Here is a 72,089-nt window from a genome sequence, read left to right as displayed (position 1 = left end):
ACACGCCACTATAGAGTTTCTCTCAAGCTTTCGTGCCACGCACAACTGTAGGATATCTCTCATTCCTTCGTGCCAGGCAAAACTACAGAGTTTTTCTCATGCTCTCGTGCCACGCGCAAGTATAGAGCTTCGCTCATTCATTCGTGCCATGTACAACTATAGAGTTTCTCTCATGCTTTCGTTCCACGCACAACTATAGAGTTTCTCTCATTCTTTTGTACGATGCACAACTATGGAGTTTACCCCATTTTATTGCGCCACGCACAAGTATAGAGTTTCTCTCATTCTATCCTGGTACACGTAACTATGGAGTTTCTCTCACTCTTTCGTGCCAAACGCAACTATAGAGTTTCTCTCATTCTTCCGTGCCACGCACAACTATCGATATTCTCGCAATAAATCGTGCTACACGCAACTTTACAGTTTCTCTCATTCTTTCGTGCCAAGCGCAACTATAGAGTTTCTCTCATTCTTTCGTGCCAGGCACAACAATAGAGTTTCTCTCACGCTTTCGTGCCTCGCACAACTATAGAGTTTCTCTGATACTTTCATTCCACGCACAACTATAGAGTTTCTCTCATTCTCTTGTACGGCGTACAACTATGGAGTTTTTCCCATTCTATCGTGCCACGCACAAGTATAGAGTTTCTCTCATTCTATCGCGCCACACGCAACTATAGAGTTTCTCTCATGCTTTCGTGCCACGTACAACTGTAGCGCATCTCTCATACATTCGTGCTAGGCACAACTATAGGGTTTCTCTCATGCGCTCGTGCCACGCACAGCGATAGAGCTTCGCTCATTCCTTCGTACCACATACAACTATATAGTTTCTCTCATGCTTTCGTTCCACGCACAACTATAGAGTTTCTCTCGTTCTTTTGTACGACGCAGTACTATGGAGTATGCCCCATTTTATTGTGCCACGCACAAGTATAGAGTTTATCTCATTCTATCGCGGTACACGTAACTATAGGCTTTCTCTCACTGTTTCGTGCCAAACGCAACTATAGAGTTTCTCTCATTCTTTCGCGCCACGCACAACTATAGAGTTTCTCTTATTCTTTCGTGATATGCACAACTATAGAGTTTCTCTCATTCATTTGTGCCACTCACAACTATACAGTTTCTCTCATTCTTTCGTGCCACGCGCAACAATAGAGTTTCTCTCATGCTTTCGAGCGTCGCACAACTATAGAGTTTCTCTCATATAGTCGTTCCACGTTCAACTATAAGGTTTCTCTCATTCTTTTGTACGACGTACAACTATGGAGTTTTTCCCATTCTATCGTGCCACGCACAAGTATAGAGTTTCTCTCATTCTATCGTGCTACACGCCACTATAGAGTTTATCTCAAGCTTTCGTGCCACGCACAACTGTAGGGTATCTCTCATTCCTTCGTGCCAGGCACAACTACAGAATTTTTCTCATGCTCTCGTGCCACGCACAACTATAGAGCTTCGCTCATTCATTCGTGCCACGTACAACTATAGAGTTTCTTTCATGCTTTCGTTCCACGCACAACTATAGAGTTTCTCTCATTCTTTTGTACGACGCACAACAATGGAGTTTACCCCATTTTATTGTGCCACGCACAAGTATAGAGTTTCTCTCATTCTATCGTGGTACACGTAACTATGGAGTTTCTCTCAGTTTTCGTGCCAAACGCAACTATAGAGTTTTTCTCATTCTTCCGTGCCACGCAGAACTATAGATATTCTCGCATTAAATCGTGCTACACGCAACTTTACAGTTTCTCTCATTCTTTCGTGCCAAGCACAACTATAGAGTTTCTCTCATTCATTCGTGGCATGCAGAACTATAGAGTTTCTCTCATTCTTTCCTGCCAGGCACAACAATAGAGTTTCTCTCACGCTTTTGTGCCTCGCACAACTATAGAGTTTCTCTGATACTTTCGTTCCACTCACAACTATAGAGTTTCTCTCATTCTCTTGTACGACGTACAACTATGGAGTTTTTCCCATTCCATCGTGCCACGCACAAGTATCGAGTTTCTCTCATGCTTTCGTGCCACTTACAACTGTAGGGCATCTCTCATACATTCGTGCTAGGCACAACTATAGGGTTTCTCTCATGCGCTCGTGCCACGCACAGCGATAGAGCTTCGCTCATTCCTTCGTACCACATACAACTATATAGTTTCTCTCATGCTTTCGTTCCACGCACAACTATAGAGTTTCTCTCATTCTTTTGTACGACGCACAACAATGGAGTTTACCCCATTTTATTGTGCCACGCACAAGTATAGAGTTTCTCTCATTCTATCGTGGTACACGTAACTACGGAGTTTCTCTCAGTCTTTCGTGCCAAACGAAACTATAGTTTTCCTCATTCTTCCGTGCCACGCAGAACTATAGATATTCTCGCATTAAATCGTGCTACAAGCAACTATAAAGTTTCTCTCATTCTTTCATGCCAAGCACAACTATAGAGTTTCCCTCATTCTTTCGCGCCACGCACAACTATAGAGTTTCTCTTATTCTTTCGTGATATGCACAACTATAGAGTTTCTCTCATTCTTTCGTACCACGCGCAACAATAGAGTTTCTCTCATGCTTTCGTGCCTCGCACAACTAATGAGTTTAACTCATGCTTTCGTTCCACGCACAACTATAGAGTGTCTCTCATTCTTTTGTACGACGCACAACTATAGAGTTTTTCCCATTCTATCGTGCCACGCACAAGCATAGAGTTTCTCTCATTCTATCGTGCTACACGCCACTATAGAGTTTCTCTCATGCTTTCGTGCCATGCACAACTATGGGGTATCTCTCATTTTTTGTGCCAGGCACAACTATAGAGTTTCTCTCATGCTCTCGTGCCACGGACAAGTATAGAGTTTCTCTCATTCTATCGTGCTACACGCCACTATAGAGTTTCTCTCATGCTTTCGTGCCACGCACAACTGTAGGGTATCTCTCATTCTTTCATGCCAGGCACAACTATAGAGTTTCTCTCAAGCTCTCGTGCCACGCGCAACTATAGAGCTTCGCTCATTCATTCGTGCCATGTACAACTATAGAGTTTCTCTCATTCTTTTGTACGATGCACAACTATGGAGTTTACCCCATTTTATTGTGCCACGCACAAGTATAGAGTTTCTCTCACTCTTTCGTGCCAAACGCAACTATAGAGTTTCTCTCATTCTTCCGTGCCACGCACAACTATCGATATTCTCGCATTAAATTGTGCTACACGCAACTTTACAGTTTCTCTCATTCTTTCGTGCCAAGCGCAACTATAGTGTTTCTCTCATTCATTCGTGCCACGCAGAACTATAGAGTTTCTCTCATTCTTTCGTGCCAGGCGCAACAATAGAGTTTCTCTCACGCTTTCGTGCCTCGCACAACTATAGACTTTCTCTGATACTTTCGTTCCACGCACAACTATAGAGTTTCTCTCATTCTTTTGTACGACGCACCAGTATGGAGTCTTTCCCATTCTATCGTGACACGCACAAGTATAGAGTTTCTCTCATTCTATCGTTCTACACGCCACTATAGAATTTCTCTCATGCTTTCGTGCCACGCAAAACTGTAGGGTATCTCTCATTCTTTCATGCCATGCACAACTATAGAGCTTCCCTCATTCCTTCGTGCCACGTACAACTATATAGTTTCTCTCATGCTTTTGTTCCAAGCACCACTATAGAGTTTCTCTCATTCTTTTGTACGATGCACAACTGTGGAGTTTACCCCATTTTATTGTGCCACGCACAAGTATAGAGTTTCTCTCATTCTATCGTGGTACACGTAGCTATGGAGTTTCTCTCAATCTTTCGTACCAAACGCCACTATAGAGTTTCTCTCATTCTTCCGTGCCACGCACTATAGATATCCTCGCATTAAATCGTGCTACACGCAACTATAAAGTTTCTCTCATTGTTTCATGCCACGCACAACTATAGTTTCTCTTATTCTTTCGTGATATGCACAACTATAGAGTTTCTCTCATTCATTCGTGCCACGCACAACTATAGAGTTTCTCTCATTCTTTCGTGCCACGCGCAACAATAGAGTTTCTCTCATGCTTTCGTGCCTCGCACAACTATAGAGTTTCTCTCATATATTCGTTCCACGCACAACTATAGAGTTTCTCTCATTCTTTTGTACGACGCACAACTATGGAGTTTTTTCCATTCTATGGCACCACGCACAAGTATAGAGTTTCTCTCATTCTATCGTGCTACACGCCACTATAGAGTTTCTCTCAAGCTTTCGTGCCACGCACAATTGCAGGGTATCTCTCATTCCTTCGTGCCAGGCACAACTACAGAGTTTTTCTAATGCTCTCGTGCCACGCACAACTATAGAGTTTTTTCATGCTTTCGTTCCACGCACAACTACAGAGTTTCTCTCATTCTTTTGTACGACGCACAACATAGGAGTTTACCCCATTTTATTGTGCCACGCACAAGTATAGAGTTTCACTCAATCTATCGTGCTACACGTAACTATGGAGTTTCTCTCACTCTTTCGTGCCAAACGCAACTATAAAGTTTCTCTCATTCTTCCGTGCCACGCAGAACTATAGATATTCTCGCATTAAATCGTGCTACACGCAAGTATAAAGTTTCTCTCATTCTTTCATGCCAAGCACAACTATAGAGTTTCCCTCATTCTTTCGCGTCAGGCACAACTGTAGAGTTTCTCTTATTCTTTCGTGATATGCACAACTATAGAGTTTTTCTCATTCTTTTGTACCACGCGCAACAATAGAGTTTCTCTCATGATTTCGTTCCACGCACAACTATAAAGTATCTCTCATTCTTTTGTACGACGCACAACTATAGAGTTTTTCCCATTCTATCGTGCCACGCACAAGCATAGAGTTTCTCTCATTCTATCGTGCTACACGCCACTATAGAGTTTCTCTCATGCTTTCGTGCCACGCACAACTGTAGGGTATCTCATTCTTTCGTGCCAGGCACAACTATAGAGTTTCTCTCATGCTCTCGTGCCACGCACAACTATAGAGCTTCGCTCATTCTTTTGTACAACGCACAACTATGGAGTTTACCCAATTTATTGCGCCACGCACAAGTGTAGAGTTTCTCTCATTCTATCGTGCTACACGCCACTATAGAGTTTCTCTCATGCTTTCGTGCCATGCACAACTGTAGGGTATCTCTCATTCTTTCATGCCAGGCACAACTATAGAGTTTCTCTCAAGCTCTCCTGCCACGCGCCACTATAGAGCTTCGCTCATTCTTTCGTGCCATGTACAACTATAGAGTTTCTCTCATGCTTTCGTTCCACACACAACTATAGAGTTTCTCTCATTCTTTTGTACGATGCACAACTATGAAGTTTACCCCACTTTATTGTGCCACGCACAAGTATAGAGTTTCTCTCATTCTATCCTGGTACACGTAACTATGGAGTTTCTCTCACTCTTTCGTGCCAAACGCAACTATAGAGTTTCTCTCATTCTTCCGTGCCACGCACAACTATCGATATTCTCGAATTACATCGTGCTACACGCAACTTTACAGTTTCTCTCATTCTTTCGTGCCAAGCGCAACTATAGAGTTTCTCTCATTCATTCGTGCCACGCAGAACTATAGAGTTTCTCTCATTCTTTCGTGCCAGGCGCAACAATAGAGTTTCTCTCACGCTTTCGTGCCTCGCACAACTATAGAGTTTCTCTGACACTTGCGTTCCACGCACAACTATAGAGTTTCTCTCATTCTTTTGTACGACGCACCAGTATGGAGTCTTTCCCATTCTATCGTGACACGCACAAGTATAGAGTTTCTCTCATTCTATCGTTCTACACGCCACTATAGAATTTCTCTCATGCTTTCGTGCCACGCAAAACTGTAGGGTATCTCTCATTCTTTCATGCCATGCACAACTATAGAGCTTCCCTCATTCCTTCGTGCCACGTACAACTATATAGTTTCTCTCATGCTTTTGTTCCAAGCACCACTATAGAGTTTCTCTCATTCTTTTGTACGATGCACAACTGTGGAGTTTACCCCATTTTATTGTGCCATGCACAAGTATAGAGTTTCTCTCATTCTATCGTGGTACACGTAGCTATGGAGTTTCTCTCAATCTTTCGTACCAAACGCAACTATAGAGTATCTCTCATTCTTCCGTGCCATGCACAACTATAGATATTCTCGCATTAAATCGTGCTACACGCAACTATAAAGTTTCTGTCATTCTTTCATGCCAAGCACAACTATAGAGTTTCTCTCATTCTTTCGCGCCATGCACAACTATAGAGTTTCTCTCATGCTTTCGTTCCACGCACAACTATAGAGTGTCTCTCATTCTTTTGTACGACGCACAACTATAGAGTTTTTCCCATTCTATCGTGCCACGCACAAGCATAGAGTTTCTCTCATTCTATCGTGCTACACGCCACTATAGAGTTTCTCTCATGCTTTCGTGCCACGCACAACTGTAGGGTATCTCATTCTTTCGTGCCAGGCACAACTATAGAGTTTCTCTCATGCTCTCGTGCCACGCACAACTATAGAGCTTCGCTCATTCTTTTGTACAACGCACAACTATGGAGTTTACCCAATCTATTGCGCCACGCACAAGTGTAGAGTTTCTCTCATTCTATCGCGCTACACGCCACTATAGAGTTTCTCTCATGCTTTCGTGCCACGCACAACTGTAGGGTATCTCTCATTCTTTCATGCCAGGCACAACTATAGAGTTTCTCTCAAGCTCTCCTGCCACGCGCCACTATAGAGCTTCGCTCATTCATTCGTGCCATGTACAACTATAGAGTTTCTCTCATGCTTTCGTTCCACACACAACTATAGAGTTTCTCTCATTCTTTTGTACGATGCACAACTATGAAGTTTACCCCACTTTATTGTGCCACGCACAAGTATAGAGTTTCTCTCATTCTATCCTGGTACACGTAACTATGGAGTTTCTCTCACTCTTTCGTGCCAAACGCAACTATAGAGTTTCTCTCATTCTTCCGTGCCACGCACAACTATCGATATTCTCGAATTACATCGTGCTACACGCAACTTTACAGTTTCTCTCATTCTTTCGTGCCAAGCGCAACTATAGAGTTTCTCTCATTCATTCGTGCCACGCAGAACTATAGAGTTTCTCTCATTCTTTCGTGCCAGGCGCAACAATAGAGTTTCTCTCACGCTTTCGTGCCTCGCACAACTATAGAGTTTCTCTGATACTTGCGTTCCACGCACAACTATAGAGTTTCTCTCATTCTTTTGTACGACGCACCAGTATGGAGTCTTTCCCATTCTATCGTGACACGCACAAGTATAGAGTTTCTCTCATTCTATCGTTCTACACGCCACTATAGAATTTCTCTCATGCTTTCGTGCCACGCAAAACTGTAGGGTATCTCTCATTCTTTCATGCCATGCACAACTATAGAGCTTCCCTCATTCCTTCGTGCCACGTACAACTATATAGTTTCTCTCATGCTTTTGTTCCAAGCACCACTATAGAGTTTCTCTCATTCTTTTGTACGATGCACAACTGTGGAGTTTACCCCATTTTATTGTGCCACGCACAAGTATAGAGTTTCTCTCATTCTATCGTGGTACACGTAGCTATGGAGTTTCTCTCAATCTTTCGTACCAAACGCAACTATAGAGTATCTCTCATTCTTCCGTGCCATGCACAACTATAGATATTCTCGCATTAAATCGTGCTACACGCAACTATAAAGTTTCTGTCATTCTTTCATGCCAAGCACAACTATAGAGTTTCTCTCATTCTTTCGCGCCATGCACAACTATAGAGTTTCTCTCATGCTTTCGTTCCACGCACAACTATAGAGTGTCTCTCATTCTTTTGTACGACGCACAACTATAGAGTTTTTCCCATTCTAACGTGCCACGCACAAGCATAGAGTTTCTCTCATTCTATCGTGCTACACGCCACTATAGAGTTTCTCTCATGCTTTCGTGCCACGCACAACTGTAGGGTATCTCTCATTCTTTCGTGCCAGGCGCAACTATAGCGTTTCTCTCATGCTCTCGTGCCACGCACAACTATAGAGCTTCGCTCATTCTTTTGTACAACGCACAACTATGGAGTTTACCCAATTTATTGCGCCACGCACAAGTATAGAGTTTCTCTCATTGTATCGTGCTACACGCCACTATAGAGTTTCTCTCATGCTTTTGTGCCACGCACAACTGTAGGGTATCTGTCATTCTTTCATGCCAGGCACAACTATAGAGTTTCTCTCGTGCCACGCGCAACTATAGAGCTTCGCTCATTCATTCGTGCCACGTACAATTGTAGAGTTTCTTTCATGCTTTCGTTCCACGCACAACTATAGAGCTTCGCTCATTCTTTTGTACAACGCACAACTATGGAGTTTACCCCATTTTATTGTGCCACGCACAAGTATCGAGTTTCTCTCATTCTATCGTGGTACACGTAACTATGGAGTTTCTCTCACTCTTTCGTGCCAAACGCAACTATAGAGTTTCTCTCTTTCTTCCGTGCCACGCACAACTATATATATTCTCGCATTGAATCGTGTTACACGAACTATAAAGTTTCTCTCATTCTTTCGTGCCATGCACAACTATAGAGTTTCTCTTATTCTTTCGTGATATGCACAACTATAGAGTTTCTCTCATTCTTTCGTACCACGCGCAACAATAGAGTTTCTCTCATGCTTTCGTGCCTCGCACAACTAAAGAGTTTCTCTCATATATTCGTTCCACGTACAACTATAGAGTTTCTCTCATTCTTTTGTACGACGTACAACTATGGAGTTTTTCCCATTCTATCGTGCCACGCACAAGTATAGAGTTTCTCTCATTCTATCGTGCTACACGCCACTATAGAGTTTATCTCAAGCTTTCGTGCCACGCACAACTGTAGGGTATCTCTCATTCCTTCGTGCCAGGCACAACTACAGAGTTTTTCTCATGCTCTCGTGCCACGCACAACTATAGAGCTTCGTTCATTCATTCGTGCCACGTACAACTATAGAGCTCCTTTCATGCTTTCATTCCACGCACAACTATAGAGTTTCTCTCATTCTTTTGTACGACGCACAACGATGGAGTTTACCCCATTTTATTGTGCCACGCACAAGTATAGAGTTTCTCTCATTCTATCGTTGTACACGTAACTATGCAGTTTCTCTTAGTCTTTCGCGCCAAACGCAACTATAGAGTTTTTCTCATTCTTCCGTGCCACGCAGAACTATAGATATTCTCGCATTAAATCGTGCTACACGCAACTTTGCAGTTTCTCTCATTCTTTTGTGCCAAGCACAACTATAGAGTTTCTCTCATTCATTCGTGGCATGCAGAACTATAGAGTTTCTCTCATTCTTTCGTGCCAGGCACAACAATAGAGTTTCTCTCACGCTTTCGTGCCTCGCACAACTATAGAGTTTCTCTGATACTTTCGTTCCACGCACAACTATAGAGTTTCTCTCATTCTCTTGTACGACGTACAACTATGGAGTTTTTCCCATTCCAGCGTGCCACGCACAAGTATCGAGTTTCTCTCATGCTTTCGTGCCACGTACAACTGTAGGGCATCTCTCATATATTCGTGCTAGGCACAACTATAGGGTTTCTCTCATGTGCTCGTGCCACGCACAGCGATAGAGCTTCGCTCATTCCTTCGTACCACATACAACTATATAGTTTCTCTCATGCTTTCGTTCCACGCACAACTATAGAGTTTCTCTCGTTCTTTTGTACGACGCACTACTATGGAGTTTTTCCCATTCTATCGTGCCACGCACAAGTATAGAGTTTCTCTCATTCTATCGTGCTACACGCCACTATAGAGTTTCTCTCATGCTTTCGTGCCACGCACAACTGTAGGGTATCTCTCATTCTTTCATGCCAGGCACAACTATAGAGTTTCTCTCAAGCTCTCGTGCCACGCGCAACTATAGAGCTTCGCTCATTCATTCGTGCCATGTACAACTATAGAGTTTCTCTCATGCTTTCGTTCCACACACAACTATAGAGTTTCTCTCATTCTTTTGTACGATGCACAACTATGAAGTTTACCCCACTTTATTGTGCCACGCACAAGTATAGAGTTTCTCTCATTCTATCCTGGTACACGTAACTATGGAGTTTCTCTCACTCTTTCGTGCCAAACGCAACTATAGAGTTTCTCTCATTCTTCCGTGCCACGCACAACTATCGATATTCTCGAATTACATCGTGCTACACGCAACTTTACAGTTTCTCTCATTCTTTCGTGCCAAGCGCAACTATAGAGTTTCTCTCATTCATTCGTGCCACGCAGAACTATAGAGTTTCTCTCATTCTTTCGTGCCAGGCGCAACAATAGAGTTTCTCTCACGCTTTCGTGCCTCGCACAACTATAGAGTTTCTCTGATACTTGCGTTCCACGCACAACTATAGAGTTTCTCTCATTCTTTTGTACGACGCACCAGTATGGAGTCTTTCCCATTCTATCGTGACACGCACAAGTATAGAGTTTCTCTCATTCTATCGTTCTACACGCCACTATAGAATTTCTCTCATGCTTTCGTGCCACGCAAAACTGTAGGGTATCTCTCATTCTTTCATGCCATGCACAACTATAGAGCTTCCCTCATTCCTTCGTGCCACGTACAACTATATAGTTTCTCTCATGCTTTTGTTCCAAGCACCACTATAGAGTTTCTCTCGTTCTTTTGTACGATGCACAACTGTGGAGTTTACCCCATTTTATTGTGCCACGCACAAGTATAGAGTTTCTCTCATTCTATCGTGGTACACGTAGCTATGGAGTTTCTCTCAATCTTTCGTACCAAACGCAACTATAGAGTATCTCTCATTCTTCCGTGCCATGCACAACTATAGATATTCTCGCATTAAATCGTGCTACACGCAACTATAAAGTTTCTGTCATTCTTTCATGCCAAGCACAACTATAGAGTTTCTCTCATTCTTTCGCGCCATGCACAACTATAGAGTTTCTCTCATGCTTTCGTTCCACGCACAACTATAGAGTGTCTCTCATTCTTTTGTACGACGCACAACTATAGAGTTTTTCCCATTCTAACGTGCCACGCACAAGCATAGAGTTTCTCTCATTCTATCGTGCTACACGCCACTATAGAGTTTCTCTCATGCTTTCGTGCCACGCACAACTGTAGGGTATCTCTCATTCTTTCGTGCCAGGCGCAACTATAGCGTTTCTCTCATGCTCTCGTGCCACGCACAACTATAGAGCTTCGCTCATTCTTTTGTACAACGCACAACTATGGAGTTTACCCAATTTATTGCGCCACGCACAAGTATAGAGTTTCTCTCATTGTATCGTGCTACACGCCACTATAGAGTTTCTCTCATGCTTTTGTGCCACGCACAACTGTAGGGTATCTGTCATTCTTTCATGCCCGGCACAACTATAGAGTTTCTCTCGTGCCACGCGCAACTATAGAGCTTCGCTCATTCATTCGTGCCACGTACAATTGTAGAGTTTCTTTCATGCTTTCGTTCCACGCACAACTATAGAGCTTCGCTCATTCTTTTGTACAACGCACAACTATGGAGTTTACCCCATTTTATTGTGCCACGCACAAGTATCGAGTTTCTCTCATTCTATCGTGGTACACGTAACTATGGAGTTTCTCTCACTCTTTCGTGCCAAACGCAACTATAGAGTTTCTCTCTTTCTTCCGTGCCACGCACAACTATATATATTCTCGCATTGAATCGTGTTACACGAACTATAAAGTTTCTCTCATTCTTTCGTGCCATGCACAACTATAGAGTTTCCCTCATTTTTTCGCGCCACGCACAACTATAGAGTTTCTCTTATTCTTTCGTGATATGCACAACTATAGAGTTTCTCTCATTCTTTCGTACCACGCGCAACAATAGAGTTTCTCTCATGCTTTCGTGCCTCGCACAACTAAAGAGTTTCTCTCATATATTCGTTCCACGTACAACTATAGAGTTTCTCTCATTCTTTTGTACGACGTACAACTATGGAGTTTTTCCCATTCTATCCTGCCACGCACAAGTATAGAGTTTCTCTCATTCTATCGTGCTACACGCCACTATAGAGTTTATCTCAAGCTTTCGTGCCACGCACAACTGTAGGGTATCTCTCATTCCTTCGTGCCAGGCACAACTACAGAGTTTTTCTCATGCTCTCGTGCCACGCACAACTATAGAGCTTCGCTCATTCATTCGTGCCACGTACAACTATAGAGCTTCTTTCATGCTTTCGTTCCACGCACAACTATAGAGTTTCTCTCATTCTTTTGTACGACGCACAACGATGGAGTTTACCCCATTTTATTGTGCCACGCACAAGTATAGAGTTTCTCTCATTCTATCGTGGTACACGTAACTATGCAGTTTCTCTTAGTCTTTCGCGCCAAACGCAACTATAGAGTTTTTCTCATTCTTCCGTGCCACGCAGAACTATAGATATTCTCGCATTAAATCGTGCTACACGCAACTTTGCAGTTTCTCTCATTCTTTTGTGCCAAGCACAACTATAGAGTTTCTCTCATTCATTCGTGGCATGCAGAACTATAGAGTTTCTCTCATTCTTTCGTGCCAGGCACAACAATAGAGTTTCTCTCATGCTTTCGTGCCTCGCACAACTAGAGTTTCTCTGATACTTTCGTTCCACGCACAACTATAGAGTTTCTCTCATTCTCTTGTACGACGTACAACTATGGAGTTTTTCCCATTCCAGCGTGCCACGCACAAGTATCGAGTTTCTCTCATGCTTTCGTGCCACGTACAACTGTAGGGCATCTCTCATACATTCGTGCTAGGCACAACTATAGGGTTTCTCTCATGTGCTCGTGCCACGCACAGCGATAGAGCTTCGCTCATTCCTTCGTACCACATACAACTATATAGTTTCTCTCATGCTTTCGTTCCACGCACAACTATAGAGTTTCTCTTGTTCTTTTGTACGACGCACTACTATGGAGTTTTTCCCATTCTATCGTGCCACGCACAAGTATAGAGTTTCTCTCATTCTATCGTGCTACACGCCACTATAGAGTTTATCTCAAGCTTTCGTGCCACGCACAACTGTAGGGTATCTCTCATTCCTTCGTGCCAGGCACAACTACAGAGTTTTTCTCATGCTCTCGTGCCACGCACAACTATAGAGCTTCGCTCATTCATTCGTGCCACGTACAACTATAGAGTTTCTTTCATGCTTTCGTTCCACGCACAACTATAGAGTTTCTCTCATTCTTTTGTACGACACACAACGATGGAGTTTACCCCATTTTATTGTGCCACGCACAAGTATAGAGTTTCTCTCATTCTATCGTGGTACACGTAACTATGGAGTTTCTCTCAGTCTTTCGTGCCAAACGCAACTATAGAGTTTTTCTCATTCTTCCGTGCCACGCAGAACTATAGATATTCTCGCATTAAATCGTGCTACACGCAACTTTGCAGTTTCTCTCATTCTTTTGTGCCAATCACAACTATAGAGTTTCTCTCATTCATTCGTGGCATGCAGAACTATAGAGTTTCTCTCATTCTTTCGTGCCAGGCACAACAATAGAGTTTCTCTCACGCTTTCGTGCCTTGCACAACTAAAGAGTTTCTCTCATATATTCGTTCCACGTATAACTATAGAGTTTCTCTCATTCTTTTGTACGACGTACAACTATGGAGTTTTTCCCATTCTATCGTGCCACGCACAAGTATAGAGTTTCTCTCATTCTATCGTGCTACACGCCACTATAGAGTTTATCTCAAGCTTTCGTGCCACGCACAACTGTAGGGTATCTCTCATTCCTTCGTGCCAGGCACAACTACAGAGTTTTTCTCATGCTCTCGTGCCACGCACAACTATAGAGCTTCGCTCATTCATTCGTGCCACGTACAACTATAGAGTTTCTTTCATGCTTTCGTTCCACGCACAACTATAGAGTTTCTCTCATTCTTTTGTACGACTCACACGATGGAGTTTACCCCATTTTATTGTGCCACGCACAAGTATAGAGTTTCTCTCATTCTATCGTGGTACACGTAACTATGGAGTTTCTCTCAGTCTTTCGTGCCAAACGCAACTATAGAGTTTTTCTCATTCTTCTGTGCCACGCAGAACTATAGATATTCTCGCATTAAATCGTGCTACACGCAACTTTGCAGTTTCTCTCATTCTTTTGTGCCAAGCACAACTATAGAGTTTCTCTCATTCATTCGTGGCATGCAGAACTATAGAGTTTCTCTCATTCTTTCGTGCCAGGCACAACAATAGAGTTTCTCTCACGCTTTCGTGCCTCGCACAACTATAGAGTTTCTCTGATACTTTCGTTCCACGCACAACTATAGAGTTTCTCTCATTCTCTTGTACGACGTACAACTATGGAGTTTTTCCCATTCCATCGTGCCACGCACAAGTATCGAGTTTCTCTCATGCTTTCGTGCCACGTACAACTGTAGGGCATCTCTCATACATTCGTGCTAGGCACAACTATAGGGTTTCTCTCATGTGCTCGTGCCACGCACAGCGATAGAGCTTCGCTCATTCCTTCGTACCACATACAACTATATAGTTTCTCTCATGCTTTCGTTCCACGCACAACTATAGAGTTTCTCTCGTTCTTTTGTACGACGCACTACTATGGAGTTTTTCCCATTCTATCGTGCCACGCACAAGTATAGAGTTTCTCTCATTCTATCGTGCTACACGCCACTATAGAGTTTATCTCAAGCTTTCGTGCCACGCACAACTGTAGGGTATCTCTCATTCCTTCGTGCCAGGCACAACTACAGAGTTTTTCTCATGCTCTCGTGCCACGCACAACTATAGAGCTTCGCTCATTCATTCGTGCCACGTACAACTATAGAGTTGTTTTCATGCTTTCGTTCCACGCACAACTATAGAGTTTCTCTCATTCTTTTGTACGACACACAACGATGGAGTTTACCCCATTTTATTGTGCCACGCACAAGTATAGAGTTTCTCTCATTCTATCGTGGTACACGTAACTATGGAGTTTCTCTCAGTCTTTCGTGCCAAACGCAACTATAGAGTTTTTCTCATTCTTCCGTGCCACGCAGAACTATAGATATTCTCGCATTAAATCGTGCTACACGCAACTTTGCAGTTTCTCTCATTCTTTTGTACCAAGCACAACTATAGAGTTTCTCTCATTCATTCGTGGCATGCAGAACTATAGAGTTTCTCTCATTCTTTCGTGCCAGGCACAACAATAGAGTTTCTCTCACGCTTTCGTGCCTCGCACAACTAAAGAGTTTCTCTCATATATTCGTTCCACGTATAACTATAGAGTTTCTCTCATTCTTTTGTACGACGTACAACTATGGAGTTTTTCCCATTCTATCGTGCCACGCACAAGTATAGAGTTTCTCTCATTCTATCGTGCTACACGCCACTATAGAGTTTATCTCAAGCTTTCGTGCCACGCACAACTGTAGGGTATCTCATTCTTTCGTGCCAGGCACAACTATAGAGTTTCTCTCATGCTCTCGTGCCACGCACAACTATAGAGCTTCGCTCATTCTTTTGTACAACGCACAACTATGGAGTTTACCCAATTTATTGCGCCACGCACAAGTATAGAGTTTCTCTCATTCTATCGTGCTACACGCCACTATAGAGTTTATCTCAAGCTTTCGTGCCACGCACAACTGTAGGGTATCTCTCATTCCTTCGTGCCAGGCACAACTACAGAGTTTTTCTCATGCTCTCGTGCCACGCACAACTATACAGCTTCGCTCATTCATTCGTGCCACGTACAACTATAGAGTTTCTTTCATGCTTTCGTTCCACGCACAACTATAGAGTTTCTCTCATTCTTTTGTACGATACACAACGATGGAGTTTACCCCATTTTATTGTGCCACGCACAAGTATAGAGTTTCTCTCATTCTATCGTGGTACACGTAACTATGGAGTTTCTCTCAGTCTTTCGTGCCAAACGCAACTATAGAGTTTTTCTCATTCTTCCGTGCCACGCAGAACTATAGATATTCTCGCATTAAATCGTGCTACACGCAACTTTGCAGTTTCTCTCATTCTTTTGTGCCAAGCACAAATATAGAGTTTCTCCCATTCATTCGTGGCATGCAGAACTATAGAGTTTCTCTCATTCTTTCGTGCCAGGCACAACAATAGAGTTTCTCTCACGCTTTCGTGCCTCGCACAACTAAAGAGTTTCTCTCATATATTCGTTCCACGTATAACTATAGAGTTTCTCTCATTCTTTTGTACGACGTACAACTATGGAGTTTTTCCCATTCTATCGTGCCACGCACAAGTATAGAGTTTCTCTCATTCTATCGTGCTACACGCCACTATAGAGTTTATCTCAAGCTTTCGTGCCACGCACAACTGTAGGGTATCTCTCATTGCTTCGTGCCAGGCACAACTACAGAGTTTTTCTCATGCTCTCGTGCCACGCACAACTATAGAGCTTCGCTCATTCATTCGTGCCACGTACAACTATAGAGTTTCTTTCATGCTTTCGTTCCACGCACAACTATAGAGTTTCTCTCATTCTTTTGTACGACTCACACGACGGAGTTTACCCCATTTTATTGTGCCACGCACAAGTATAGAGTTTCTCTCATTCTATCGTGGTACACGTAACTATGGAGTTTCTCTCAGTCTTTCGTGCCAAACGCAACTATAGAGTTTTTCTCATTCTTCTGTGCCACGCAGAACTATAGATATTCTCGCATTAAATCGTGCTACACGCAACTTTGCAGTTTCTCTCATTCTTTTGTGCCAAGCACAACTATAGAGTTTCTCTCATTCATTCGTGGCATGCAGAACTATAGAGTTTCTCTCATTCTTTCGTGCCAGGCACAACAATAGAGTTTCTCTCACGCTTTCGTGCCTCGCACAACTATAGAGTTTCTCTGATACTTTCGTTCCACGCACAACTATAGAGTTTCTCTCATTCTCTTGTACGACGTACAACTATGGAGTTTTTCCCATTCCATCGTGCCACGCACAAGTATCGAGTTTCTCTCATGCTTTCGTGCCACGTACAACTGTAGGGCATCTCTCATACATTCGTGCTAGGCACAACTATAGGGTTTCTCTCATGTGCTCGTGCCACACACAGCGATAGAGCTTCGCTCATTCCTTCGTACCACATACAACTATTTAGTTTCTCTCATGCTTTCGTTCCACGCACAACTATAGAGTTTCTCTCGTTCTTTTGTACGACGCACTACTATGGAGTTTTTCCCATTCTATCGTGCCACGCACAAGTATAGAGTTTCTCTCATTCTATCGTGCTACACGCCACTATAGAGTTTATCTCAAGCTTTCGTGCCACGCACAACTGTAGGGTATCTCTCATTCCTTCGTGCCAGGCACAACTACAGAGTTTTTCTCACGCTCTCGTGCCACGCACAACTATAGAGCTTCGCTCATTCATTCGTGCCACGTACAACTATAGAGTTTCTTTCATGCTTTCGTTCCACGCACAACTATAGAGTTTCTCTCATTCTTTTGTACGACTCACACGATGGAGTTTACCCCATTTTATTGTGCAACGCACAAGTATAGAGTTTCTCTCATTCTATCGTGGTACACGTAACTATGGAGTTTCTCTCAGTCTTTCGTGCCAAATGCAACTATACAGTTTTTCTCATTCTTCCGTGCCACGCAGAACTATAGATATTCTCGCATTAAATCGTGCTACACGCAACTTTGCAGTTTCTCTCATTCTTTTGTGCCAAGCACAACTATAGAGTTTCTCTCATTCATTCGTGGCATGCAGAACTATAGAGTTTCTCTCATTCTTTCGTGCCAGGCACAACAATAGAGTTTCTCTCACGCTTTCGTGCCTCGCACAACTATAGAGTTTCTCTGATACTTTCGTTCCACGCACAACTATGGAGTTTTTCCCATTCCATCGTGCCACGCACAAGTATCGAGTTTCTCTCATGCCTTCGTGCCACGTACAACTGTAGGGCATCTCTCATACATTCTTGCTAGGCACAACTATAGGGTTTCTCTCATGTGCTCGTGCCACGCACAGCGATAGAGCTTCGCTCATTCCTTCGTACCACATACAACTATATAGTTTCTCTCATGCTTTCGTTCCACGCACAACTATAGAGTTTCTCTCGTTCTTTTGTACGACGCACTACTATGGAGTTTACCCCATTTTATTGTGCCACGCACAAGTATAGAGTTTATCTCATTCTATCGCGGTACACGTAACTATAGACTTTCTCTCACTGTTTCGTGCCAAACGCCACTATACAGTTTCTCTCACTCTGCCGTGCCACGCGCAACTATAGATATTCTCGCATTAAATCGTGCTACACGCAACTTTAAGGTTTCTCTCATTCTTTCGTGCCAAGCACAACTATAGAGTTTCTCTCATTCTTTCGCGCCACGCACAACTATAGAGTTTCTCTTATTCTTTCGTGATATGCACAACTGTAGTTTCTCTCATTCATTCGTGCCACTCACAACTATAGAGTTTCTCTCATTCTTTCGTGCCACGCGCAACAATAGAATTTCTCTCATGCTTTCGTGCCTCGCACAACTATAGAGTTTCTCTCATATATTCGTCCCACGTACAACTATAGAGTTTCTCTCATTCTTTTGTACGACGTACAACAATGGAGTTTTTCCCATTCTATCGTGCCACGCACAAGTATAGAGTTTCTCTCATTCAATCGTGCTACACGCCACTATAGAGTTTATCTCAAGCTTTCGTGCCACGCACAACTGTAGGGTATCTCTCATTCCTTCGTGCCAGGCACAACTACAGAGTTTTTCTCATGCTCTCGTGCCATGCACAACTATAAAGCTTCGCTCATTCATTAGTGCCACGTACAACTATAGAGTTTCTTTCATGCTTTCGTTCCACGCACAACTATAGAGTTTCCCTCATTCTTTTGTACGACGCACAACAATGGAGTTTAGCCCATTTTATTGTGCCACGCACAAGTATAGAGTTTCTCTCATTCTATCGTGGTACACGTAACTACGGAGTTTCTCTCAGTCTTTCGTGCCAAACGCAACTATACAGTTTTTCTCATTCTTCCGTGCCACGCAGAACTATAGATATTCTCGCATTAAATCGTGCTACACGCAACTATAAAGTTTCTCTCATTCTTTCATGCCAAGCACAACTATAGAGTTTCCCTCATTCTTTCGCGCCACACACAACTATAGAGTTTCTCTTATTCTTTCGTGATATGCACAACTATAGAGTTTCTCTCATTCTTTCGTACCACGCACAACAATAGAGTTTCTCTCATGCTTTCGTGCCTCGCACAACTAAAGAGTTTCTCTCATGCTTTCGTTCCACGCACAACTATAGAGTGTCTCTCATTATTTTGTACGACGCACAACTATAGAGTTTTTCCCATTCTATCGTGCCACGCACAAGCATAGAGTTTCTCTCATTCTATCGAGCTACACGCCACTATAGAGTTTCTCTCATGCTTTCGAGCCATGCACAACTGTGGGGTATCTCTCATTCTTTTGTGCCAGGCACAACTGTAGAGTTTCTCTCATGCTCTCGTGCCACGCACAAATATAGAGCTTCGCTCATTCTTTTGTACAACGCACAACTATGGAGTTTACCCAATTTATTGCGCAAGTATTGAGTTTCTCATTATATTGTGCTACACGCCACTATAGAGTTTCTCTCAAGCTTTCGTGCCACGCACAACTGTAGGGTTTCTCTCATTCTTTCGTGCCAGGCGCAACTATAGCGTTTTTCTCATGCTCTCGTGCCACGCAGAACTATAGAGCTTCGCTCATTCTTTTGTACGACGCACAACAATGGAGTTTACCCCATTTTATTGTGCCACGCACAAATATAGAGTTTCTCTCATTCTATCGTGGTACACGTAACTATGGAGTTTCTCTCACTCTTTCGTGCCAAAGGCAACTATAGTTTCTCTCATTTTTCCGTGCCACGCAGAACTATAGATATTCTCGCATTAAATCGTGCTACACGCAACTCTAAAGTTTCTCTCATTCTTTTATGCCAAGCACAACTATAGAGTTTCCCTCATATGCGCCACGCACAACTATACAGTTTCTCTTATTCTTTCGTGATATGCACAACTATAGAGTTTCTCTCATTCTTTCGTACCACGCGCAATAATAGAGTTTCTCTCATGCTTTCGTGATTCGCACAACTATACAGTTTCTCTCATGCTTTCATTCCACGCACAACTATAGAGTGTCTCTCATTCTTTTGTACGACGCACAACTATAGAGTTTTTCCCATTCTATCGTGCCACGCACAAGCATAGAGTTTCTCTCATTCTATCGTGCTACACGCCACTATTGAGTTTCTCTCATGCTTTTATGCCACGCACAACTGTAGGGCATCACTCATTCTTTCATGCCAGGCACAATTATAGAGTTTCTCTCAAGCTCTCGAGCCACGCGCAACGATTGAGCTTCGCTCATTCATTCGTGCCACGTACAACTGTAGAGTTTGTTTCATGCTTTCGTTCCACGCACAACGATAGAGCTTCGCTCATTCTTTCGCAAAACGCACAACTATGGAGTTTACCCCATTTTATTGTGCCACGCACAAGTATAGAGTTTCTCTCATTCTATCGTGCTACACGCAACTACAGAGTTTCTCTCATGGTTTCGTGCCACGCACAACTGTACGGTATCTCTCATTCGTTCGTGCCAGGCACAACTATAGAGTTTCTCTCATGCTCTCGTACAACGCACAACAATAGAGCTACGCTCATTCCTTCGTGCCACGTACAACTATATAGTTTCTCTCATGCTTTCGTTCCAAGCACCACTATAGAGTTTCTCTCATTCTTTTGTACGATGCGCAACTGTGGAGTTTACCCCATTTTATTGTGCCACGCACAAGTAAGAGTTTCTCTCAGTCTATCGTGGTACACGCAGCTATGGAGTTTCTCTCAATCTTTCGTGCCAAACGCAACTATAGAGTTTCTCTCATTCTTCCGTGCCACGCACAACTATAGAGTTTCTCTTATTCTTTCGTGATATGAGCAACTATAGAGTTCCTCTCATTCATTCGTGTCACGCACAACTATAGAGTTTCACTCATTCTTTCGTGCCGCGCGCAGCAATAGAGTTTCTCTCATGCTTTCGTGCCTCGAACAACTATAGAGTTTCTCTCATACTTTCGTTCCACTGCACAACTATAGAGTTTCTCTCATTCTCTTGTACGACGTACAACTATGGAGTTTTTCCCATTCTATCGTGCCACGTACAAGTATAGAGTTTCTCTCATTCTATCGTGCCACACGCAACTATAGAGTTTCTCTCATGCTTTCGTGCCACGTACAACTGTAGGGCATCTCTCATACATTCGTGCTAGGCACAACTATAGGGTTTCTCTCATGCGCTCGTGCCACGCACAGCGATAGGGCTTCGCTCATTCTTTCGTACCACATACAACTATATAGTTTCTCTCATGCTTTCGTTCCACGCACAACTATAGAGTTTCTCTCGTTCTTTTGTACGACGCACTACTATTCAGTTTACCCCATTTTATTGTGCCACGCACAAGTATAGAGTTTATCTCATTCTATCGCGGTACACGTAACTATAGACTTTCTCTCACTGTTTCGTGCCAAACTCAACTATAGAGCATTCTGCCGTGCCACGCGCAACAATAGATATTCTCGCATTAAATCGTGCTACACGCAACTTTAAGGTATCTCTCATTCTTTCGTGCCAAGAACAACTATTGAGTTTCTCTCATTCTATCGCGCCACGCACAACTATAGAGTTTCTCTTATTCTTTCGTGATATGCACAACTATGGAGTTTCTCTCATTCATTCGTGCCACTCACAACTATAGAGTTTCTCTCATTCTTTCGTACCACGCGCAACAATAGAGTTTCTCTCATGCTTTCGAGCCTCGCACAACTATAGAGTTTCTCTCATATATTCGTTCCACGTACAACTATAGAGTTTCTCTGATTCTTTTGTACGACGCACAACAATGGAGTTTACCCCATTTTATTGTGCCACGCACAAGTATAGAGTTTCTCTCATTCTATCGTGGTACACGTAACTACGGAGTTTCTCTCAGTCTTTCGTGCCAAACGCAACTATACAGTTTTTCTCATTCTTCCGTGCCACGCAGAACTATAGATATTCTCGCATTAAATCGTGCTACACGCAACTATAAAGTTTCTCTCATTCTTTCATGCCAAGCACAACTATAGTGTTTCCCTCATTCTTTCGCGCCACGCACAACTATAGAGTTTCTCTTATTCTTTCGTGATATGCACAACTATAGAGTTTCTCTCATTCTTTCGTACCACGCGCAACAATAGAGTTTCTCTCATGCTTTCGTGCCTTGCACAACTATGGGGTATCTCTCATTCCTTCGTGCCAGGCACAACTACAGAGTTTTTCTCATGCTCTCGTTCCACGCACAACGATAGAGCTTCGCTCATTCTTTTGCAAAACGCACAACTATGGAGTTTGCCCCATTTTATTGTGCCACACACAAGTATAGAGTTTCTCTCATTCTATCGTGGTACACGTAACTATGGAGTTTCTCTCACTCTTTCGTGCCAAACGCAACTATAGAGTTTCTCTCATTCTTCCGTGCCACGCACAACTATAGATATTCTCGCATTAAATCGTGCTACAAGAACTATAAAGTTTCTCTCATTCTTTCGTGCCAAGCACAACTACAAAATTTCCCTCATTTTTTCGCGCCACGCACAACTATAGAGTTTCTGTAATTCTTTCGTGATATGCACAACTATAGAGTTTCTCTCATTCATTCTGCCAGGCACAACTATAGGGTTTCTCTCATTCTTTCGTGCCACGCGCAACAATAGAGTTTCTCTCATGCTTTCGTGCCTCGCACAACTATAGAGTTTCTCTCATACTTTCGTTCCACGCACAACTATAGAGTTTCATTCTTTTGTACGACGCCCAACTATGGAGTTTTTCCCATTCTATCGTGCCACGCACAAGTATAGACTTTCTCTCATTCTATCGTGCTACACGCAACCACAGAGTTTCGCTCATGGTTTCGTGCCACGCACAACTGTACGGTATCTCTCATTCGTTCGTGCCAGGCACAACTATAGAGTTTCTCTCATGCTCTCGTACCACGCACTACAATAGAGCTACGCTCATTCCTTCGTGCCACGTACAACTATATAGTTTCTCTCATGCTTTCGTTCCAAGCACCACTATAGAGTTTCTCTCATTCTTTTGTACGATGCGCAACTGTGGAGTTTACCCCATTTTATCGTGCCACGCACAAGTATAGAGTTTCTCTCAGTCTATCGTGGTACACGCAGCTATGGAGTTTCTCTCAATCTTTCGTGCCAAACGCAACTATAGAGTTTCTCTCATTCTTCCGTGCCACGCACAACTATAGAGTTTCTCTTATTCTTTCGTGATATGAACAACTATAGAGTTCCTCTCATTCATTCGTGTCACGCACAACTATAGAGTTTCTCTCATTCTTTCGTGCCGCGCGCAGCAATAGAGTTTCTCTCATGCTATCGTGCCTCGAACAACTATAGAGTTTCTCTCATACTTTCGTTCCACTGCACAACTATAGAGTTTCTCTCATTCTCTTGTACGACGTACAACTATGGAGTTTTTCCCATTCTATCGCGCCACGCACAAGTATAGAGTTTCTCTCATTCTATCGTGCCATACGCAACTATAGAGTTTCTCTCATGCTTTCGTGCCACGTACAACTGTAGGGCATCTCTCATACATTCGTGCTAGGCATAACTATAGGGTTTCTCTCATGCGCTCGTGCCACGCACAGCGATAGAGCTTCGCTCATTCCTTCGTACCACATACAACTATATAGTTTCTCTCATGCTTTCGTTCCACGCACAACTATAGAGTTTCTCTCGTTCTTTTGTACGACGCACTACTATTCAGTTTACCCCATTTTATTGTGCCACGCACAAGTGCAGAGTTTATCTCATTCTATCGCGGTAGACGTAACTATAGACTTTCTCTCACTGTTTCGTGCCAAACTCAACTATAGAGCATTCTGCCGTGCCACGCGCAATAGATATTCTCGCATTAAATCGTGCTACACGCAACTTTAAGGTTTCTCTCATTCTTTCGTGCCAAGCGCAACTATAGAGTTTCCCTCATTCTATCGCGCCACGCACAACTATAGTGTTTCTCTTATTCTTTCGTGATATGCACAACTATAGAGTTTCTCTCAATCATTCGTGCCACTCACAACTATAGAGTTTCTCTCATTCTTTCGTACCACGCGCAATAATAGAGTTTCTCTCATGCTTTCGTGATTCGCTCAACTATACAGTTTCTCTCATGCCTTCATTCCACGCACAACTATAGAGTGTCTCTCATTCTTTTGTACGACGCACAACTATAGAGTTTTTCCCATTCTATCGTGCCACGCACAAGCATAGAGTTTCTCTCATTCTATCGTGCTACACGCCACTATAGAGTTTCTCTCATGCTTTTGTGCCACGCACAACTGTAGGGTATCACTCATTCTTTCATGCCAGGCACAATTATAGAGTTTCTCTCAAGCTCTCGTGCCACGCGCAACTATTGAGCTTCGCTCAATCATTCGTGCCACGTACAACTGTAGAGTTTGTTTCATGCTTTCGTTCCACGCACAACTATAGAGCTTCGCTCATTCTTTTGCAAAACGCACAACTATGGAGTTTACCCCATTTTATTGTGCCACGCACAAGTATAGAGTTTCTCTCATTCTATCGTTGTACACGTAACTATGGAGTTTCTCTCACTCTTTCGTGCCAAACGCAACTATAGAGTTTCTCTCATTCTTCCGTGCCACGCACAACTATAGATATTCTCGCATTAAATCGTGCTACAAGGACTATAAAGTTTCTCTCATTCTTTCGTGCCAAGCACAACTACAAAGTTTCCCTCATTTTTTCGCGCCACGCACAACTATAGAGTTTCTCTCATTCATTCGTGCCAGGCACAACTATAGAGTTTCTCTCATTCTTTCGTGCCACGCGCAACAATAGAGTTTCTCTCATGCTTTCGTGCCTCGCACAACTATAGAGTTTCTCTCATACTTTCGTTACACGCACAACTATAGAGTTTCATTCTTTTGTACGACGCACAACTATGGAGTTTTTCCCATTCTATCGTGCCACGCACAAGTATAGACTTTCTCTCATTCTATCGTGCTACACGCAACTATAGAGTTTCTCTCATGGTTTCGTGCCACGCACAACTGTACGGTATCTCTCATTCGTTCGTGCCAGGCACAACTATAGAGTTTCTCTCATGCTCTCGTACCACGCACAACAATAGAGCTACGCTCATTCCTTCGTGCCACGTACAACTATATAGTTTCTCTCATGCTTTCGTTCCAAGCACCGCTATAGAGTTTCTCTCATTCTTTTGTACGATGCACAACTGTGGAGTTTACCCCATTTTATTGTGCCACGCACAAGTATAGAGTTTCTCTCAGTCTATCATGGTACACGCAGCTATGGAGTTTCTCTCAATCTTTCGTGCCAAACGCAACTATAGATTTTCTCTCATTCTTCCGCGCCACGCACAACTATAGAGTTTCTCTTATTCTTTCGTGATATGAACAATTATAGAGTTCCTCTCATTCATTCGTGTCACGCACAACTATAGAGTTTCTCTCATTCTTTCGTGCCGCGCGCAGCAATAGAGTTTCTCTCATGCTTTCGTGCCTCGAACAACTATAGAGTTTCTCTCATACTTTCGTTCCACTGCACAACTATAGAGTTTCTCTCATTCTCTTGTACGACGTACAACTATGGAGTTTTTCCCATTCTATCGTGCCACGCAGAAGTATAGAGTTTCTCTCATTCTATCGCGCCACACGCAACTATAAAGTTTCTCTCATGCTTTCGTGCCACGTAAACTGTAGGGCATCTCTCATACATTCGTGCTAGGCACAACTATAGGGTTTCTCTCATGCGCTCGTGCCACGCACAGCGATAGAGCTTCGCTCATTCCTTCGTACCACATACAACTATATAGTTTCTCTCATGCTTTCGTTCCACGCACAACTATAGAGTTTCTCTCGTTCTTTTGTACGACGCACTACTATTCAGTTTACCCCATTTTATTGTGCCACGCACAAGTATAGAGTTTATCTCATTCTATCGCGGTACACGTAACTATAGACTTTCTCTCACTGTTTCGTGCCAAACTCAACTATAGAGTTTCTCACATTCTGCTGTGCCACGCGCAACAATAGATATTCTCGCATTAAATCGTGCTACACGCAACTTTAAGGTTTCTCTCATTCTTTCGTGCCAAGCACAACTATAGAATTTCTCTCATTCTTTCGCGCCACGCACAACTACAGAGTTTCTCTTATTCTTTCGTGATATGCACAACTATAGAGTTTCTCTCATTCATTCGTGCCACTCACAACTATAGAGTTTCTCTCATTCTTTTGTACTACGTACAACTATGGAGTTTTTCCCATTCTATCGTGCCACACACAAGTATAGAGTTTCTCTCATTCTATCGTGCTACACGCCACTACAGAGTTTTTCTCATGCTCTCGTGCCACGCACAACTATAGAGCTTCGCTCATTCATTCGTGCCACGTACAACAATAGAGTTTCTTTCATGCTTTCGTTCCACCCACAACTATAGAGTTTCTCACATTCTTTTGTACGACGCACAACAATGGAGTTTACCCCATTTTATTGTGCCACGCACAAATATAGAGTTTCTCTCATTCTACCGTGGTACACGTAACTATGGAGTTTCTCTCACTCTTTCGTGCCAAAGGCAACTATAGAGTTTCACTCATGCTTTCGTGATTCGCACAACTGTACAGTTTCTCTCATGCTTTCATTCCACGCACAACTATAGAGTGTCTCTCATTCTTTTGTACGACGCACAACTATAGAGTTTTTCCCATTCTATCGTGCCACGCACAAGCATAGAGTTTCTCTAATTCTACCGTGCTACACGCCACTATAGAGTTTCTCTCATGCTTTTGTGCCACGCACAACTGTAGGGTATCACTCATTCTTTCATGCCAGGCACAATTATAGAGTTTCTCTCAAGCTCTCGTGCCACGCGCAACTATTCAGCTTCGCTCATTCATTCTTGCCACGTACAACTGTAGAGTTTCTTTCATGCTTTCGTTCCACGCACAACTATAGAGTTTCTCTCATTCTTTAGTACGATGCACAACTGTGGAGTTTACCCCATTTTATTGTGCCACGCACAAGTGTAGAGTTTCTCTCATTCTATCCTGGTACACGCAACTATGGAGTTTCTGTCACTCTTTCGTGCCAAACGCGACAATAGAGTTTCTCTCATTCTTCCGTGCCACGCACAACTATCGATATTCTCGCATTAAATCGTGCTACACGCAACTTTACAGTTGCTCCCATTCTTTCGTGCCCAGCACAACTATAGAGTTTCTCTCATTCTTTCGTGCCAGGCGCAACAATAGAGTTTCTCTCACGCTTTCGTGCCTCGCACAACTATAGAGTTTCTCTCATACTTTCGTACCACGCACAACTATAGAGTTTCTCTCATTCTTTTGTACGACGCACAACTATGGAGTTTTTCCCATTCTATCGTGCCTCGCACAACTATAGAGCTTCGCTCATTCCTTCGTGCCACGTACAGCTCTATAGTTTCTCTCATGCTTTCGTTCCAAGCACCACTATAGAGTTTCTCTCATTCTTTTGTACGATGCACAACTGTGGAGTTTACCCCATTTTATTGTGCCACGCACGAGTAAAGAGTTTCTCTCATTCTATCATGGTACACGTAGCTATGGAGTTTCTCGAGTATAGTTTCTACAAGTATAGAGTTTCTCTCATTAAATCGTGCAACAGGCAACATAGAGATTATCTCATTCTTTCGTGCCAAGCACAGTTATTGAGTTTCTCTCATTCTTTCGTACAACGCACAACTATAGAGTTTCCCTTATTTTTCGTGATAAGCGCAACTATAGGGTTTCTCTCATTCTTCCGTGCCACGCAGAACTATGGATTTTCTCTCATTCTTTCGTGGCACGCGGAACTATAAAGTTTCTCTCAGGCTTTCGTTCCACGCACAATTACGGAGTTTCTCTCAATAAATCTTGCTACACGCAACTTTACAGTTTCTCTTATTCTTTCGTGCCAAGCACAACTATAAAGTTTCTCTCATTCATTCGTGTCACGCAGAACTATAGAGTTTCTCTCATTCTTTTGTATGACTCACAACTATGGAGTTTTTCCCATTCTATCGTGCCACGAGCAAGCATAGAGTTTCTCTCATTCTATCGTGCTACACGCCACTATAGAGTCTCTCTCATGCTTTCGTGCCACGCTCAACTGTAGGATATCTCTCATTCTTTCGTGCCAGGCACAACTATAGAGTTTCTCTCATGCTCTCGTGCCAAGCACAACCATAGAGCATCGCTCATTCATTCGTGCCACGTACAACTATAGAGTTTCTTTCATGCTTTCGTTCCACGCACAACTATAGAGTTTCTCTCATTCTTTTGTACGACGCGCAACTATGGAGTTTACCCCATTTATTGTGCTACGCACAAGTATAGAGTTTCTCTAATTCTATCGTGGTACACGTACCTATGGAGTTTCTCTCACTCTTTCGTGCCAAACGCAACTATAGAGTTTCTCTCATTCTTCTGTGCCACGCAAAACTATCGATATTCTCGCATTAAATCGTGCTACACACAACTTTACAGTTTCTCTCATTCTTTTGTGCCAGGCGTAACAATATAGTTTCTCTCACGCTTTCGTGCCACGCAGAACTATAGAGTTTCTCTCATTCTTTTGTGCCAGGCGTAACAATATAGTTTCTCTCACTCTTTCGTGCCTCGCACAACTATAGAGTTTCTCTCATTCTTTTGTACGACGCACAACTATGGAGTTTTTCCCATTCTATCGTGCCACGCACAAGCATAGAGTTTCTCTCATTCTATCGCGCTACACGCAACTATAGAGTTTCTCTCATGGTTTCGTGCCACGCACAACTGTAGGGTATCTCTCATTCGTTCGTGCCAGGCGCAACTATAGAGTTTCTCTCATGCTCTCGTGCCACGCACAACTATAGAGCTTCGCTCATTTCTTCGTGCCACGTACAACTATATAGTTTGTCTCATGCTTTCGTTCCAAGCACCACTGTAGAGTTTCTCTCATTCTTTTGTACGATGCACAACTGTGGAGTTTACACCATTTTATTGTGCCACGCACAAGTATAGAGTTTCTCTCATTCTATCGTGGTACACGTAGCTATGTAGTTTCTCTCACTCTTTCGTGCCAAACGCAACTATAGAGTTCTTCTCATTCTCTCGCGCCACGCGCAACTATAGAGCTTCTCTTATTCTTTCGTGATATGCACAACTATAGGGTTTCTTTCATTCATTCCTGGCACGCACGACCATAGAGTTTCTCTCATTCTTTTGTGCCACGCGGAATAATAGAGTTTCTCTCATGCTTTCGGGCCTCTCACAACTATAGAGTTTCTCTCATACTTTTGTTCCACGCACAACTATAGAGTTTCTCTCATTCTTTTGTACGACGCACAACTATGGAGTTTTTCCCATTCTATCGTGCCACGCACAAGTATAGAGTTTCTCTCATTCTATCGTTCTACACGCCACTATAGTTTCTCTCCTGCTTTCGTGCCACGCAAAACTGTAGGGTATCTCTCATTCTTTTGTGCCAGGCACAACTATAGAGTTTCTCTCATGCTCTCGTGCCACGCACAACTATAGAGCTTCGCTCATTCATTCGTGCCATGTACAACTATAGAGTTTCTCTCATGCTTTCGTTCCACGCACAACTATAGAGTTTCTCTCATTCTTTAGTACGACGCACAACAATGGAGTTTACCCCAATTTATTGTGCCACGCACGAGTATAGAGTTTCTCTCATTCTATCCTGGTACACGTAACTATGGAGTTTCTCTCACTCTTTCGTGCCACGCAAAACTATCGATATTCTCGCATTAAATCGTGCTACACGCAACTTTACAGTTTCTCTCATTCTTTCGTGCCAAGCACAACTATAGAGTTTCTCTCATTCATTCGTGCCACGCAGAACTATAGAGTTTCTCTCATTCTTTCGTGCCAGGCGCAACAATATAGTTTCTCTCACGCTTTCGTGCCTCGCACAACTATAGAGTTTCTCTGATACTTTCGTTCCACGCGCAACTATAAAGTTTCTCACATTCTTTTGTACGACGCACAACTATGGAGTTTTTCCCATTCTATCGTGCCACGCACAAGTATAGAGTTTCACTCATGGTTTTGTGCCATGCACATCTGTAGGCTATCTCTCATTCGTTCGTGCCAGGCACAACTATAGAGTTTCTGTCATGCTCTCGTGCCAAGCAAAACCATAGAGCTTCACTCATTCATTCGTGCCACGTACAACTATAGAGTTTCTTTCATGCTTTCGTTCCAGGCACCACTATAGAGTTTCTCTCATTCTTTTGTACGATGCACAACTGTGGAGTTTACCCCATTTTATTGTGCCACGCACAAGTATAGAGTTTCTCTCATTCTATCGTGGTACACGTAGCTATGGAGTTTCTCTCACTCTTTCATGCCAAACGCAACTATAGAGTTTCTCTCATTCTTCCGTGCCACGCACAACTATAGATATTCTCGCATTAAATTGTGCTGCACGCAACTATAAAGTTTCTCTCATTCTTTCATGCCAAGCACAACTATAGAGTTTTTCTCATTCTTTCGCGCGATGCACAACTATAGTTTCTTTTATTCTTTCGTGATATGAACAACTATAGAGTTTCTCTCATTCATTCGTGTCACGCACAACTATAGAGTTTCTCTCATGCTCTCGTGCCGAGCAAAACCATAGAGCTTCGCTCATTCATTCGTGCCACGTGCAACTATAGAGTTTCTTTCATGCTTTCGTTCCAGGCACAACTATAGAGTTTCTCTCATTCTTTCGCGCAATGCACAACTATAGAGTTTCTCTTATTTTTCTTGATATGAACAACTATAGAGTTTCTCTCATTCGTTCGTGTCATGCACAACTATAGAGTTTCTCTCATTCGTTCGTGCCACGCGCAGCAATAGTTTCTCTCATGCTTTCATGCCTCGAACAACTATAGAGTTTCTCTCATTCTCTTGTACGACGTACAACTATGGAGTTTTTCCCATTCTATCGTGCCACGCACAAGTATAGAGTTTCTCTCATTCTATCGTGCTACAAGCAACTATAGAGTTTCTCTCATGCTTTCGTGCCACGCACAACTGTAGGGCACCTCTCATACGTTCCTGCTAGGCACAACTATAGAGTTTCTCTCATGCGCTCGTGCCACGCACAACTATAGAGCTTCGCTCATTCCTTCGTGCCACGTACAACTATGTAGTTTCTCTCATGCTTTCGTTCCATGCACAACTATAGAGTTTCTCTCATTCTTTTGAACGACGCACTACTATGGAGTTTACCCCATTTTATTGTGCCACGCACAAGTATAGAGTTTTTCCCATTCTATCGTGCCACGCACAAGCATAGAGTTTCTCTCATTCTATCGTGCTACACGCAACTATAGAGTTTCTCTCATGGATTCGCGCCACGCACAACTGTAGGGTATCTCTCATTCGTTCGTGCCAGGCACAACTATAGAGTTTCTCTCATGCTCTCGTGCCACGCACAACTATAGAGCTTCGCTCATTCCTTCGTGCCACGTACAAATATATAGTTGCTCTCATCCTTTCCTTCCAAGCACCACTATATAGTTTCTCTCATTCTTTTGTACTATGCACAACTGTGGAGTTTAACCCATTTTATGTGCCATGCACAAGTATAGAGTTTCTCTCATTCTATCGTGGTACACGTAGCTATGGAGTTTCTCTCACTCTTTCGTGCCAAACGCAACTATAGAGTTTCTCTCATTCTTCCGTGCCACGCACAACTATAGATATTCTAGCATTAAATCGTCCTACACGCAACTATAAAGTTTCTCTCATTCTTTCATGCCAAGCAGAACTATAGAGTTTCTCTCATTCTTTCGCGCCATGCACAACTATAGAGTTTCTCTTATTCTTTCGTGATATGAACTACTATAGGGTTTCTCTCATTCATTCGTGTCGCGCACAACTATATAGTTTCTCTCATTCTTTCGTGCCACGCGCAGCAATAGAGTTCCTCTCATGCTTTCAGGCCTCGAACAACTATAGAGTTTCTCTCATACTTTCGTTCCATGCACAACTATAGAGTTTCTCTCATTCTTTTGTACGACGCGCAACTATCGAGTTTGCCCCATTTATTGTGCTACGCACAAGTATAGAGTTTCTCTCATTCTATCGTGGTACACGTAACTATGGAGTTTCTCTCACTCTTTCGTGCCAAACGCAACTATAGAGTTTCTCTCATTCTTCCGTGCCACGCACAACTATAGATATTCTCGCATTAAATCGTGCTACACGAACTATAATGTTTCTCTCTTTCTTTCGTGCCAAGCACAACTATAAAGTTTCCCTCATTCTTTCGCGCCACGCACAACTATAGAGTTTCTTTTATTCTTTCGTGATATGAACAACTATAGAGTTTCTCTCATTCATTCGTGCCACGCACAACTATAGAGTTTCTCTCATACTTTTTCTCATACTCATGTGATTGTGCCACGCACAACTTTAGAGCTTCGCTCATTCCTTCGTGCCACGTACAAGTATATAGTTTCTCTCATGCTTTTGTTTCATGCACAACTATAGAGTTTCTCTCATTCTTTTGAACGACGCAATACTATGGAGTTTACCCCATTTTATTGTGCCACGCACAAGTATAGAGTTTATCTCATTCTATCGCGGTACACGTAACTATAGAGTTTCTCTCACTGTTTCGTGCCAAATGCAACTACAGAGTTTCTCTCATTCTGCCTTGCCACGCACAACTAAAAAGTTTCTCTCATTAAATCGTGCAACAGGCAACATAGAGTTTATCTCATTCTTTCGTGCCAAGCACAGTTATTGAGTTTCTCTCTTTCTTTCGTGCAACGCACAACTATAGAGTTTCTCTTATTCTTTCGTGATATGCACAACTATAGAGTTTCTCTCATTCTTTCGTGCCACGCAGAACTATGGAGTTTCTCTCATTCTTTCGTGCCACGTGCAACTATGAAGTTTCTCTCAGGCTTTCGTGCCTCGCACAACTATAGTGTTTCCTTCCTTCATTCGTGCCAGGCACAACTATAGACTTTCTCTCATGTAACTATGGAGTTTCTCTCACTCTTCCGTGTCAAACGCAACTATAGAGTTTCTCTCATTCTTCCGTGCCACGCACAACTATAGATATTCTCGCATTAAATCGTGCTACACGAACTATAAAGTTTCTCTCATTCTTTCGTGCCAAGCACAACTATAAAGCTTCCCTCATTCTTTCGCGCCACGCACAACTATAGAGTTTCTCTTATTCTTTCGTGATATGCACAACTGTAGAGTTTCTCTCATTCATTCGTGCCACGCACAACTATAGAGTTTCTCTCATTCTATCGTGCTACACGCAACTATAGAGTTTCTCTCAAGGTTCTGTGCCATGCACAACCGTAGGGTATCTCTCATTCGTTCGTGCCAGGCACAACTATAGAGTTTCTCTCATGCTCTCGTGCCAAGCAAAACCATAGAGCTTCGCTCATTCATTCGTGCCACGTACAACTATAGAGTTTTTTTCATGCTTTCGTTCCAGGCACAACTATAGAGTTTCTCTCATTCTTTCGCGCCATGCACAACTATAGAGTTTCTCTTATTTTTCGTTATATGAACAACTATAGAGTTTCTCTCATTCATTCGTGTCATGCACAACTATAGAGCTTCTCTCATTCTTTCGTGCCACGCGCAGCAATAGAGTTTCTCTCATGCTTTCAAGCCTCCAACAACTATAGAGTTTCTCTCATTCTTTTGTACGACGCACAACTATGGGATTTTTCCCATTCTATCGTGCCACGCGCAAGCATAGAGTTTCTCTCATTCTATAGTGCTGCACGGCACTATAGAGTTTCTCTCATGCTTTCGTGCCACGCACAACTGTAGGGTATCTCTCATTCGTTCGAGCCAGGCACAACTATAGAGTTTCTCTCATGCTGTCGTGCTACGCACAACTTTAGAGCTTCGCTCACTCCTTCGTGCCACGTACAACTATATAGTTTTTCTCATGCTTTCGTTCCAAGCACCATTTTAGAGTTTCTCTCATTCTTTTGTACGATGCACAACTGTGGAGTTTACCCCATTTTATAGTGCCACGCACAAGTATAGAGTTTCTCTCATTCTAACGAGGTACATGTAGCTATGGAGTTTCTCTCACTCTTTCATGCCAAACGCAACTATAGAGTTTCTCTCATTCTTCCGCGCCACGCACAACTATAGATATTCTCGCATTAAATTGTGCTGCACGCAACTATAAAGTTTCTCTCATTCTTTCATGCCAAGCACAACTGTAAAGTTTCCCTCATTCTTTCGCGCCATGCACAACTATAGAGTTTCTTTTATTCTTTGGTGATATGAACAACTATAGAGTTTCTCTCATTCTTTCGTGGCACGCGCAACTACAAGTTTCTCTCAGGCTTTCGTGCCTCGCACAATTATATAGAGTCTCCTTCCTTCATTCGTGCCACGCACAACAATAGAGTTTCTCTCATGCTTTCGTTCCGCGCACAATTATGGAGTTTCTCTCAATAAATCGTGCTACATGCAAGCTTACAGTTTCTCTCATTCTTTCGTGCCAAGCACAACTATAGAGTTTCTCTCATTCATTCGTGCCACGCAGAACTATAGAGTTTCTCTCATTCTTTTGTATGACTCACAACTATGGAGTTTTCCCATTCTATCGTGCCACGTGCAAGCATAGAGTTTCTCTCATTCTATCGTGCTACACACCACTATAGAGTTTCTCTCATGATTTCGTACCACGCTCAACTGTAGGGTATCTCTCATTCTTTCGTGCCAGGCACAACTATAGAGTTCCTCTCATGCTCTCGTGCCAAGCACAACCATAGAGCTTCGCTCATTCATTCGTGCCACATACAACTATAGACTTTCTTTCATGCTTTCGTTCCACGCACAACTATACAGTTTCTCTCATTCTTTTGTACGACGCGCAACTATGGAGTTTACCCCATTTATTGTGATATGCACAAGTATAGAGTTTCTCTCATTCTATCGTGGTACACGTAACTGTGGAGTTTCTCTCATTCTTTCGTGCCAAACGCAACTACAGAGTTTCTCTCATTCTTCCGTGCCACGCACAAATATAGATATTCTCGCATTAAATCGTGCTACGCGAACTATAAAGTTTCTCTCATTCTTTTGTGCCAAGCACAACTGTAAAGTTTCCCTCATTCTTTCGCGCCGTGCACAACTATAGAGTTTCTTTTATTCTTTCGTGATATGAACAACTATAGAGTTTCTCTCATTCATTCGTGTCACGCACAACTATAGAGTTTCTCTCATACTTTCGTTCCACGCACAACTATAGAGTTTCTCTCATTCTCTTGTACGACGTACAACTATGGAGTTCTTCCCATTATATCGTGCCACGCACAAGTATAGAGTTTCTCTCATTCTATCGTGCTACACGCAACTATAGAGTTTCCCTCATGCTTTCGTGCCACGCTCAACTGTAGGGCATCTCTCATACGTTCGTGCTAGGCACAACTATAGAGTTTCTCTCGTGCTCGTGCCACGCACAACTTTAGAGCTTCGCTCATTCCTTCGTTCCACGTACAAGTATATAGTTTCTCTCATGCTTTTGTTTCATGCACAACTATAGAGTTTCTCTCATTCTTTTGAAGGACGCAATACTATGGAGTTTACCCCATTTTATTGTGCCACAAGTATAGAGTTTATCTCATTCTATCGCGGTACACGTAACTATAGAGTTTCTCTCACTGTTTCGTGCCAAATGCAACTACAGAGTTTCTCTCATTCTGCCGTGCCACGCACAACTAAAGAGTTTCTCTCATTAAATCGTGCAACAGGCAACATAGAGTTTATCTCATTCTTTCGTGCCAAGCACAGTTATTGAGTTTCTCTCATTCTTTCGTGCAACGCACAAATATAGAGTTTCTCTTATTCTTTCGTGATATGCACAACTAAAAAGTTTCTCTCATTCTTTCGTGCCACGCAGAACTATGGAGTTTCTCTCATTCTTTCGTGCCACGCGCAACTATGAAGTTTCTCTCAGGCTTTCGTGCCTCGCACAACTATAGAGTTTCCTTCCTTCATTCGTGCCACGCACAACTATAGAGTTTCTCTCATGCTTTGGTTCCGCGCTCAATTATGGAGTTTCTCTCATTCTTTCGTTCCACGCACAACTATAGAGTTTCTCTCATTCTATCGTTCTACACACCACTATAGAGTTTCTCTCATGCTTTCGTGCCACGCAAAACTGTAGGGTATCTCTCATTCTTTCGTGCCAGGCACAACTATAGAGTTTCTCTCATGTAACTATGGAGTTTCTCTCACTCTTTCGTGCCAAACGCAACTATAGAGTTTCTCTCATTCTTCCGTGCCACGCACAACTATAGATATTCTCGCATTAAATCGTGCTACACGAACTATAAAGTTTCTCTCATTCTTTCGTGCCAAGCACAACTATAAAGTTTCCCTCATTCTTTCGCGCCACGCACAACTATAGAGTTTCTCTTATTCTTTCGTGATATGCACAACTATAGTGTTTCTCTCATTCATTCGTGCCACGCACAACTATAGAGTTCCTCGCCTTCTTTCGTGCCACGCGCAACAATAGAGTTTGTCTCATGCTTTCGTGCCTCGCACAACTATAGAGTTTCTCTTATACTTTCGTTCCACGCACAACTATAGAGTTTCTCTCATTCTTTTGTACGACGCACAACTATCGAGTTTTTCCCATTCTATCGTGCCACGCAAAAGTATAGAGTTTCTCTCATTCTATCGTTCTACACGCCACTATAGTTTCTCTCCTGCTTTCGTGCCACGCAAAACTGTAGGGTATCTCTCATTCTTTTGTGCCAGGCCCAACTACAGAGTTTCTCGCATGCTCTCGTGCCACGCACAACTATAGAGCTTCGCTCATTCATTCGTGCCATGTACAACTATAGAGTTTCTCTCATGCTTTCGTTCCACGCACAACTATAGAGTTTCTCTCATTCTTTAGTACGACGCACAACTATGGAGTTTACCCCACTTTATTGTGCCACGCACAAGTATAGAGTTTCTCTCATTCTGTCCTGGTACACGTAACTATGGAGTTTCTCTCACTCTTTCGTGCCAAACGCGACTATAGTGTTTCTCTCATTCTTCCGTGCCACGCACAACTATCGATATTCTCACATTAAATCGTGGTACACGCAACTTTACAGTTTCTGTCATTCTTTCGATGCCAAGCACAACTATAGAGTTTCTCTCATTCATTCGTGCCACGCAGAACTATAGAGTTTCTCTCATTGTTTCGTGCCAGGCGCAACAATATAGTTTCTCTCACGCTTTCGTGCCTCGCACAACTATACAGTTTCTCTGATACTTTCGTTCCACGCACAACTATAGAGTTTCTCTCACTCTTTCGTGCCAAACGCAACTATAGAGTTTCTCTCATTCTTCCGTGCCACGCACAACTATAGATATTCTCGCATTAAATCGTGCTACACTAACTATAAGGTTTCTCTCATTCTTTCGTGCCAAGCACAACTATAAAGTTTCCCTCATTCTTTCGCGCCACGCACAACTATAGAGTTTCTCTTATTCTTTCGGGATATGCACAACTATAGTGTTTCTCTCATTCATTCGTGCCACGCACAACTATAGAGTTCCTCGCATTCTTTCGTGCCACACGCAACAATAGAGTTTGTCTCATGCTTTCGTGCCTCGCACAACTATAGAGTTTCTCTCATACTTTCGTTCCACGCACAACTATAGAGTTTCTCTCATTCTTTCGTGCCAGGTGCAACAATATAGTTTCTCTCACGCTTTCGTGCCTCGCACAACTATAGAGTTTCTCTGATACTTTCGTTCCACGCACAACTATAGAGTTTCTCTCATTCTATTGTACGACGCACAACTATGGAGTTTTTCCCATTCTATCGGGCCACGCACAAGTATAGAGTTTCTCTCATTCTATCGTGCTACACGCAACTATAGAGTTTCTCTCATGGTTTTGTGCCATGCACAACCGTAGGGTATCTCTCATTCGTTCGTGCCAGGCACAACTATAGAGTTTCTCACATGCTCTCGTGCCAAGCAAAACCATAAAGCTTCGCTCATTCATTCGTGCCACGTACAACTATAGAGTTTCTTTCATGCTTTCGTTCCAGGCACAACTATAGAGTTTCTCTCATTCTTTCGCGCCATGCACAACTATAGAGTTTCTCTTATTTTTCCTGATATGAACAACTATAGAGTTTCTCTCATTCATTCGTCTCATGCACAACTATAGAGTTTCTCTCATTCTTTCGTGCCACGCGCAGCAACAGAGTTTCTCTCATGTTTTCATGCCTCGAACAACTATAGAGTTTCTCTCATTCTTTTGTACGACGCACAACTATGGAGTTTTTCCCATTCTATCGTGCCACGTGCAAGCATAGAGTTTCTCTCAATCTATAGTGCTACACGCCACTATAGAGTTTCTCTCATGCTTTCGTGCCACGCACAACTGTAGGGTATCTCTCATTCGTTCGTGCCAGGCACAACTATAGAGTTTCTCTCATGCTGTCGTGCTACGCACAACTATAGAGCTTCGCACACTCCTTCGTGCCACGTACAAATATATAGCTTCTCTCATGATTTCGTTCCAAGCACCACTATAGAGTTTCTCTCATTCTTTTGTACGATGCACTTCTATGGAGTTTAGCCCATTTTATTGTGCCACGCACAAGTATAGAGTTTCTCTCATTCTATCGTGGTACACGTAGCTATGGAGTTTCGCTCACTCTTTCATGCCAAACGCAACTATAGAGTTTCTCTCATTCTTCTGTGCCACGCACAACTATAGATATTCTCGCATTAAATTGTGCTGCACGCAACTATAAAGTTTCTCTCATTCTTTCGTGCCAAGCACAACTATAGAGTTTCTCTCATTCATTCGTGCCATGCAGAACTATAGAGTTTCTCTCATTCTTTCGTGCCAGGCGCAACAATAGAGTTTCTCTCACGCTTTCGTGCCTCGCACAACTATAGAGTTTCTCTGATACTTTCGTTCCACGCACAACTATAGAGTTTCTCTCATTCTTTTGTGCGACGCACAACTATGGAGTTTTTCCCATTCTATCGTGCCACGCACAAGTATAGAGTTTCTCTCATTCTATCGTGCTACACGCAACTATAGAGTTTCTCTCATGGTTTCGTGCCACGCACAACTGTAGGGTATATCTCATTCGTTCGTGCCAGGCACAACTATAGAGTTTCTGTCATGCTTTCGTGCCACGCTCAACTATAGAGCTTCGCTCATTCCTTCGTGCCACGTACAGCTATAGATATTCTCGCATTAAATTGTCCTGCACGCAACTATAAAGTTTCTCTCATTCTTTCGTGCCAAGCACAACTATAGAGTTTCCCTCATTCATTCGTGTCACGCAGAACTATAGAGTTTCTCTCATTCTTTCGTGCCAAGCGCAACAATAGAGTTTCTCTCACGCTTTCGTGCCTCGCACAACTGTAGAGTTTCTCTGATACTTTCGTTCCACGCACAACTATAGAGTTTCTCTCATTCTTTTGTGCGACGCACAACTATGGAGTTTTTCCCATTCTATCGTGCCACGCACAAGTATAGAGTTTCTCTCATTCTATCGTGCTACACGCAACTATAGAGTTTCTCTCATGGTTTCGTGCCACGCACAACTGTAGGGTATCTCTCATTCGTTCGTGCCAGGCACAACTATAGAGTTTCTTTCATGCTATCGTGCCACGCTCCACTATAGAGCTTCGCTCATTCCTTCGTGCCACGTACAACTGTATAGTTTCTCTCATCCTTTCCTTCCAAGCACCACTATAGAGTTTCTCTCATTCTTTTGTACGATGCACAACTGTGGAGTTTACCGAATTTTATTGTGCCCCGCACAAGTATAGAGTTTCTCTCATTCTATTGTGGTACACGTAGCTATGGAGTTTCTCTCACTCTTTCGTGCCAAACGCAACTATAAAGTTTCTCTCATTCTTCCGTGCCACGCACAACTATAGATACTCTAGCATTAAATCGTCCTACACGCAACTATAAAGTTTCTCTCATTCTTTCATGCCAAGCACAACCATAGAGTTTCTCTCATTCTTTCGCGCCATGCACAACTATAGAGTTTCTCTTATTCTTTCGGGATGTGAACAACTACAGAGTTTCTTTCATTCATTCGTGTCACGCACAACTATAGAGTTTCTCTCATTCTTTCGTGCCACGCGCAGCAATAGAGTTTATCTCATGCTTTCAGGCCTCGAACAACTATAGAGCTTCTCTCATACTTTCGTTCCACGCACAACTATAGAGTTTCTCTCATTCTCTTGTACGACGTACAACTATGGAGTTTTTCCCATTCTATCGTGCCACGCACAAGTATAGAGTTTCTCTCATTCTATCGTGCTACACGCAACTATAGAGTTTCTCTCATGCTTTCGTGCCACGCACAACTGTAGGGCACCTCTCATATGTTCGTGCTAGGCACAACTATAGAGTTTCTCTCATGCGCTCGTGCCACGCACAACTATAGAGCTTCGCTCATTCCTTCGTGCCACGTACAACTATGTAGTTTCTCTCATGCTTTCGTTCCATGCACAACGACAGAGTTTCTCTCATTCTTTTGAACGACGCACTAATATGGAGTTTACCCAATTTTATTGTGCCACGCACAAGTATAGAGTTTATCTCATTCTATCGCGGTACACGTAACTATAGAGTTTCTCTCACTGTTTCGTGCCAAATGCAACTACAGAGTTTCTCTCATTCTGCCTTGCCACGCACAACTAAAAAGTTTCTCTCATTAAATCGTGCAACAGGCAACATAGAGTTTATCTCATTCTTTCGTGCCAAGCACAGTTATTGAGTTTCTCTCATTCTTTCGTGCAACGCACAACTATAGAGTTTCTCTTATTCTTTCGTGATATGCACAACTATAGAGTTTCTCTCATTCTTTCGTGCCACGCAGAACTATGGAGTTTCTCTCATTCTTTCGTGCCACGTGCAACTATGAAGTTTCTCTCAGGCTTTCGTGCCTCGCACAACTATAGAGTTTCCTTCCTTCATTCGTGCCAGGCACAACTATAGACTTTCTCTCATGTAACTATGGAGTTTCTCTCACTCTTCCGTGTCAAACGCAACTATAGAGTTTCTCTCATTCTTCCGTGCCACGCACAACTATAGATATTCTCGCATTAAATCGTGCTACACGAACTATAAAGTTTCTCTCATTCTTTCGTGCCAAGCACAACTATAAAGTTTCCCTCATTCTTTCGCGCCACGCACAACTATAGAGTTTCTCTTATTCTTTCGTGATATGCACAACTGTAGAGTTTCTCTCATTCATTCGTGCCACGCACAACTATAGAGTTTCTCTCATTCTATCGTGCTACACGCAACTATAGAGTTTCTCTCAAGGTTTTGTGCCATGCACAACCGTAGGGTATCTCTCATTCGTTCGTGCCAGGCACAACTATAGAGTTTCTCTCATGCTCTCGTGCCAAGCAAAACCATAGAGCTTCGGTCATTCATTCGTGCCACGTACAACTATAGAGTTTCTTTCATGCTTTCGTTCCAGGCACAACTATAGAGTTTCTCTCATTCTTTTGTGCGACGCACAACTATGGAGTTTTTCCCATTCTATCGTGCCACGCACAAGTATAGAGTTTCTCTCATTCTATCGTGCTACACGCAACCATAGAGTTTCTCTCATGGTTTCGTGCCACGCACAACTGTAGGGTATCTCTCATTCGTTCGTGCCAGGCACAACTATAGAGTTTCTTTCATGCTATCGTGCCACGCTCAACTATAGAGCTTCGCTCATTCCTTCGTGCCACGTACAACTGTATTGTTTCTCTCATCCTTTCCTTCCAAGCACCACTATAGAGTTTCTCTCATTCTTTTGTACGATGCACAACTGTGGAGTTTACCGAATTTTATTGTGCCCCGCACAAGTATAGAGTTTCTCTCATTCTATTGTGGTACACGTAGCTATGGAGTTTCTCTCACTCTTTCGTGCCAAACGCAACTATAAAGTTTCTCTCATTCTTCCGTGCCACGCACAACTATAGATACTCTAGCATTAAATCGTCCTACATGCAACTATAAAGTTTCTCTCATTCTTTCATGCCAAGCACAACCATAGAGTTTCTCTCATTCTTTCGCGCCATGCACAACTATAGAGTTTCTCTTATTCTTTCGGGATGTGAACAACTACAGAGTTTCTTTCATTCATTCGTGTCACGCACAACTATAGAGTTTCTCTCATTCTTTCGTGCCACGCGCAGCAATAGAGTTTATCTCATGCTTTCAGGCCTCGAACAACTATAGAGCTTCTCTCATACTTTCGTTCCACGCACAACTATAGAGTTTCTCTCATTCTCTTGTACGACGTACAACTATGGAGTTTTTCCCATTCTATCGTGCCACGCACAAGTATAGAGTTTCTCTCATTCTATCGTGCTACACGCAACTATAGAGTTTCTCTCATGCTTTCGTGCCACGCACAACTGTAGGGCACCTCTCATATGTTCGTGCTAGGCACAACTATAGAGTTTCTCTCATGCGCTCGTGCCACGCACAACTATAGAGCTTCGCTCATTCCTTCGTGCCACGTACAACTATGTAGTTTCTCTCATGCTTTCGTTCCATGCACAACGACAGAGTTTCTCTCATTCTTTTGAACGACGCACTAATATGGAGTTTACCCAATTTATTGTGATATGCACAAGTATAGAGTTTCTCTCATTCTATCGTGGTACACGTAACTGTGGAGTTTCTCTCACTCTTTCGTGCCAAACGCAACTACAGAGTTTCTCTCATTCTTCCGTGCCACGCACAAATATAGATATTCTCGCATTAAATCGTGCTACGCGAACTATAAAGTTTCTCTCATTCTTTTGTGCCAAGCACAACTGTAAAGTTTCCCTCATTCTTTCGCGCCATGCACAACTATAGAGTTTCTTTTATTCTTTCGTGATATGAACAACTATAGAGTTTCTCTCATTCATTCGTGTCACGCACAACTATAGAGTTTCTCTCATACTTTCGTTCCACGCACAACTATAGAGTTTCTCTCATTCTCTTGTACGACGTACAACTATGGAGTTCTTCCCATTATATCGTGCCACGCACAAGTATAGAGTTTCTCTCATTCTATCGTGCTACACGCAACTATAGAGTTTCCCTCATGCTTTCGTGCCACGCTCAACTGTAGGGCATCTCTCATACGTTCGTGCTAGGCACAACTATAGAGTTTCTCTCGTGCTCGTGCCACGCACAACTTTAGAGCTTCGCTCATTCCTTCGTTCCACGTACAAGTATATAGTTTCTCTCATGCTTTTGTTTCATGCACAACTATAGAGTTTCTCTCATTCTTTTGAACGACGCAATACTATGGAGTTTACCCCATTTTATTGTGCCACAAGTATAGAGTTTATCTCATTCTATCGCGGTACACGTAACTATAGAGTTTCTCTCACTGTTTCGTGCCAAATGCAACTACAGAGTTTCTCTCATTCTGCCGTGCCACGCACAACTAAAGAGTTTCTCTCATTCATTCGTGCCATGCAGAACTATAGAGTTTCTCTCATTCTTTCGTGCCAGGCGCAACAATAGAGTTTCTCTCACGCTTTCGTGCCTCGCACAACTATAGAGTTCCTCTGATACTTTCGTTCCACGCACAACTATAGAGTTTCTCTCATTCTTTTGTGCGACGCACAACTATGGAGTTTTTCCCATTCTATCGTGCCACGCACAAGTATAGAGTTTCTCTCATTCTATCGTGCTACACGCAACTATAGAGTTTCTCTCATGGTTTCGTGCCACGCACAACTGTAGGGTATATCTCATTCGTTCGTGCCAGGCACAACTATAGAGTTTCTGTCATGCTTTCGTGCCACGCTCAACTATAGAGCTTCGCTCATTCCTTCGTGCCACGTACAACTATAGATATTCTCGCATTAAATTGTGCTGCACGCAACTATAAAGTTTCTCTCATTCTTTCGTGCCAAGCACAACTATAGAGTTTCTCTCATTCATTCGTGTCACGCAGAACTATAGAGTTTCTCTCATTCTTTCGTGCCAAGCGCAACAATAGAGTTTCTCTCACGCTTTCGTGCCTCGCACAACTGTAGAGTTTCTCTGATACTTTCGTTCCACGCACAACTATAGAGTTTCTCTCATTCTTTTGTGCGACGCACAACTATGGAGTTTTTCCCATTCTATCGTGCCACGCACAAGTATAGAGTTTCTCTCATTCTATCGTGCTACACGCAACTATAGAGTTTCTCTCATGGTTTCGTGCCACGCACAACTGTAGGGTATCTCTCATTCGTTCGTGCCAGGCACAACTATAGAGTTTCTTTCATGCTATCGTGCCACGCTCAACTATAGAGCTTCGCTCATTCCTTCGTGCCACGTACAACTGTATAGTTTCTCCCATCCTTTCCTTCCAAGCACCACTATAGAGTTTCTCTCATTCTTTTGTACGATGCACAACTGTGGAGTTTACCGAATTTTATTGTGCCCCGCACAAGTATAGAGTTTCTCTCATTCTATTGTGGTACACGTAGCTATGGAGTTTCTCTCACTCTTTCGTGCCAAACGCAACTATAAAGTTTCTCTCATTCTTCCGTGCCACGCACAACTATAGATACTCTAGCATTAAGTCGTCCTACACGCAACTTTAAAGTTTCTCTCATTCTTTCATGCCAAGCACAACCATAGAGTTTCTCTCATTCTTTCGCGCCATGCACAGCTATAGAGTTTCTCTTATTCTTTCGGGATGTGAACAACTACAGAGTTTCTTTCATTCATTCGTGTCACGCACAACTATAGAGTTTCTCTCATTCTTTCGTGCCACGCGCAGCAATAGAGTTTATCTCATGCTTTCAGGCCTCGAACAACTATAGAGCTTCTCTCATACTTTCGTTCCACGCACAACTATAGAGTTTCTCTCATTCTCTTGTACGACGTACAACTATAGATTTTCTCTCATGCTTTCGTGCCACGCACAACTGTAGGGCACCGCTCATATGTTCGTGCTAGGCACAACTATAGAGTTTCTCTCATGCGCTCGTGCCACGCACAACTATAGAGCTTCGCTCATTCCTTCGTGCCACGTACAACTATGTAGTTTCTCTCATGCTTTCGTTCCATGCACAACGACAGAGTTTCTCTCATTCTTTTGAACGACGCACTAATATGGAGTTTACCCAATTTTATTGTGCCACGCACAAGTATAGAGTTTATCTCATTCTATCGCGGTACACGTAACTATAGAGTTTCTCTCACTGTTTCGTGCCAAATGCAACTACAGAGTTTCTCTCATTCTGCCTTGCCACGCACAACTAAAAAGTTTCTCTCATTAAATCGTGCAACAGGCAACATAGAGTTTATCTCATTCTTTCGTGCCAAGCACAGTTATTGAGTTTCTCTCATTCTTTCGTGCAACGCACAACTATAGAGTTTCTCTTATTCTTTCGTGATATGCACAACTATAGAGTTTCTCTCATTCTTTCGTGCCGCGCAGAACTATGGAGTTTCTCTCATTCTTTCGTGCCACGTGCAACTATGAAGTTTCTCTCAGGCTTTCGTGCCTCGCACAACTATAGAGTTTCCTTCATTCGTGCCAGGCACAACTATAGACTTTCTCTCATGTAACTATGGAGTTTCTCTCACTCTTCCGTGTCAAACGCAACTATAGAGCTTCTCTCATTCTTCCGTGCCACGCACAACTATAGATATTCTCGCATTAAATCGTGCTACACGAACTATAAAGTTTCTCTCATTCTTTCGTGCCAAGCACAACTATAAAGTTTCCCTCATTCTTTCGCGCCACGCACAACTATAGAGTTTCTCTTATTCTTTCGTGATATGCACAACTGTAGAGTTTCTCTCATTCATTCGTGCCACGCACAACTATAGAGTTTCTCTCATTCTATCGTGCTACACGCAACTATAGAGTTTCTCTCAAGGTTTTGTGCCATGCACAACCGTAGGGTATCTCTCATTCGTTCGTGCCAGGCACAACTATAGAGTTTCTCTCATGCTCTCGTGCCAAGCAAAACCATAGAGCTTCGCTCATTCATTCGTGCCACGTACAACTATAGAGTTTCTTTCATGCTTTCGTTCCAGGCACAACTATAGAGTTTCTCTCATTCTTTTGCGCCATGCACAACTATAGAGTTTCTCTTATTTTTCGTTATATGAACAACTATAGAGTTTCTCTCATTCATTCGTGTCATGCACAACTATAGAGCTTCTCTCATTCTTTCGTGCCACGCGCAGCAATAGAGTTTCTCTCATGCTTTCAAGCCTCCAACAACTATAGAGTTTCTCTCATTCTTTTGTACGACGCACAACTATGGAATTTTTCCCATTCTATCGTGCCACGCGCAAGCATAGAGTTTCTCTCATTCTATAGTGCTGCACGGCACTATAGAGTTTCTCTCATGCTTTCGTGCCACGCACAACTGTAGGGTATCTCTCATTCGTTCGAGCCAGGCACAACTATAGAGTTTCTCTCATGCTGTCGTGCTACGCACAACTATAGAGCTTCGCTCACTCCTTCGTGCCACGTACAACTATATAGTTTTTCTCATGCCTTCGTTCCAAGCACCATTTTAGAGTTTCTCTCATTCTTTTGTACGATGCACAACTGTGGAGTTTACCCCATTTTATTGTGCCACGCACAAGTATAGAGTTTCTCTCATTCTAACGAGGTACATGTAGCTATGGAGTTTCTCTCACTCTTTCATGCCAAACGCAACTATAGAGTTTCTCTCATTCTTCCGCGCCACGCACAACTATAGATATTCTCGCATTAAATTGTGCTGCACGCAACTATAAAGTTTCTCTCATTCTTTCATGCCAAGCACAACTGTAAAGTTTCCCTCATTCTTTCGCGCCATGCACAACTATAGAGTTTCTTTTATTCTTTGGTGATATGAACAACTATAGAGTTTCTCTCATTCTTTCGTGGCACGCGCAACTACAAGTTTCTCTCAGGCTTTCGTGCCTCGCACAATTATATAGAGTCTCCTTCCTTCATTCGTGCCACGCACAACAATAGAGTTTCTCTCATGCTTTCGTTCCGCGCACAATTATGGAGTTTCTCTCAATAAATCGTGCTACATGCAAGCTTACAGTTTCTCTCATTCTTTCATGCCAAGCACAACTATAGAGTTTCTCTCATTCATTCGTGCCACGCAGAACTGTAGAGTTTCTCTCATTCTTTCGTGCCAAGCGCAACAATAGAGTTTCTCTCACGCTTTCGTGCCTCGCACAACTGTAGAGTTTCTCTGATACTTTCGTTCCACGCACAACTATAGAGTTTCTCTCATTCTTTTGTGCGACGCACAACTATGGAGTTTTTCCCATTCTATCGTGCCACGCACAAGTATAGAGTTTCTCTCATTCTATCGTGCTACACGCAACTATAGAGTTTCTCTCATGGTTTCGTGCCACGCACAACTGTAGGGTATCTCTCATTCGTTCGTGCCAGGCACAACTATAGAGTTTCTTTCATGCTATCGTGCCACGCTCAACTATAGAGCTTCGCTCATTCCTTCGTGCCACGTACAACTGTATAGTTTCTCTCATCCTTTCCTTCCAAGCACCACTATAGAGTTTCTCTCATTCTTTTGTACGATGCACAACTGTGGAGTTTACCGAATTTTATTGTGCCCCGCACAAGTATAGAGTTTCTCTCATTCTATTGTGGTACACGTAGCTATGGAGTTTCTCTCACTCTTTCGTGCCAAACGCAACTATAAAGTTTCTCTCATTCTTCCGTGCCACGCACAACTATAGATACTCTAGCATTAAATCGTCCTACACGCAACTTTAAAGTTTCTCTCATTATTTCATGCCAAGCACAACCATAGAGTTTCTCTCATTCTTTCGCGCCGTGCACAGCTATAGAGTTTCTCTTATTCTTTCGGGATGTGAACAACTACAGAGTTTCTTTCATTCATTCGTGTCACGCACAACTATAGAGTTTCTCTCATTCTTTCGTGCCACGCGCAGCAATAGAGTTTATCTCATGCTTTCAGGCCTCGAACAACTATAGAGCTTCTCTCATACTTTCGTTCCACGCACAACTATAGAGTTTCTCTCATTCTCTTGTACGACGTACAACTATAGAGTTTCTCTCATGCTTTCGTGCCACGCACAACTGTAGGGCACCGCTCATATGTTCGTGCTAGGCACAACTATAGAGTTTCTCTCATGCGCTCGTGCCACGCACAACTATAGAGCTTCGCTCATTCCTTCGTGCCACGTACAACTATGTAGTTTCTCTCATGCTTTCGTTCCATGCACAACGACAGAGTTTCTCTCATTCTTTTGAACGACGCACTAATATGGAGTTTACCCAATTTTATTGTGCCACGCACAAGTATAGAGTTTATCTCATTCTATCGCGGTACACGTAACTATAGAGTTTCTCTCACTGTTTCGTGCCAAATGCAACTACAGAGTTTCTCTCATTCTGCCTTGCCACGCACAACTAAAAAGTTTCTCTCATTAAATCGTGCAACAGGCAACATAGAGTTTATCTCATTCTTTCGTGCCAAGCACAGTTATTGAGTTTCTCTCATTCTTTCGTGCAACGCACAACTATAGAGTTTCTCTTATTCTTTCGTGATATGCACAACTATAGAGTTTCTCTCATTCTTTCGTGCCGCGCAGAACTATGGAGTTTCTCTCATTCTTTCGTGCCACGTGCAACTATGAAGTTTCTCTCAGGCTTTCGTGCCTCGCACAACTATAGAGTTTCCTTCCTTCATTCGTGCCAGGCACAACTATAGACTTTCTCTCATGTAACTATGGAGTTTCTCTCACTCTTCCGTGTCAAACGCAACTATAGAGCTTCTCTCATTCTTCCGTGCCACGCACAACTATAGATATTCTCGCATTAAATCGTGCTACACGAACTATAAAGTTTCTCTCATTCTTTCGTGCCAAGCACAACTATAAAGTTTCCCTCATTCTTTCGCGCCACGCACAACTATAGAGTTTCTCTTATTCTTTCGTGATATGCACAACTGTAGAGTTTCTCTCATTCATTCGTGCCACGCACAACTATAGAGTTTCTCTCATTCTATCGTGCTACACGCAACTATAGAGTTTCTCTCAAGGTTTTGTGCCATGCACAACCGTAGGGTATCTCTCATTCGTTCGTGCCAGGCACAACTATAGAGTTTCTCTCATGCTCTCGTGCCAAGCAAAACCATAGAGCTTCGCTCATTCATTCGTGCCACGTACAACTATAGAGTTTCTTTCATGCTTTCGTTCCAGGCACAACTATAGAGTTTCTCTCATTCTTTTGCGCCATGCACAACTATAGAGTTTCTCTTATTTTTCGTTATATGAACAACTATAGAGTTTCTCTCATTCATTCGTGTCATGCACAACTATAGAGCTTCTCTCATTCTTTCGTGCCACGCGCAGCAATAGAGTTTCTCTCATGCTTTCAAGCCTCCAACAACTATAGAGTTTCTCTCATTCTTTTGTACGACGCACAACTATGGAATTTTTCCCATTCTATCGTGCCACGCGCAAGCATAGAGTTTCTCTCATTCTATAGTGCTGCACGGCACTATAGAGTTTCTCTCATGCTTTCGTGCCACGCACAACTGTAGGGTATCTCTCATTCGTTCGAGCCAGGCACAACTATAGAGTTTCTCTCATGCTGTCGTGCTACGCACAACTATAGAGCTTCGCTCACTCCTTCGTGCCACGTACAACTATATAGTTTTTCTCATGCCTTCGTTCCAAGCACCATTTTAGAGTTTCTCTCATTCTTTTGTACGATGCACAACTGTGGAGTTTACCCCATTTTATTGTGCCACGCACAAGTATAGAGTTTCTCTCATTCTAACGAGGTACATGTAGCTATGGAGTTTCTCTCACTCTTTCATGCCAAACGCAACTATAGAGTTTCTCTCATTCTTCCGCGCCACGCACAACTATAGATATTCTCGCATTAAATTGTGCTGCACGCAACTATAAAGTTTCTCTCATTCTTTCATGCCAAGCACAACTGTAAAGTTTCCCTCATTCTTTCGCGCCATGCACAACTATAGAGTTTCTTTTATTCTTTGGTGATATGAACAACTATAGAGTTTCTCTCATTCTTTCGTGGCACGCGCAACTACAAGTTTCTCTCAGGCTTTCGTGCCTCGCACAATTATATAGAGTCTCCTTCCTTCATTCGTGCCACGCACAACAATAGAGTTTCTCTCATGCTTTCGTTCCGCGCACAATTATGGAGTTTCTCTCAATAAATCGTGCTACATGCAAGCTTACAGTTTCTCTCATTCTTTCGTGCCAAGCACAACTATAGAGTTTCTCTCATTCATTCGTGCCACGCAGAACTATAGAGTTTCTCTCATTCTTTTGTATGACTCACAACTATGGAGTTTTTCCCATTCTATCGTGCCACGTGCAAGCATAGAGTTTCTCTCATTCTATCGTGCTACACACCACTATAGAGTTTCTCTCATGCTTTCGTACCACGCTCAACTGTAGGGTATCTCTCATTCTTTCGTGCCAGGCACAACTATAGAGTTCCTCTCATGCTCTCGTGCCAAGCACAACCATAGAGCTTCGCTCATTCATTCGTGCCACATACAACTATAGACTTTCTTTCATGCTTTCGTTCCACGCACAACTATACAGTTTCTCTCATTCTTTTGTACGACGCGCAACTATGGAGTTTACCCCATTTATTGTGATATGCACAAGTATAGAGTTTCTCTCATTCTATCGTGGTACACGTAACTGTGGAGTTTCTCTCACTCTTTCGTGCCAAACGCAACTACAGAGTTTCTCTCATTCTTCCGTGCCACGCACAAATATAGATATTCTCGCATTAAATCGTGCTACGCGAACTATAAAGTTTCTCTCATTCTTTTGTGCCAAGCACAACTGTAAAGTTTCCCTCATTCTTTCGCGCCATGCACAACTATAGAGTTTCTTTTATTCTTTCGTGATATGAACAACTATAGAGTTTCTCTCATTCATTCGTGTCACGCACAACTATAGAGTTTCTCTCATACTTTCGTTCCACGCACAACTATAGAGTTTCTCTCATTCTCTTGTACGACGTACAACTATGGAGTTCTTCCCATTATATCGTGCCACGCACAAGTATAGAGTTTCTCTCATTCTATCGTGCTACACGCAACTATAGAGTTTCCCTCATGCTTTCGTGCCACGCTCAACTGTAGGGCATCTCTCATACGTTCGTGCTAGGCACAACTATAGAGTTTCTCTCGTGCTCGTGCCACGCACAACTTTAGAGCTTCGCTCATTCCTTCGTTCCACGTACAAGTATATAGTTTCTCTCATGCTTTTGTTTCATGCACAACTATAGAGTTTCTCTCATTCTTTTGAACGACGCAATACTATGGAGTTTACCCCATTTTATTGTGCCACAAGTATAGAGTTTATCTCATTCTATCGCGGTACACGTAACTATAGAGTTTCTCTCACTGTTTCGTGCCAAATGCAACTACAGAGTTTCTCTCATTCTGCCGTGCCACGCACAACTAAAGAGTTTCTCTCATTCATTCGTGCCATGCAGAACTATAGAGTTTCTCTCATTCTTTCGTGCCAGGCGCAACAATAGAGTTTCTCTCACGCTTTCGTGCCTCGCACAACTATAGAGTTTCTCTGATACTTTCGTTCCACGCACAACTATAGAGTTTCTCTCATTCTTTTGTGCGACGCACAACTATGGAGTTTTTCCCATTCTATCGTGCCACGCACAAGTATAGAGTTTCTCTCATTCTATCGTGCTACACGCAACTATAGAGTTTCTCTCATGGTTTCGTGCCACGCTCAACTGTAGGGTATATCTCATTCGTTCGTGCCAGGCACAACTATAGAGTTTCTGTCATGCTTTCGTGCCACGCTCAACTATAGAGCTTCGCTCATTCCTTCGTGCCACGTACAACTATAGATATTCTCGCATTAAATTGTGCTGCACGCAACTATAAAGTTTCTCTCATTCTTTCGTGCCAAGCACAACTATAGAGTTTCTCTCATTCATTCGTGTCACGCAGAACTATAGAGTTTCTCTCATTCTTTCGTGCCAAGCGCAACAATAGAGTTTCTCTCACGCTTTCGTGCCTCGCACAACTGTAGAGTTTCTCTGATACTTTCGTTCCACGCACAACTATAGAGTTTCTCTCATTCTTTTGTGCGACGCACAACTATGGAGTTTTTCCCATTCTATCGTGCCACGCACAAGTATAGAGTTTCTCTCATTCTATCGTGCTACACGCAACTATAGAGTTTCTCTCATGGTTTCGTGCCACGCACAACTGTAGGGTATCTCTCATTCGTTCGTGCCAGGCACAACTATAGAGTTTCTTTCATGCTATCGTGCCACGCTCAACTATAGAGCTTCGCTCATTCCTTCGTGCCACGTACAACTGTATAGTTTCTCTCATCCTTTCCTTCCAAGCACCACTATAGAGTTTCTCTCATTCTTTTGTACGATGCACAACTGTGGAGTTTACCGAATTTTATTGTGCCCCGCACAAGTATAGAGTTTCTCTCATTCTATTGTGGTACACGTAGCTATGGAGTTTCTCTCACTCTTTCGTGCCAAACGCAACTATAAAGTTTCTCTCATTCTTCCGTGCCACGCACAACTATAGATACTCTAGCATTAAATCGTCCTACACGCAACTTTAAAGTTTCTCTCATTCTTTCATGCCAAGCACAACCATAGAGTTTCTCTCATTCTTTCGCGCCATGCACAGCTATAGAGTTTCTCTTATTCTTTCGGGATGTGAACAACTACAGGGTTTCTTTCATTCATTCGTGTCACGCACAACTATAGAGTTTCTCTCATTCTTTCGTGCCACGCGCAGCAATAGAGTTTATCTCATGCTTTCAGGCCTCGAACAACTATAGAGCTTCTCTCATACTTTCGTTCCACGCACAACTATAGAGTTTCTCTCATTCTCTTGTACGACGTACAACTATGGAGTTTTTCCCATTCTATCGTGCCACGCACAAGTATAGAGTTTCTCTCATTCTATCGTGCTACACGCAACTATAGAGTTTCTCTCATGCTTTCGTGCCACGCACAACTGTAGGGCACCTCTCATATGTTCGTGCTAGGCACAACTATAGAGTTTCTCTCATGCGCTCGTGCCACGCACAACTATAGAGCTTCGCTCATTCCTTCGTGCCACGTACAACTATGTAGTTTCTCTCATGCTTTCGTTCCATGCACAACGACAGAGTTTCTCTCATTCTTTTGAACGACGCACTAATATGGAGTTTACCCAATTTTATTGTGCCATGCACAAGTGTAGAGTTTATCTCATTCTATCGCGGTACACGTAACTATAGAGTTTCTCTCACTGTTTCGTGCCAAATGCAACTACAGAGTTTCTCTCATTCTGCCTTGCCACGCACAACTAAAAAGTTTCTCTCATTAAATCGTGCAACAGGCAACATAGAGTTTATCTCATTCTTTCGTGCCAAGCACAGTTATTGAGTTTCTCTCATTCTTTCGTGCAACGCACAACTATAGAGTTTCTCTTATTCTTTCGTGATATGCACAACTATAGAGTTTCTCTCATTCTTTCGTGCCACGCAGAACTATGGAGTTTCTCTCATTCTTTCGTGCCACGTGCAACTATGAAGTTTCTCTCAGGCTTTCGTGCCTCGCACAACTATAGAGTTTCCTTCCTTCATTCGTGCCAGGCACAACTATAGACTTTCTCTCATGTAACTATGGAGTTTCTCTCACTCTTCCGTGTCAAACGCAACTATAGAGCTTCTCTCATTCTTCCGTGCCACGCACAACTATAGATATTCTCGCATTAAATCGTGCTACACGAACTATAAAGTTTCTCTCATTCTTTCGTGCCAAGCACAACTATAAAGTTTCCCTCATTCTTTCGCGCCACGCACAACTATAGAGTTTCTCTTATTCTTTCGTGATATGCACAACTGTAGAGTTTCTCTCATTCATTCGTGCCACGCACAACTATAGAGTTTCTCTCATTCTATCGTGCTACACGCAACTATAGAGTTTCTCTCATGGTATCGTGCCACGCACAACTGTAGGGTATATCTCATTCGTTCGTGCCAGGCACAACTATAGAGTTTCTGTCATGCTTTCGTGCCACGCTCAACTATAGAGCTTCGCTCATTCCTTCGTGCCACGTACAACTATAGATATTCTCGCATTAAATTGTGCTGCACGCAACTATAAAGTTTCTCTCATTCTTTCGTGCCAAGCACAACTATAGAGTTTCTCTCATTCATTCGTGTCACGCAGAACTATAGAGTTTCTCTCATTCTTTCGTGCCAAGCGCAACAATAGAGTTTCTCTCACGCTTTCGTGCCTTGCACAACTGTAGAGTTTCTCTGATACTTTCGTTCCACGCACAACTATAGAGTTTCTCTCATTCTTTTGTGCGACGCACAACTATGGAGTTTTTCCCATTCTATCGTGCCACGCACAAGTATAGAGTTTCTCTCATTCTATCGTGCTACACGCAACTATAGAGTTTCTCTCATGGTTTCGTGCCACGCACAACTGTAGGGTATATCTCATTCGTTCGTGCCAGGCACAACTATAGAGTTTCTGTCATGCTTTCGTGCCACGCTCAACTATAGAGCTTCGCTCATTCCTTCGTGCCACGTACAACTATAGATATTCTCGCATTAAATTGTGCTGCACGCAACTATAAAGTTTCTCTCATTCTTTCGTGCCAAGCACAACTATAGAGTTTCTCTCATTCATTCGTGTCACGCAGAACTATAGAGTTTCTCTCATTCTTTCGTGCCAAGCGCAACAATAGAGTTTCTCTCACGCTTTCGTGCCTCGCACAACTGTAGAGTTTCTCTGATACTTTCGTTCCACGCACAACTATAGAGTTTCTCTCATTCTTTTGTGCGACGCACAACTATGGAGTTTTTCCCATTCTATCGTGCCACGCACAAGTATAGAGTTTCTCTCATTCTATCGTGCTACACGCAACTATAGAGTTTCTCTCATGGTTTCGTGCCACGCACAACTGTAGGGTATCTCTCATTCGTTCGTGCCAGGCACAACTATAGAGTTTCTTTCATGCTATCGTGCCACGCTCAACTATAGAGCTTCGCTCATTCCTTCGTGCCACGTACAACTGTATAGTTTCTCTCATCCTTTCCTTCCAAGCACCACTATAGAGTTTCTCTCATTCTTTTGTACGATGCACAACTGTGGAGTTTACCGAATTTTATTGTGCCCCGCACAAGTATAGAGTTTCTCTCATTCTATTGTGGTACACGTAGCTATGGAGTTTCTCTCACTCTTTCGTGCCAAACGCAACTATAAAGTTTCTCTCATTCTTCCGTGCCACGCACAACTATAGATACTCTAGCATTAAATCGTCCTACACGCAACTATAAAGTTTCTCTCATTCTTTCATGCCAAGCACAACCATAGAGTTTCTCTCATTCTTTCACGCCATGCACAACTATAGAGTTTCTCTTATTCTTTCGGGATGTGAACAACTACAGAGTTTCTTTCATTCATTCGTGTCACGCACAACTATAGAGTTTCTCTCATTCTTTCGTGCCACGCGCAGCAATAGAGTTTATCTCATGCTTTCAGGCCTCGAACAACTATAGAGCTTCTCTCATACTTTCGTTCCACGCACAACTATAGAGTTTCTCTCATTCTCTTGTACGACGTACAACTATGGAGTTTTTCCCATTCTATCGTGCCACGCACAAGTATAGAGTTTCTCTCATTCTATCGTGCTACACGCAACTATAGAGTTTCTCTCATGCTTTCGTGCCACGCACAACTGTAGGGCACCTCTCATATGTTCGTGCTAGGCACAACTACAGAGTTTCTCTCATGCGCTCGTGCCACGCACAACTATAGAGCTTCGCTCATTCCTTCGTGCCACGTACAACTATGTAGTTTCTCTCATGCTTTCGTTCCATGCACAACGACAGAGTTTCTCTCATTCTTTTGAACGACGCACTAATATGGAGTTTACCCAATTTTACTGTGCCACGCACAAGTATAGAGTTTATCTCATTCAATCGCGGTACACGTAACTATAGAGTTTCTCTCACTGTTTCGTGCCAAATGCAACTATAGAGTTTCTCTCATTCTGCCGTGGCACGCACAACTAAAGAGTTTCTCTGATTAAATCGTGCAATAGGCAACATAGAGATTATCTCATTCTTTCGTGCCAAGCACAGTTATTGAGTTTCTCTCATTCTTTCGTGCAACGCACAACTATAGAGTTTCTCTTATTCTTTCGTGATATGCACAACTATAGAGTTTCTCTCATTCTTTCGTGCCACGCAGAACTATGGAGTTTCTCTCATTCTTTCGTGCCACGCGCAACTATGAAGTTTCTCTCAGGTTTTCGTGCCTCGCACAACTATAGAGTTTCCTTCCTTCATTCGTGCCATGCAAAACTATAGAGTTTCTCTCATTCTTTTGTACGACGCACATTTATGGAGTTTTTCCCATTCTATCGTGCCACGAACAAGTATAGAGTTTCTCTCATTCTATCGTTCTACACGCCACTGTAGAGTTTCTCTCATGCTTTCGTGCCACGCAAAACGGTAGGGTATCTCTCATTCTTTCGTGCCAGGCACAACTATAGAGTTTCTCTATTTCTATTGTGGTACACGTAGCTATGGAGTTTCTCTCACTCTTTCATGCCAAACGCAACTATAGAGTATCTCTCATTCTTCCGTGCCACGCACAACTATAGATATTCTCGCATTAAATCGTGCTACACGCAACTATAAAGTTTCTCTCATTCTTTCGTGCCAAGCACAACTATAGAGTTTCTCTCATTCATTCGTGTCACGCAGAACTATAGAGTTTCTCTCATTCTTTCGTGCCAAGCGCAACAATAGAGTTTCTCTCACGCTTTCGTGCCTCGCACAACTGTAGAGTTTCTCTGATACTTTCGTTCCACGCACAACTATAGAGTTTCTCTCATTCTTTTGTGCGACGCACAACTATGGAGTTTTTCCCATTCTATCGTGCCACGCACAAGTATAGAGTTTCTCTCATTCTATCGTGCTACACGCAACTATAGAGTTTCTCTCATGGTTTCGTGCCACGCACAACTGTAGGGTATCTCTCATTCGTTCGTGCCAGGCACAACTATAGAGTTTCTTTCATGCTATCGTGCCACGCTCAACTATAGAGCTTCGCTCATTCCTTCGTGCCACGTACAACTGTATAGTTTCTCTCATCCTTTCCTTCCAAGCACCACTATAGAGTTTCTCTCATTCTTTTGTACGATGCACAACTGTGGAGTTTACCGAATTTTATTGTGCCCCGCACAAGTATAGAGTTTCTCTCATTCTATTGTGGTACACGTAGCTATGGAGTTTCTCTCACTCTTTCGTGCCAAACGCAACTATAAAGTTTCTCTCATTCTTCCGTGCCACGCACAACTATAGATACTCTAGCATTAAATCGTCCTACACGCAACTTTAAAGTTTCTCTCATTCTTTCATGCCAAGCACAACCATAGAGTTTCTCTCATTCTTTCGCGCCATGCACAGCTATAGAGTTTCTCTTATTCTTTCGGGATGTGAACAACTACAGGGTTTCTTTCATTCATTCGTGTCACGCACAACTATAGAGTTTCTCTCATTCTTTCGTGCCACGCGCAGCAATAGAGTTTATCTCATGCTTTCAGGCCTCGAACAACTATAGAGCTTCTCTCATACTTTCGTTCCACGCACAACTATAGAGTTTCTCTCATTCTCTTGTACGACGTACAACTATGGAGTTTTTCCCATTCTATCGTGCCACGCACAAGTATAGAGTTTCTCTCATTCTATCGTGCTACACGCAACTATAGAGTTTCTCTCATGCTTTCGTGCCACGCACAACTGTAGGGCACCTCTCATATGTTCGTGCTAGGCACAACTATAGAGTTTCTCTCATGCGCTCGTGCCACGCACAACTATAGAGCTTCGCTCATTCCTTCGTGCCACGTACAACTATGTAGTTTCTCTCATGCTTTCGTTCCATGCACAACGACAGAGTTTCTCTCATTCTTTTGAACGACGCACTAATATGGAGTTTACCCAATTTTATTGTGCCATGCACAAGTATAGAGTTTATCTCATTCTATCGCGGTACACGTAACTATAGAGTTTCTCTCACTGTTTCGTGCCAAATGCAACTACAGAGTTTCTCTCATTCTGCCTTGCCACGCACAACTAAAAAGTTTCTCTCATTAAATCGTGCAACAGGCAACATAGAGTTTATCTCATTCTTTCGTGCCAAGCACAGTTATTGAGTTTCTCTCATTCTTTCGTGCAACGCACAACTATAGAGTTTCTCTTATTCTTTCGTGATATGCACAACTATAGAGTTTCTCTCATTCTTTCGTGCCACGCAGAACTATGGAGTTTCTCTCATTCTTTCGTGCCACGTGCAACTATGAAGTTTCTCTCAGGCTTTCGTGCCTCGCACAACTATAGAGTTTCCTTCCTTCATTCGTGCCAGGCACAACTATAGACTTTCTCTCATGTAACTATGGAGTTTCTCTCACTCTTCCGTGTCAAACGCAACTATAGAGCTTCTCTCATTCTTCCGTGCCACGCACAACTATAGATATTCTCGCATTAAATCGTGCTACACGAACTATAAAGTTTCTCTCATTCTTTCGTGCCAAGCACAACTATAAAGTTTCCCTCATTCTTTCGCGCCACGCACAACTATAGAGTTTCTCTTATTCTTTCGTGATATGCACAACTGTAGAGTTTCTCTCATTCATTCGTGCCACGCACAACTATAGAGTTTCTCTCATTCTATCGTGCTACACGCAACTATAGAGTTTCTCTCATGGTTTTGTGCCACGCACAACTGTAGGGTATATCTCATTCGTTCGTGCCAGGCACAACTATAGAGTTTCTGTCATGCTTTCGTGCCACGCTCAACTATAGAGCTTCGCTCATTCCTTCGTGCCACGTACAACTATAGATATTCTCGCATTAAATTGTGCTGCACGCAACTATAAAGTTTCTCTCATTCTTTCGTGCCAAGCACAACTATAGAGTTTCTCTCATTCATTCGTGTCACGCAGAACTATAGAGTTTCTCTCATTCTTTCGTGCCAAGCGCAACAATAGAGTTTCTCTCACGCTTTCGTGCCTTGCACAACTGTAGAGTTTCTCTGATACTTTCGTTCCACGCACAACTATAGAGTTTCTCTCATTCTTTTGTGCGACGCACAACTATGGAGTTTTTCCCATTCTATCGTGCCACGCACAAGTATAGAGTTTCTCTCATTCTATCGTGCTACACGCAACTATAGAGTTTCTCTCATGGTTTCGTGCCACGCACAACTGTAGGGTATATCTCATTCGTTCGTGCCAGGCACAACTATAGAGTTTCTGTCATGCTTTCGTGCCACGCTCAACTATAGAGCTTCGCTCATTCCTTCGTGCCACGTACAACTATAGATATTCTGGCATTAAATTGTGCTGCACGCAACTATAAAGTTTCTCTCATTCTTTCGTGCCAAGCACAACTATAGAGTTTCTCTCATTCATTCGTGTCACGCAGAACTATAGAGTTTCTCTCATTCTTTCGTGCCAAGCGCAACAATAGAGTTTCTCTCACGCTTTCGTGCCTCGCACAACTGTAGAGTTTCTCTGATACTTTCGTTCCACGCACAACTATAGAGTTTCTCTCATTCTTTTGTGCGACGCACAACTATGGAGTTTTTCCCATTCTATCGTGCCACGCACAAGTATAGAGTTTCTCTCATTCTATCGTGCTACACGCAACTATAGAGTTTCTCTCATGGTTTCGTGCCACGCACAACTGTAGGGTATCTCTCATTCGTTCGTGCCAGGCACAACTATAGAGTTTCTTTCATGCTATCGTGCCACGCTCAACTATAGAGCTTCGCTCATTCCTTCGTGCCACGTACAACTGTATAGTTTCTCTCATCCTTTCCTTCCAAGCACCACTATAGAGTTTCTCTCATTCTTTTGTACGATGCACAACTGTGGAGTTTACCGAATTTTATTGTGCCCCGCACAAGTATAGAGTTTCTCTCATTCTATTGTGGTACACGTAGCTATGGAGTTTCTCTCACTCTTTCGTGCCAAACGCAACTATAAAGTTTCTCTCATTCTTCCGTGCCACGCACAACTATAGATACTCTAGCATTAAATCGTCCTACACGCAACTATAAAGTTTCTCTCATTCTTTCATGCCAAGCACAACCATAGAGTTTCTCTCATTCTTTCACGCCATGCACAACTATAGAGTTTCTCTTATTCTTTCGGGATGTGAACAACTACAGAGTTTCTTTCATTCATTCGTGTCACGCACAACTATAGAGTTTCTCTCATTCTTTCGTGCCACGCGCAGCAATAGAGTTTATCTCATGCTTTCAGGCCTCGAACAACTATAGAGCTTCTCTCATACTTTCGTTCCACGCACAACTATAGAGTTTCTCTCATTCTCTTGTACGACGTACAACTATGGAGTTTTTCCCATTCTATCGTGCCACGCACAAGTATAGAGTTTCTCTCATTCTATCGTGCTACACGCAACTATAGAGTTTCTCTCATGCTTTCGTGCCACGCACAACTGTAGGGCACCTCTTATATGTTCGTGCTAGGCACAACTACAGAGTTTCTCTCATGCGCTCGTGCCACGCACAACTATAGAGCTTCGCTCATTCCTTCGTGCCACGTACAACTATGTAGTTTCTCTCATGCTTTCGTTCCATGCACAACGACAGAGTTTCTCTCATTCTTTTGAACGACGCACTAATATGGAGTTTACCCAATTTTACTGTGCCACGCACAAGTATAGAGTTTATCTCATTCAATCGCGGTACACGTAACTATAGAGTTTCTCTCACTGTTTCGTGCCAAATGCAACTATAGAGTTTCTCTCATTCTGCCGTGCCACGCACAACTAAAGAGTTTCTCTGATTAAATCGTGCAATAGGCAACATAGAGATTATCTCATTCTTTCGTGCCAAGCACAGTTATTGAGTTTCTCTCATTCTTTCGTGCAACGCACAACTATAGAGTTTCTCTTATTCTTTCGTGATATGCACAACTATAGAGTTTCTCTCATTCTTTCGTGCCACGCAGAACTATGGAGTTTCTCTCATTCTTTCGTGCCACGCGCAACTATGAAGTTTCTCTCAGGCTTTCGTGCCTCGCACAACTATAGAGTTTCCTTCCTTCATTCGTGCCATGCAAAACTATAGAGTTTCTCTCATTCTTTTGTACGACGCACATTTATGGAGTTTTTCCCATTCTATCGTGCCACGAACAAGTATAGAGTTTCTCTCATTCTATCGTTCTACACGCCACTGTAGAGTTTCTCTCATGCTTTCGTGCCACGCAAAACGGTAGGGTATCTCTCATTCTTTCGTGCCAGGCACAACTATAGAGTTTCTCTATTTCTATTGTGGTACACGTAGCTATGGAGTTTCTCTCACTCTTTCATGCCAAACGCAACTATAGAGTATCTCTCATTCTTCCGTGCCACGCACAACTATAGATATTCTCGCATTAAATCGTGCTACACGCAACTATAAAGTTTCTCTCATTCTTTCGTGCCAAGCACAACTATAGAGTTTCTCCCATTCATTCGTGCCACGCAGAACTATAGTTTCTCTCATTCTTTCGTGCCAGGCGCAACAATAGAGTTTCTCTCACGCTTTCGTGCCTCGCACAACTATAGAGTTTCTCTGATACTTTCGTTCCACGCACAACTATAGAGTTTCTCTCATTCTTTTGTGCGACGCACAACTATGGAGTTTTTCCCATTCTATCGTTCCACGCACAAGTATAGAGTTTCTCTCATTCTATCGTGCTACACGCAACTATAGAGCTTCTCTCATGGTTTCGTGCCACGCACAACTGTAGGGTATATCTCATTCGTTCGTGCCAGGCACAACTATAGAGTTTCTGTCATGCTTTCGTGCCACGCTCAACTATAGAGCTTCGCTCATTCCTTCGTGCCACGTACAACTATAGATATTCTCGCATTAAATTGTGCTGCACGCAACTATAAAGTTTCTCTCATTCTTTCGTGCCAAGCACAACTATAGAGTTTCTCTCATTCATTCGTGCCACGCAGAACTATAGAGTTTCTCTCATTCTTTCGTGCCAAGCGCAACAATAGAGTTTCTCTCACGCTTTCGTGCCTCGCGCAACTATAGAGTTTCTCTGATACTTTCGTTCCACGCACAACTATAGAGTTTCTCTCATTCTTTTGTGCGACGCACAACTATGGAGTTTTTCCCATTCTATCGTGCCACGCACAAGCATAGAGTTTCTCTCATTCTATCGTGCTACACGCAACTATAGAGTTTCTCTCATGGTTTCGTGCCACGCACAACTGTAGGGTATCTCTCATTCGTTCGTGCCAGGCACAACTATAGAGTTTCTTTCATGCTATCGTGGCACGCTCAACTATAGAGCTTCGCTCATTCCTTCGTGCCACGTACAACTATATAGTTTCTCTCATCCTTTCCTTCCAAGCACCACTATAGAGTTTCTCTCATTCTTTTGTACGATGCACAACTGTGGAGTTTACCGAATCTTATTGTGCCCCGCACAAGTATAGAGTTTCTCTCATTCAATTGTGGTACACGTAGCTATGGAGTTTCTCTCACTCTTTCGTGCCAAACGCAACTATAAAGTTTCTCTCATTCTTCCGTGCCACGCACAACTATAGATATTCTAGCATTAAATCGTCCTACACGCAACTATAAAGTTTCTCTCATTCTTTCATGCCAAGCACAACCATAGAGTTTCTCTCATTCTTTCGCGCCATGCACAACTATAGAGTTTCTCTTATTCTTTCGGGATGTGAACAACTACAGAGTTTCTTTCATTCATTCGTGTCACGCACAACTATAGAGTTTCTCTCATGCTTTCGTGCCACGCGCAGCAATAGAGTTTATCTCATGCTTTCAGGCCTCGAACAACTATAGAGTTTCTCTCATTCTCTTGTACGACGTACAACTATGGAGTTTTTCCCATTCTATCGTGCCACGCACAAGTATAGAGTTTCTCTCATTCTATCGTGCTACACGCAACTATAGAGTTTCTCTCATGCTTTCGTGCCATGCACCACTGTAGGGCACCTCTCATATGTTCGTGCTAGGCACAACTATAGAGTTTCTCTCATGCGCTCGTGCCACGCACAACTATAGAGCTTCGCTCATTCCTTCGTGCCACGTACAACTATGTAGTTTCTCTCATGCTTTCGTTCCATGCACAACGACAGAGTTTCTCTCATTCTTTTGAACGACGCACTAATATGGAGTTTACCCCATTTTATTGTGCCACGCACAAGTATAGAGTTTATCTCATTCTATCGCGGTACACGTAACTATAGAGTTTCTCTCACTGTTTCGTGCCAAATGCAACTATAGAGTTTCTCTCATTCTGCCGTGCCACGCACAACTAAAGAGTTTCTCTCATTAAATCGTGCAATAGGCAACATAGAGATTATCTCATTCTTTCGTGCCAAGCACAGTTATTGAGTTTCTCTCATTCTTTCGTGCAACGCACAACTAGAGAGTTTCTCTTATTCTTTCGTGATATGCACAACTATAGATTTTCTCTCATTCTTCCGTGCCACGCAGAACTATGGAGTTTCTCTCATTCTTTCGTGCCACGCGCAACTATGAAGTTTCTCTCAGGCTTTCGTGCCTCGCACAACTATAGAGTTTCCTTCCTTCATTCGTGCCATGCACAACTATAGAGTTTCTCTCATTCTTTTGTACGACGCACATTTATGGAGTTTTTCCCATTCTATCGTGCCACGAACAAGGTTAGAGTTGCTCTCATTCTATCGTTCTACACGCCACTGTAGAGTTTCTCTCATGCTTTCGTGCCACGCAAAACGGTAGGGTATCTCTCATTCTTTCGTGCCAGGCACAACTATAGAGTTTCTCTATTTCTATTGTGGTACACGTAGCTATGGAGTTTCTCTCACTCTTTCATGCCAAACGCAACTATAGAGTATCTCTCATTCTTCCGTGCCACGCACAACTATAGATATTCTCGCATTAAATCGTGCTACACGCAACTATAAAGTTTCTCTCATTCTTTCGTGCCAAGCACAACTATAGAGTTTCTCCCATTCATTCGTGCCACGCAGAACTATAGTTTCTCTCATTCTTTCGTGCCAGGCGCAACAATAGAGTTTCTCTCACGCTTTCGTGCCTCGCACAACTATAGAGTTTCTCTGATACTTTCGTTCCACGCACAACTATAGAGTTTCTCTCATTCTTTTGTGCGACGCACAACTATGGAGTTTTTCCCATTCTATCGTTCCACGCACAAGTATAGAGTTTCTCTCATTCTATCGTGCTACACGCAACTATAGAGCTTCTCTCATGGTTTCGTGCCACGCACAACTGTAGGGTATATCTCATTCGTTCGTGCCAGGCACAACTATAGAGTTTCTGTCATGCTTTCGTGCCACGCTCAACTATAGAGCTTCGCTCATTCCTTCGTGCCACGTACAACTATAGATATTCTCGCATTAAATTGTGCTGCACGCAACTATAAAGTTTCTCTCATTCTTTCGTGCCAAGCACAACTATAGAGTTTCTCTCATTCATTCGTGCCACGCAGAACTATAGAGTTTCTCTCATTCTTTCGTGCCAAGCGCAACAATAGAGTTTCTCTCACGCTTTCGTGCCTCGCGCAACTATAGAGTTTCTCTGATACTTTCGTTCCACGCACAACTATAGAGTTTCTCTCATTCTTTTGTGCGACGCACAACTATGGAGTTTTTCCCATTCTATCGTGCCACGCACAAGCATAGAGTTTCTCTCATTCTATCGTGCTACACGCAACTATAGAGTTTCTCTCATGGTTTCGTGCCACGCACAACTGTAGGGTATCTCTCATTCGTTCGTGCCAGGCACAACTATAGAGTTTCTTTCATGCTATCGTGGCACGCTCAACTATAGAGCTTCGCTCATTCCTTCGTGCCACGTACAACTATATAGTTTCTCTCATCCTTTCCTTCCAAGCACCACTATAGAGTTTCTCTCATTCTTTTGTACGATGCACAACTGTGGAGTTTACCGAATCTTATTGTGCCCCGCACAAGTATAGAGTTTCTCTCATTCAATTGTGGTACACGTAGCTATGGAGTTTCTCTCACTCTTTCGTGCCAAACGCAACTATAAAGTTTCTCTCATTCTTCCGTGCCACGCACAACTATAGATATTCTAGCATTAAATCGTCCTACACGCAACTATAAAGTTTCTCTCATTCTTTCATGCCAAGCACAACCATAGAGTTTCTCTCATTCTTTCGCGCCATGCACAACTATAGAGTTTCTCTTATTCTTTCGGGATGTGAACAACTACAGAGTTTCTTTCATTCATTCGTGTCACGCACAACTATAGAGTTTCTCTCATGCTTTCGTGCCACGCGCAGCAATAGAGTTTATCTCATGCTTTCAGGCCTCGAACAACTATAGAGTTTCTCTCATTCTCTTGTACGACGTACAACTATGGAGTTTTTCCCATTCTATCGTGCCACGCACAAGTATAGAGTTTCTCTCATTCTATCGTGCTACACGCAACTATAGAGTTTCTCTCATGCTTTCGTGCCATGCACCACTGTAGGGCACCTCTCATATGTTCGTGCTAGGCACAACTATAGAGTTTCTCTCATGCGCTCGTGCCACGCACAACTATAGAGCTTCGCTCATTCCTTCGTGCCACGTACAACTATGTAGTTTCTCTCATGCTTTCGTTCCATGCACAACGACAGAGTTTCTCTCATTCTTTTGAACGACGCACTAATATGGAGTTTACCCCATTTTATTGTGCCACGCACAAGTATAGAGTTTATCTCATTCTATCGCGGTACACGTAACTATAGAGTTTCTCTCACTGTTTCGTGCCAAATGCAACTATAGAGTTTCTCTCATTCTGCCGTGCCACGCACAACTAAAGAGTTTCTCTCATTAAATCGTGCAATAGGCAACATAGAGATTATCTCATTCTTTCGTGCCAAGCACAGTTATTGAGTTTCTCTCATTCTTTCGTGCAACGCACAACTAGAGAGTTTCTCTTATTCTTTCGTGATATGCACAACTATAGATTTTCTCTCATTCTTCCGTGCCACGCAGAACTATGGAGTTTCTCTCATTCTTTCGTGCCACGCGCAACTATGAAGTTTCTCTCAGGCTTTCGTGCCTCGCACAACTATAGAGTTTCCTTCCTTCATTCGTGCCATGCACAACTATAGAGTTTCTCTCATTCTTTTGTACGACGCACATTTATGGAGTTTTTCCCATTCTATCGTGCCACGAACAAGGTTAGAGTTGCTCTCATTCTATCGTTCTACACGCCACTGTAGAGTTTCTCTCATGCTTTCGTGCCACGCAAAACGGTAGGGTATCTCTCATTCTTTCGTGCCAGGCACAACTATAGAGTTTCTCTCATTTTTTTGTACGATGCACAACTGTGGAGTTTACCGAATTTTATTGTGCCACGCACAAGTATAGAGTTTCTCTATTTCTATTGTGGTACACGTAGCTATGGAGTTTCTCTCACTCTTTCATGCCAAACGCAACTATAGAGTATCTCTCATTCTTCCGTGCCACGCACAACTATAGATATTCTCGCATTAAATCGTGCTACACGCAACTCTAAAGTTTCTCTCATTCTTTCGTGCCAAGCACAACTATAGAGTTTCTCCCATTCATTCGTGCCACGCAGAACTATAGAGTTTCTCTCATTCTTTCGTGCCAGGCGCAACAATAGAGTTTCTCTCACGCTTTCGTACCTCGCACAACTATAGAGTTTCTCTGATACTTTCGTTCCACGCACAACTATAGAGCTCCTCTCATTCTTTTGTGCGACGCACAACTATGGAGTTTTTCCCATTCTATCGTGCCACGCACAAGTATAGAGTTTCTCTCATTCTATTTGCTACACGCAACTATAGAGTTTCTCTCATGGTTTTGTGCCACGCACAACTGTAGGGTATCTCTCATTCGTTCGTGCCAGGCACAACTATAGAGTTTCTCACATGGTTTCGTGCCACGCACAACTGTAGGGTATCTCTCATTCGTTCGTGCCAGGCACAACTATACAGTTTCTGTCATGCTCTCGTGCCACGCTCAACTATAGAGCTTCGCTCATTCCTTCGTGCCACGTACAACTATATAGTTTCTCTCATCCTTTCCTTCCAAGCACCACTATAGAGTTTCTCTCATTCTTTTGTACGATGCACAACTGTGGAGTTTACCGAATTTTATTGTGCCACGCACAAGTATAGAGTTTCTCTCATTCTATCGTGGTACACGTAGCTATGGAGTTTCTCTCACTCTTTCGTGCCAAACGCAACTATAAAGTTTCTCTCATTCTTCCGTGCCATGCACAACTATAGATATTGTAGCATTAAATCGTCCTACACGCAACTATAAAGTTTCTCTCATTCTTTCATGCCAAGCACAACTATAGAGTTTCTCTCATTCTTTCGCGCCATGCACAACTATAGAGTTTCTCTTATTCTTTCGGGATATGAACAACTACAGAGTTTCTTTCATTCATTCGTGCCACGCACAACTATAGAGTTTCTCTCATTCTTTCGTGCCACGCGCAGCAATAGACTTTCTCTCATGCTTTCAGGCCTCGAACAGCTATAGAGCTTCTCTCATACTTTCGCTCCATGCACAACTATAGAGTTTCTCTCATTCTCTTGTACGACGTGCAACTATGGAGTTTTTCCCATTCTATCGTGCCACGCACAAGTATAGAGTTTCTCTCATTCTATCGTGCTACAGGCAACTATAGAGTTTCTCTCATGCTTTCGTGCCACGCACAACTGTAGGGCACCTTTCATACGTTCGTGCTAGGCACAACTATAGAGTTTCTCTCATGCGCCCGTGCCACGCACAACTATAGAGCTTCGCTCATTCCTTCGTGCCACGTACAACTATGTAGTTTCTCTCATGCTTTCGTTCCATGCACAACGACAGAGTTTCTCTCATTCTTTTGAACGACGCACTAATATGGAGTTTACCCCATTTTATTGTGCCACGCACAAGTATAGAGTTTATCTCATTCTATCGCGGTACACGTAACTATAGAGTTTCTCTCACTGTTTCGTGCCAAATGCAACTATAGAGTTTCTCTCATTCTGCCGTGCCACGCACAACTAAAGAGTTTCTCTCATTAAATCGTGCAACAGGCAACATAGAGATTATCTCATTCTTTCGTGCCAAGCACAGTTATTGAGTTTCTCTCATTCTTTCGTGCAACGCACAACTATAGAGTTTCTCTTATTCTTTCGTTATAAGCACAACTATAGAGTTTCTCTCATTCTTTCGTGCCACGCAGAACTATGGAGTTTCTCTCATTCTTTCGTGCCTCGCACAACTATAGAGTTTCCTTCCTTCATTCGTGCCATGCACAACTATAGAGTTTCTCTCATGCTTTGGTTCCGCACTCAATTATGGAGTTTCTCTCATTCTTTCGTTCCACGCACAACTATAGAGTTTCTCTCATTCTTTTGTACGACGCACATTTATGGAGTTTTTCCCATTCTATCGTGCCACGCACAAGTATAGAGTTTCTCTCATTCTATCGTTCTACACGCCACTATAGAGTTTCTCGCATGCTTTCGTGCCACGCAAAACTGTAGGGTATCTCTCATTCTTTTGTGCCAGGCCCAACTATAGAGTTTCTCGCATGCTCTCGTGCCACGCACAACTATAGAGCTTCGCTCATTCATTCGTGCCATGTACAACTATAGAGTTTCTCTCATTCTCTTGTACGATGCACTTCTATGGAGTTTACCCCATTTTATTGTGCCACGCACAAGTATAGAGTTTCTCTCATTCTATCGTGGTACACGTAGCTATGGAGTTTCTCTCACTCTTTCATGCCAAACGCAACTATAGAGTTTCTCTCATTCTTCCGTGCCACGCACAACTATAGATATTCTCGCATTAAATTGTGCTGCACGCAACTATAAAGTTTCTCTCATTCTTTCGTGCCAAGCATAACTATAGAGTTTCTCTCATCCATTCGTGCCACGCAGAACTATAGAGTTTCTCTCATTCTTTCGTGCCAGGCGCAACAATAGAGTTTCTCTCACGCTTTCGTGCCTCGCACAACTACAGAGTTTCCCTGATACTTTCGTTCCACGCACAACTATAGAGTTTCTCTCATTCTTTTGTGCGACGCACAACTGTGGAGCTTTTCCCATTCTATCGTGCCACGCACAAGTATAGAGTTTCTCTCATTCTATTTGCTACACGCAACTATAGAGTTTCTCTCATGGTTTTGTGCCACGCACAACTATAGAGCTTCGCTCATTCCTTCGTGCTACGTACAACTATGTAGTTTCTCTCATGCTTTCGTTTTATGCACAACAACAGAGTTTCTCTCATTCTTTTGAACGACGCACTAATATGGAGTTTACCCCATTTTATTGTGCCACGCACAAGTATAGAGTTTATCTCATTGTATCGCGGAACACGTAACTATAGAGAGAGAGAGTAAAACTTTATTAAATGTAAATAAAATAAGGCACGATGGTTGGAGCCCCTATTCCAGGGCCCCACTCGCACGAGCGGCTCGCTGGGCTTGGTCCAGAAGAGCCAACTGGCTCTCCCGACCCTCGTCCGCAAGCCATGCCTCCCACTGCCTATTCCTCATTAGTGGATGTTGGTGTAATATGGGACTGTCTATGTGCGGAGGCCTCCTGGGGCACTCCCATGTGATGTGTTTTAGTGTGGGTGTGTCTGTGCACCACGGGCACTCGTCAGAGAACCTCGTGGGGTGTATTCTGTGTAGGTGGTGCAGGTTGGGGTATGTATTCGTCTGAATACGACGCCAGTCCCTCTCCTGTTCGCTGTTTAAATCGGAGTGAGGATGTCCAAAACGTCTCCGCTCCTGCCTTTGCTGTAGGAGGATGTCATGAGAATTCGGTGGAAGGACGTCGCTAGGCCATGCCGTTGCTCGGACGTTCAAACCTCGAGCAATACGGTCTGCCCTAGTGTTTCCTGCCAGTCGCTCGTGGGCCGGACACCAGACGATAGTGTGGTGCCCCTCTAGTTGAGTGCCTAAAATTTTGATTATTGATTTGGGTGCCGTTCCTTGTAAAAACAGGCGGCAAGCCGCTTGTGAGTCGGATAATATGACAGCCGAATTGGTTTGGCGCTCGGCGTCCTGAATGGCCAAGGCAATGGCTGCAGCCTCTGCCACGCATGCCGAGGCGGTTTTGAAGGATGCCGTTGTTACGTTGTTGTTGCATGTAGAGACTATGGTGAAAGTGTCTGAGCTGGCTCGACTGGCATCCGTATAATACACCCCCGGTCCCATGCCGAAACGTTTGTGAAGGGTCTTTGCCCTTGTTCTGCGTCGTCCGGGATGGTACTTGGGGTGCATGTTTTTGGGAATTGGGGCCACCGCGATGTGCGATCGAACATTGCGGTCTATCTGTGCCGTTTCCTCTCCGCAATACTGGGGTCTCAGGGGAAAGCCTAACCTCGCCAATACTTCCCTGCCCTGAGTTGAAGAAGAAAGTCGTTCTTTCTGGGAATATAACGTCGCGACTGCGTACTCGTCAAAAGTATTGTGCAGGCCCAGTCCCTCGAATCTCTCTGTGCTAGTGCATTCGGGAAGACCAATGGCGGCTTTGAAGGCTTTTCTTATTATTGCGTTTGCCTGTTTAATCTCTTGGTTTGTCAAGGCCTGATAGGGAAGGGCGTATGTGAGTCGGCTGATTACGAATGCGTGAGCCAGGCTGATGGTCTCTCCCTCAGTTAGGCCGTCTCTGCTTCTTGCCACTCTCCTTATCATTCTGGCCACGTTTCCTGTGACCGCCTTTAGTTTTTGTAGGGTGTGAGATGTTCCAGCATTCTGCTGTATCCACATCCCCAATATTCTGAGTGTCTCCACTTCACGAATTGGCACCCCGTCGAGAGTAAGAGTGAGCGGCACCCAGTCCTTCTTTCTTGCGTACTTCGCCCGCACCCGAATGAATTCCGATTTTTCGGGTGCGCATGCCATGTCCGCCGCCCTCGCGTATTCCACGACTGCGTCTATGGCCTTTTGAAGGGTTTCTTGCTTGTCCCCGTAGGACCCCTGGTGAGCCCAGAACGTGATATCATCGGCATATATCGCACAACCGAGATTCGGGTGTTTATCTAGCTCCAGGGCTAGCTTTCTCATCCCTACATTGAATAGCAGCGGAGAGAGTATAGCTCCCTGAGGGGTACCTCTGTCGGGACAGTTGAAGGTGTCGGACCTCGTGGAGCCTAATCCGATTGTGGCCGTGCGGTGGCTGAGGAATGAGCGCACGTAGTTATAAATTCGCGTTCCGCAGTTCACCGCTTCCAGTCCCTCCAGAATAGCGTGGTGGGAGATGCTGTCGAAGGCCTTTTTGATGTCCAATGCCAGTACACATTTATCTTCCGACCCTCTGTTGGGGTGCAGGACCTCGTGCTTTAGTAGTAGAAAAACATCCTGCGCTGACACGTGGGGTCGGAAACCGAACATGTTGGAGGGGAACATGTTGTGTAGCTCTAAGTGGTTCGAGAGCCGGACCTGCACAACCTTTTCAAAGAGTTTCCCCGCGCACGACGTTAGGGAGATGGGTCGAAGGTTGTTGATGTTACGAGGCTTACCTGGTTCTGGAATAAGAATAATTTTTGCTTCCTTCCGTTCTTTTGGAAGGACGCCGTCCTCTGTCCAGACCGTGTCGTTAAAGAATTTGGTCAAGCTCTTTAGCGTGTCGTCACTTAGATTGCGAATCATTGCGTTCGTGACCTGATCTACCCCTGGGGTCGTGTTTTTCTTGAAGGAGTGTGCCGCTGCGTAAACCTCTTCAAAGGTTATGGGGGCGTCCAGTTCCGGCTGGTCCTGACCTTCGTAAACGGGTTTTGTGGATTGCCCGGTCGGTGCAATTCCTACGTATATCTCTTTAATTTTGTCTATCATGTCAGCTTCCCGACCTTCAAACTCGTTTTCAAGCAGCTTGAGCTCACTGTTTC

This window comes from Dermacentor variabilis, chromosome 5, assembly GCF_050947875.1.
Source record: "Dermacentor variabilis isolate Ectoservices chromosome 5, ASM5094787v1, whole genome shotgun sequence".
NCBI lineage: Eukaryota > Metazoa > Arthropoda > Arachnida > Ixodida > Ixodidae > Dermacentor > Dermacentor variabilis.
This window is presented reverse-complemented; position numbering follows the sequence as displayed.